Source organism: Diceros bicornis, chromosome 23 (assembly GCF_020826845.1).
Source record: "Diceros bicornis minor isolate mBicDic1 chromosome 23, mDicBic1.mat.cur, whole genome shotgun sequence".
NCBI classification, from domain to species: Eukaryota; Metazoa; Chordata; class Mammalia; order Perissodactyla; family Rhinocerotidae; genus Diceros; species Diceros bicornis.
In genome coordinates, this window is record NC_080762.1 from 37,038,057 (window position 1) to 37,110,145 (window position 72,089).

Here is a 72,089-nt window from a genome sequence, read left to right on the forward strand (position 1 = left end):
CTCTGAGCACAGTGTACTTTAGCTTTGTAGGTTTCACGTATTCATAGAGCTCTTGAGTGCCAACTCTGGGCCGTTCCTGGTGCTTGGCAGGTAAGACCAGTTCGCTACTCATGAAAATATTCCATGCTGGCATGGGAGAAAGACTCACAAATAATTTCTTTACTCCATCACTTTTCCACCAGATCAAGATCCTGACTGTAAGTTCTCATGGCTCTTGGTTCTTCAGCACACACAGTGCAGTTTAGTCCTAGTTAATGCTCAACAGTAATCTTCAGACAGGGAAGATATTATGTTACTATCAGACTCCTGGTGTCCAGCATATTACCAGCATGTGCTGAGCACTCAGTAAATATTGTGGATGGAAGGGAGTGAGGGAAGAAAGGAGAGGACACGTGGAAATACTTGGACGTATGCACAGGGTGCTCTGGAAATTTCAGGAAATTTCTAGAAAACTTCAGGTAAAGCTTCTTCTAGAGCTGTAACTTGAAGATTGGATAAAAGCTAGTCTCTAAAAAAGGTGGGAGAAGGTTCCTAAACAGTGGGGAGTCCACACAGTTGAGGTGGAGAGGCAGCATGCCAAGGGGTGTGGACTAGAGCCAGAGTACTGCTAGAAATGCCTGAGGGACCACACCTGGAGGGCAACATTTCATCCGTATTTGAATAATAATCTTTGATAATAGAAAGGTCACATATGAAATGAAATATTTTTACATGTCAGAACTTTAAACTCAGCTGCACATTGCTACGCATATATTTAGCCCACTGTTTTCTTCTTGGCCAACTGAAAACCACCCTGTAAAAGCAGGTCTGTGACATGTGCTGTTAACTCAAAATCTCCCTTACTTGGCATTTCAACAATTTACAGTGATGAATTAAATTTATAAGAAACCAGGAATGCTTTTTTGAATTAAAAATCATATGAGAGGGGCTGGCCCATGGCGTAGAGGGTTAAGTGCCTGCGCTCCGCTGCCGGTGGCCCGGATCCCGGGCGCGCACCCACGCACTGCTTGTCAAGCCGTGCTGTGGTGGCATCCCATATAAAGTAGAGGAAGATGGGCACAGATGTTAGCCCAGGGCCAGTCTTCCTCAGCAAAAAAAGAGGAGGATTGGCATGGATGTTAGCTCAGGGCTGATCCTCCTCACACACACACACAAAAATCATATGAGAGAAACTCTCATTCCCCCAGGTTTCTATACTTGTCACTTAAGGGAACTTCTCTTTTTTGAATATGTTGGGGATAAAATGTTCCTCCTGTGGCTCACTGATTCTACTCCACTTGAGGAATGATTTAACTGATAAGTAACTGGGCAAAGGGGCCCCTCAAGTGTAACCTGCTTTTTCTCCCCCTCACTCCAGTGGGAACTCCGGTGCACCGGCCTGAACCATGCTCCCCTCCGTGGAGGGAGCCCACTGCAGCTGCCCTGCCCTGTGAAGGAGCGCTGCGGGAGTCCAAGTTCTCTATTCCCACTGGGAAAGCTCAGTGCAGGCTGGGAGGCGCAGTCTTTGCAAAAAGCTTTGTTTTCCAATTCAGTTTATTAACAATAATAAAATTGATAATAACTTGATCCATAATGACACCTGTGTCTATTTCACAGTTTCTTAAAAACTCTGAAAGTAGAGGCACATGATTAAATGAAACTTTCAAATTCACACATATGTTACAATAAAGGTAGTTTTATTATTACTTCTGTTGTATTGTGTGTGTATGTGTATGTGAGGGGATGGGAGAAGAAACAGAGAGAATAATATATATATTAGCTTTTATTAACCAGGATGTTAAATTAGGATTCTCTGTTTATGCAGGCTTTGCAGTTTAAAACAACAAAAACAAAATGAAGGAATGACTTGCATTATTTCTAAGCTCTTGGCTCAGTAAAAAACAAATAAAACAATAAATATTTAATTACCTTGCTCAGAATAACAGTTAATTTTTGTTTTAAATGTGTTTGGGAATTTAACTTGTTATCTATTTATCTATTTTCTCTTTATGTTATAGTTTATAAGATTTTTGGATTTTGAGTATGTTTCCCAGGTGGAATTCTGATAATGGTATACATTTATTTCTATTACACAATTTGTTTCAGATCATTTGGTGTCTAGGTGAATAATATTATAAGTGAAGTACTAATATATATTTTAATAATGATTCATGGTTTACAAAGTGCTTTCATGTGTATTATTTAGAACAGTGGTTCTTAAACATTTTTAGCTTACGAATTTATTTAGTAACTAATGAAATTTATTTACCTCTTCTTAAGAATATACACATTTGCATGTGTTCACAGAAGTTTCTCAAACCTAGCGAAGCCAGGGTTCTTGGAACCAGGCTCTAGAGTGGAGGCTGCCAACTACAGCCCAAGGACCAAAATTTAGCCACTGTCTCTGTTTGTAGGGCCTGAGACCTAAACAAAACTTTTGTATTTCTAAATGATTAAAAAAAATCAAAAGAAGAATAAAATTTTTTTGACATGTGAAATTATATGAAGTTCAAATTTCAGTGTCCATAAATAAAGTTTTATTGGAACACAGCCACACTCTTTCATTTACATACAGTCTGTGGTTGCTTTCCAACTACCACAGCAGAGTTGAGTAGTTTTGAAGTCTAAAATATTTACTATCTGGCCCTTTACAGAAAACATTTACTGACCCCTGATCTAAAGTTCCAAAGTATATTTTGTGTTTTTTATTTATATTTTGTTTAGTGTTTGTTAAATTATGCCTAAGTTTAACTAAGATTTGAAAACGACTTCTACATACTCCTTAAAAGAATGTAAAATTATTTACTAAATGACTTCTAAAAATAATGCTAGAAATCATTAACATAGTGTTTGGAAAAGTATTTAATGACATGGCAAAATCCTTCTGATTTTCTGTAAGTGAAAAAAAGAGTATGAATTGAATAATCAGTTTGATCTCAACTACATAAATACTTTTAAAGAGTAGGAAACAAGATTAGAAGAAAATATGCTCAAATGTTAAGCCTCCTGATTGAAGTTATAAATTTTTTTAAACATTTTTACTGTTCAGTACTTTCTAAATTGTACAATGTAGCACTTTGATAATAAGGAAAAATAAAATATTGAACAAAATTAGAGTACATTGTTCAATTTTTTTAGAAAATTCTCAAAGATTAGACTCTCCTGTGATAGTATAACTATAAAATTGTTCAAGAGAACAAATTAATAGAGCGAATGTAATTACAAGACTGAAAATTGTTTTTAAAAATTAAATCTTACTTCATTTAGGTAGCATGACAGCTTGGTGTCAGACGCTCTTTTTTTTTCCTGCGTGCAAGTTATACCCATGAATCTGCTAAAGAAGAGTTGATCTTTACGTGAAGAAAATAATTTACACGAAATCAAAGAATTGTTAGTTCTATACTGAGAGGCATAAGGACAAAATTTACCATAGGTCACTCCTTGTTCACAGAATCATGAAATGGCCATCAGCACAATATAGAGATTCATGATATAAAAAAAATTGAACACATTGACAGTTTTTCTGTAGATACTACACTGGCTTGATTGACTTGATGAATGAATCAGTGATTATAGGAGTAAGAAAATTACCCTATGTATGACTTTTTGGCTTTGTGAAAAAAATGATAGTTTGGTGTCTTGATCAGGATAACTATTCATACTCTTTTCAAAGGTATTAGGAGTTACATAAATATGACTTGTTACTTAAATAGTCTAATGAACAGTTGTAAGGAATCATCAGAGAACAGAATCAAGCTGGAAAACAAGAACCCCAGGAGCCCATTTCTCCACCATCTTCAGTGTTATAATTGCAATTAAATGGGAAATCAATTGAAAAAGTATATTCTTAAATATGTGAGAGGAGAATCTGATACATCAAAATCATCTACTGAAAAATAAAACTCAGGCTCTATTTGGTGAACACTGCTCTAGCAAAATGAATTAACAAAGGAATATCTCAAAGCTTTGCTAACAGTCAAGTGAGAAGGGTTTAAGGTCCAGTAGCAACAGAATTTTAACAGAATTTGAGAAGAAATAAAAATAAAAGTGACTACTGTTACTATTACACTAATACAAAATCCTAAGGATGGGTGTTTTTACTCTATCTTTAAGGTAGGGAGGCAAACTAATTTGCCCAGGTTCACAGAGGACTCAACAGGGACCAGACTTCAGAGTCTTGACTCTCTTCTCTATATCACGCTACAGCTCTTGCATTGACTTTCTAGCATTGTTTATTTATCTAATGAATTTAAAACTTTTTTTTCCTTTCCAGTGGGTTAACAATCCAACCCAGAGGCAGCATTTGGAGGGAAGCTCATTCTATTATATTCAATATTTCCCTTTTCTCAAACCAGATCTTAAAGTTTTCTGCTCCCTGTCTCCATTTCTTATTTTACAGGTCTTTGGAAATGTGTCTATAAAATGCATTCATCCTTTACTGATCACCTGCAACCTGCGAAAGAGTGTGTGGGATGCTAGAAATTCAGTGGTAATTGCCACAGTCCCTTGCTCTAATGGAGCATGTAGTCTTATAAGAGATACAGATAAAGAAATGGGATTATAATGTGAGCCCAAGAGGACACATTGGTAGTGTGAGAATATGCAAAAGTGGTACCAAACGTGGACTTGGGTGGAGGGTGGTCTGTAAGTACTTCCCAGAGGATGTAGCAGCTGAGCTGAGATCTAAAAGATGCAGCAACTGAGGTGAGTTAGATCTGCACGCAGAGTGCCTCTGCGAAAAAGTGCCTTTGGGAGCCTGGCTTTCAGAAAAGAGGCATTTGCTCTGCTCTTAATTTGCTGAAAGTCATTCAGCATGACTCAGCAGTAGAGTGCGTGTGCGTGAATGTGTGTGTGTGTGTGTGTGTGCCCGTGTGTGCACATAAGTGCTGTAAAAAATTGGTTTGGAGAAGAATGTAAAGGCTAAATTATTCAGGGTCTTGACTAGTAATAATAATAACCAGTACATAACACTTATTCTGTGCCAGGCACTGTTGCAAGTAATTTTAATATAATACATGTATTCCTCATAACAAAACTAAGGAAAAGCTACACCATCATGATCTCCATTTTATATACAAGGAAAACAAGACACACAGCGGCTAAGTGACTTCTCTAAGTTCCCAGACCTAGTGACACAACTGAGACTTGAGCTCCAGCTAGTCTGGCATGAAAAGTATGGTCCATGGACCAGTATTATCAGCATCACCTGGGAGCTTGTTAGAAATGCAAAAGCTCAGGCACCAACTCAGACCTACAGAACCAGAATCTACATTTTAACAAAGACCCAGCGGTGGTTCCTGAGCACCTTAAAGTTAGAGGAGATCTGCTGTGATCCACTATACTCTACTGTTTCTCTTTAATCTTTAGAAGGAATCTGGACATTATCCTAAGGCCAGTGGAGAGTCAGGGAAAGGTCTGAAGTAAGATGATTGGCAAAATCAAATTTGTTTTTAGACCAGTTGCTTTAGGTCACTCACTCTGGCTTCAATATGGAGAATGCAATAGAGGAGGGCGATTCTGGAGGCAGGGAGATGGGTGAAGGGGCTGCTGTTAACCACGTAAAAGAAGATGGCAGCCTGAAACAGGGTGGTGGCAGTGACAAAGGAGAGAAGCAGGTGAATGTATGAGGTAGGATTGACAGAACTATGTATTCTTTGGCTATATGAATTGAGATGGGGTGCAGTTAGTTCACCCCAAGTTTCTGGCCTGAGCAACTGGCTGCATCATGGTGTCATTTACTGTACAAGAGTATACTCGGGGGAAGGAGGGTGGGGAGTAGGAGAGGGAAATGGTGAATTTAGCTTTAGATTAAAATGTTGAGATTTGAGAGGACTGTGGAACAGTAGAGCTGTTCAGCCAGGGCCAAAGAGATAGGGCAGGGAAACCATATAAATTACTTGGGCATTTTGGAGGGGGTCCTAGGGCAAATTCTATGTCAAAATTTTTACCTAGCTTGCTTCTGACGTCCCTCCCCACTCCGCCATTGCATTCACTGGGGTCCAAGCCTGCTCTAGGCAATCCTGTATTCAGCAGACAACTGGACATATAGGTCTGTAGCTCAGAAAAGATATCTTAGCTAGAGATATAGATTTTGGATTCATAAGCATATAGAATAGATGATAATTGAAGCAGGTGAAATTGCCTACAAAGAGAAAAGGAGTCTAAGATATAGGGGAGAGAAAGAGGAATCTGCAAAGCAGACTGAGAATAGCAGACTATGAGGTGGGAGGAAAACCAGGAGTTTGATATCACGGAAGCCCCGGAAAAAAAGAGTGTTTCAAGATGGGGAAAGCAGAGAATAGGGTAAAATGCTTTTGAGACTCCAAGCAGATAGAGAATGAGAAATGTTCTGCTGGATTTAGCAATACACTGTGATTGATAACCCCAGTGAGAGCTGGGGAAAACTGATGAGGATTAAAGCCAGACGGCAATAGATTGAGAAGTGGGAGCTAAGGAGGTGGAGATTCTTAATAGAGTGTAGACAGTTCTTTCAAGAGACAGATCGATGAAGCAGAGGAAGGAGGGTAACTGGAGGAGCTCGGTAATAAAGGAGAAGATTTCAAGATGGAAAACTGGAGCGTGTTTAAATGCTCATGGAAAGAGCCAATAAAGAAGGAAAAATTAAAGACTGTGATCCCTGAAGTGGAGGGTATGAGAAAATGGGCACTAGTTTAGATTTTCCCTTTATGTTCCAATCGACCAATAGGTGGGGATGGGGATTTGGAAGGATGGCCAGAGAAACAGGAAGATCCCACTGCAGTCATCTGTTCCACATTCTGGGGTTGCTGGAGGCTTAATCTTATCACCCTTCCAGTCGAAGCCTTGCTCTCCACAAAAGGGACTCTTCTTCTACTTGAATCTTCCACTTTTGTTTCCATGACACGCTGCCCAGAACAAGTATGGCCACTAAGCACCTGCTTTGAAAATTAACCCTTAAACTTCATCTTCAGCTAAAATCCTTGCCTTAGCCTTATCTCTCCTCAGGTGAGGCAGTTTAGAGAGACAGCTTAGGCATACTTCCACCCTAAGCCTTTTAAATGTTTGGTAAACCCACTGGCCCTAGGCTATGTCTGAAGCTGAGGTCTATGGCTTTAGGGAGAATAGTGGTTCATAATCAGGATCCCAGAGAATACTCAAGGACAGATTTCAGGAGTCCATCGACCTCAGAAATGTCATTGAAAAATCTATTTGCAATGGGCTTTTTTTCTAAGGAGAAGGTCCATTGGTTCTATCAAATCCTTAAGGAGATCTGTGATCCCAAAGTGGTCAGATGTGGAGAAAGATAAATGTTCAAACTGATCATTTTGGAGGGATTCAATGTGTTATGACAGGAAGGAGTCCTCCTTCCTCTCCTCCTCTTCACAGCTCCTTACATGGTACCAAAAGGTAACCAAGAAAAATGATGACAATCAGAGAAGAAAAAGACAATTATAAGAACACAGAAATATATGTTTGTTTAATTGACATCTGACTCAGAACTTCCCATGTGAACCCAAGTATTTGGTTTTCAATTCTAAAGAGATCATGTTTTCTAGATTGAAAACACAAAAAATAAATCAAAGCTTCTCCAATGTGTTCTAGATAAACATTTATTTTCAATATTATAGTAGAAAGTTACTAGGCTTTCCTAAGGAACCCAAATTAATCCAGTTTTACTCAAAATGTTGTTAGTAAGTATAATAAAAATAAGACGTAAACTTGTCAGTAAGGTGGTGTTACATTAAAACACAAATCTGCTGCTCTTGTTTAGGTAGAACAGTCCCAGAATTGGCAACTAATGATAACACATGGGAATAAATAGAACAAGTGTAGAAAATAGACATCAGAATTTACCTTCCCCATTAAGCAGTTTGGATTATGGCTTTAGGCATATATCATAACAAATATGTTAAGAAATATCTTGTATGGTACATATGTTTGCAATATTTGCGTTAAATTTTAATCCATATATTTTGCTAATAAAAATGCTAGAATTTACACATGACAGTATTGTGGATGTGAAATTATGGCTAAAATAACTTGAGGATTTTCTTACGTTTTATTTATAAGAATTACACATTTTATTACTGATTCTTTTTAGTTCCCACATTTCTGAAACCCAAATTGACAGCTGAGGAGTTGCATTTGGATTTCAGATGGATGACAGACACCAAAGAGGATCTGACTAAAACAGTGCGGGAGGAAGCATAAACACATATGGGATGCACGCTTTTGCTTAAGTAACGCTATCTCAGTTTCAAGAAGCAACGCTTTAGATTCATGTAGCATATTATATACTCACTAACTCACTTAAAATCTGTAAATGACTCGAAATGTGCTCTGGACATATAAATCCAGTCATAAAATACCCTCAGTGATAAAGTTAGTCATCGAAATAAATTAAGCCAAATAAAATCCCAGAACCCTGCCACCCTTTTTTAATGACAGTGAAGCTATACTCCACATATAAAGACCATTTTCAGAACTCAGGAGGCAACTCTGAAGAGTTATCTAGCCACTTTCTTGCTTCCACATGCATATCATCAAAATAAGATATCTGAAAAGCTCAGTGTATAAAATTCAATAACTGTTGGCTCAAACGGCTTTTTAAAAGTTTCTGAGAAACTTCAAGATATGTACTTATTTGCCAAGTACAAGTTTTCTCTTAAGCAGTCACTGGTAAGTTTATAAGAATCCCTTGTACTTAAAAAAAAAACTAAAGAAGGCAAAATACCACATAAAAAACACGAAGGAAACCTTAAGGAAAAGAAAACAAAACTTACTTTTTCTTATAGCTGCTTCTTCCTGTGATTTAAACAATGTGAAAGGAGACTATATGATGATTTTTTTCCTCCAACACATTTGTCTGTCAACTCCAGAAGGAACAGAATGGGCCACCAGAACTATCTGAGTGTCCCTCTCAATTGCAGCTTTTTCAACTTTGTGGAAGAAAACAGGAGGGTGAGTGTATTTCCTCCAAGTCTTATGACATGCACATAGCTGACTCCTACTGGGCTGAAAAAGCACTCTTTGTCAATTTTTCCTTAAAATTATGAGGAACGAATTCTCTGCAGGACATCCTTAAAGGGAAATCCTGCCAGGATTAGTATTTGAAATATCTGGATAAGGTCCAAAAAGTTTAAAATACAAAGTGCACATACAGGCACTCTCACACTTGAGAAATTTCCACTGCCTAAGCTAAATTGTTAAGTTAAGGGCATATTTAAAAAAAAAAAAATCTCTAAAAGGATGATGTATTTTCTGTTTCCTTGATTAATCTGGTTTTTATTTTGTCGTCTTTGTTTTCTGGTGACAATCAGAACCCTTCTTTTAGGTTAGGTTGAACTACAGAGCTTCTCTGTGAAATATCTCTCAAGATATGAGGCCCCGTGTTATCATCTGCAGAGTTTTTGGTAGCTTGAGAGAGGAGCCCTGGGTTGTAGCCTCTATCATTGCCTTCTCAGGAAATTGGGGAAGTTTGAGCCTTGGATTTGACTAGAATAAATCAAGGTAGTTACCTGCTTCCTGCACCTGCCGTGTGGACTTAGCATGCCCTCCTTCTGCCTATTTCCCTATGAGCTGGCAACAATTATTATGTCACGTCCATGGCTATGTGACTTCATTTAAGCACAGACTCATCTGGTCTTTTGAAATCTTCAATTCAAAACATGAAAAGTGCCTAGAGATTTCAAGAGTTGAACCAAAGAAATGTTTGAATATTGAACTAATCCACAACCCGAATTCTCAGAGGCTCAAACTGATCCGTAAAGCGAGTGACATTTGCCCCTAGAATCTCCATTTGAGGCTGTTTCTTTGGTTTGTAAGGTGGGGTGAGAGAAGAAACGTTCTGCCCTAACACCATTTATTCCCAGACCAAACTTAAACTGGCCTTGTTCTAAGTGCTGAAGGAATGACATATTAATACTGTCTGAGGTCAAACTCAGATGTATACAGTCAAAAAACTTGAGCTAGGGAAATGCAAAGCCACTCAACTCTATGCTTCTGTTATTCACCTGACTTTGATGATTAAGATATTTTGAACATGAAAACATGGTGATTAGCAACAACAAATTGATTCAATGAAAGGACACAAGTACATTCAGTTAGTAATAGATTTTAGTCCCCATGACACCGCTGCTAGACGAGGCATGATTTTTCTCCTGTCATAGATGAGGAAGCAGAGTCTTGGAAACATAAAGTTGCCTATGTCCCCATCTAGGTCTGGGGCATCACTCTCTTTGTTTACACCCATGCTTCCTGAGAGGGTAATCCACATTCACTGATTCAAATTCTGATCCTCCTGCTCCCTCCTGAAACCTGCAATCTGTCTTCCACTTGAACCACTCCACCAAAAAAGCTTCGTTAAGCTCATAAAATATCTTAATTGGCACTACTAATCTTACTGAAATTTCTCATTTTTGGCCATGTCTATTTCTTTTTGAAATTCTCTTCCCTTGGTTTCACTAAGTTACACTCTCTCATTTCCTCCTTGCTCTTAGCACACACAGCCTCCTCTCCCTTTATTCACCTCACCATTCCCTAGAGCTTCCTCAATTCAGAATGCTTCTCTGTACACTCTCCATGGCGTTCCTTATGAAAACAACTAACAATTATATATCATGGCTCCCAAACCTGTGTTCTCAACTGTTATCACTCTCTAAGTTTCCAGATCTGTATCCAGCTGTCTATTGGCCGTATTTGTCTAGAGGTCCCCAGGCATCTCAAACTCCACAATCCCAAATAAACCTCTTCATCTTCTCTCTTCTCCAAACCTGTTAGTCTGCTGTATTTCCTATCTCAGGGCACAGTCATCCAACCCATCATCTTAGACTCCTCCCTTTCCTCTCTTATTCTCCATCCTCCCCATCATTCTTTGCCACCCCCAACTTCTGTTGGTTCTACGTTGTTAAATATCATCCCTGCCTACCAGTCCCCACATTTCTCATTTGGATTACTGTATCAGTCATAAGACAACTGGCATTTACCTCAGTCTGGTCCCCTTTTATCTTTTCTCTACATCACTATAAAACAATTATTTATTTAAAAATATCAGTTTATCAAATTATAAAATACATGCTTCTTGCAGAAAATCTGGAAAAATAAAATTTAAAACGACTTACAATCCAAGAGACAGCCACAGCCCAAATCTTCATCTAAATCTCTTTAGAATATTATGCATGCACATAATTATACAAGGAAATGTTTATGTAAATGTTTTTATGCAAATGTTTATATAAACAATATATTTAATTAGAAAACCAAGATCACATTGTATATAGTTTTGTATCCTTTTTTTACTTAATATACTGTTATTTTCCAAATCAATTAAATATTTTTCAAGTGGCTGTGAATAATGCCTGCAATTTAATGAAATATATTACAGAATAGCGCTCCCTCTTTTTTTTCTCTCTCTCTGATTTAATTGTTTTCTTCAACACCAAAACTTACCCTGAGCATTTACAATGTATGAATCCCACGGACTTAGATTTAGGTGAGAAAGAGGGAAGGAGAAAAACAGAATACTCACTTTAAGTTCATTTACATTTATTAGATACTATTTGAACAAATATATATTCTACACTAACCTTGTGTCACACCTCAAGCAATTATCCAACCTGTAAGTATAATCGAGTTAAGTTAAAGGTTACAATTTAGGTGAGTAAAGAGAAGCTCAGCAGGAAAACGATTTGATAAAACTTGCTTTTTCTTCTTTACATTGAATAAAAGAAACATGAGAAAAACCCTTGGAACCTTTGTCTTAACTTGACTAGTCGGATAAAGGGGTGTTCTTTGGTGGACTAGTATCTGAACAAACGAAAATACTTAAGAGCCAAGAAGATTGTCTCCTTTCTGTGCAAGACACGTTGTACCTGTTCCTCTTCTATTAGAGGCTGGGAAAAAGACTTGGACACATCTTTAAGTCCACATTTTACTTCTCAGAAAGGAGAGACATTAATTTCACAAATAATACACACATTTTAAAGGATTTTAGTAAATTGTCAAACTGCCTTCCAGAATGGGTGATCTAAAAGACAAATCTAATCACCTTATTTCCCTGGTTAATTTAATCTTCTCTAGTCTCCCCTTGTTTTCAGGATAATGGTTAAACTTTTTAGCTTTGTGTATAAGGCATTTCACGATCCCCCTCTGGTCTCGCCAGCTTCACTTACACTCCTTCCCCAGCCCATTTTTCTTATTTCTCATACTTTAGGGTTTCCCAAATGTCTCATTATTTCATGTTAATTCACGTCTTAGTACCTCTGAATCTTCTTTGCTCGCTCAGAAATATCTACTTCCCATTCTCCTATTTTCACCAGGCCAGGCCTACTTTTCTTTCAGAACTCAGTACAGGAGGTCCTCTCCTGCCTGTTCAATTCCCCTCCCCACCGTCAGGACAGTGTGACTTGCGTTTCTTCTCCTATAGCATCTTCTGCATATTTCTCAGAACACTAGATTGAACTATAATTGTTGGTTCTTGCTGTCTCCCTGAAAGCAAGGCATTTTTTTTTAAGATTTACATTTGTATTCCCAGTACTTAGCTGTCATATGAGATCTAGGAGATTATTGAGCCAAGCATTTAAATGCAGCACGTCCTCCCTTTCTTCCTTCACATCACAACATAATCCCTTCCTTCCTGCTCGTCAAACACACATCCAGGTTAAACCTGACTATTAATCACTGAATAGGAATAGAGGTGCAATTAGCGGCAAGCCTGGTAAAACAATAATAAAACATAATACTGGGAACTTACAAAAATTTAACACGTTTAAAGTAGTTATTCCCTTTTTTGTGATGTAAATGGAATAAACATTACCCTGTATTTCTGAAAGCCTGAAAGTCAGTTTCTTAGACGGTTTGGAAGAAGTCTCTCCTGGATTCTATTTATTCTTTTGTTTGTAGTGCAGCCTTCAAGGTAGAGCAACTTGTGTGAATCTGTAGGCCATTTTAATAGCCACTTTAATAGCTCCCAGATTTCTGTAGAAAATGTACATCCTAGAGGAGTTTATATGTTTTTATCTCATCCCCTAAATACACTGGGGTAAAGGCTGCCTTGGTATTAGTCTAAGAAAGCAAACTTTCCATCATCCCCATGCCCTACCCAAGTCACATAAATTAGTTCTTGATAGAAAAAAATCCCACGTGGCCCTGAGTCGAGAGCCATTTCTGAGGAAGGAATAAACTGTTCCTTCTCAATCTATAGACCACACTATACTTCAGATCACTGTTGCACTTTGACCTCATCCTTGGTGCTTTATGGTCTGACTAAAGTACATTCTCTAAAAAGTTCAAGATGGTTCTACATTCAGGTTAAGCAACTTCTACATTTATTGTTCTAATTTAGCATTAAGGTCTTTTCTGAAAATACACTGCAATTTTGATAAGATATAGCTCTCTTCACTGAGTCTTTCTGATCACCAGAAGTGGGTTTCCTTTGACTTTTCAACACACATGGGTTGGAGATGGAACACATAAATACCCCAGCACATTATTCAAATCTCTCTATTCTATCTGCCAACAGTAGGAAGTAACAGATCAGAGTACCGCTGCACATTTATTGAAATCTAGCTAATTGAAACTGATTTACTAAGGAGAAATAATTTACTAAAGTTCATGAATGGCAAACTTTCAAGGGATGAAAGACACTGAGGACTATGGAACTATTTTTGTGTAAGAAAAATATAATAAAACGCTTTAAAAATGTTCAGAATAAGAATTAAAAAATGTAAATATATTACATATAATATATACACCAATTAATCCTAGTAGTAGTAATAAACATAATGGAAGCCTCAAAGTACTGTAAAATTTAATAGAAACAACAGGCAACTTTATTTTAAATAACATTCTTAAGTCTGCCCATTAAGATCATAGTAGATAAACATTTAAACAATTTTTATTAATGAAATTAGACTTTTACATACAAAAATCAGCTATATAATTTTATTTACAAAAGTAATAAAAACTGTTATTTACTGTGGAAAAATAAGAACTATCTTGATAAACGAAAAAAATTTAATGCAAACAAAATAAAACAGAATGGGTTTCTTTTTATTTGCTTCGTTTCTTCTATTTTTATCTTCACAAATTGAGAAAGTCAGAATGATTTTATTTGCTTGTCTATGATCTAGTTTGACACAAATGTGGATTACTTTGGTATCTGCTGAATCATAAATAATAAGGTTCCTAAACAAAGATTGAATAAAAAAATTAGGTTAGGTGTTCAATATTTTGGAAGCTGAATAAACAAATAAAACTAATTGGAGTTTGAGGTCACAGAGAATGTGTCATTTTAATTCCTTTGCCCATATGAAAATATGTTAATAGAAAATTACCAATGGAAAAACATTTTTAAATTTATGTTACATTCCTATCAACTTTAATAATAATGCTTAGTCAGCAAGTATATTAATTTCTTTCACACAGTATTACCATTTTGTCCAGAATTATAGTAGAGGTAGGCTGATCTTTGTATGCAAACATTTTAAAAGAGTTTTAACTGCCATAAAAGGAATTATATAAAATAGTATTTAATATTTGAGATTTACTATTATATTCAAAATCATTAAATTCCTTTTTGATATATAATAAATTGTTGCTTAAAATATTTGTTTGAAATGATTACTCCAAGGAACTATTTTAGTTACTTTTAACTACTAATAATCTTTAGAAAACAAGAATACTTTTTTATTTTTATGAGTTTCCATTTTTGAAAAAAAAAAAATTCTAAGGAATTAAATGCACTTATAGATCTCCCTACAAAGAAGTATTAGGTGCTAGAGTGACTCCTGATATAAAAAATGAAATTAAGAAATGCAAACTGGGTTAAAGAAAAATAACTTGTAGTAAATTTTTAGTTATTCCAATGTTCAAATGTGACTTATATCTATTAGCAGCAAATTTCATTTTTTCTCTCTCTTGTCAGCATCGTGTTTTACAATAGAGCACAGCAATGCCTGGGCCCCTCTGGTGTTCTTCTGCACCCGTAAAGGCATCCCTGAAGCCCCCCATCACATAAAAGTGCCCTCCTGTGGAGGAAAGGGGAGGCCCTCTATCTTCCAGAAATAAGAGCAAGAGCTTAGTAATAAAAAAAATGGCGTGCAAATTTCTGTATCTTAGATTTGAAGCATTCTCTATTAATTTTAAAATAGAATACACAATTTTCATTTTTGACATCAAAGGAGTTTTCTTTTTTAAAAAACATGACCATATTTTAAGTTTCTGCCTAATGTGTATAAATATAATAGTGTTATTTGAAATCTAGTAACACAACGAACGAGTCCTTTCCTAGAGATGAAAGAATTCAGAAAATTTATTCTTCATTCAGCATCTGGAAAGAAAATAAACTGAAATGTATACTTTTTAGAATTATAACGTGAAAAAAAATCTTCCATGGAGAGCTCAATTTACAAAAATTCACGTTTATAAGATTTACATTGAATACAACACTACTATTATAACTGAACTGTGCAGGTGGGAGCGGCTATTAGTGGGGATCGAGGATTGTGAAGTGAGTATTTTTCTCTAACCATTCATCTTTGACTTTGGGGAAAAAAGTTCGCTATATGACATAAGTAAATTAAGATCGTTACTCTTCTGTTACAGATGATTTCCTGGATTTGAGAACAAGGTCTTTAATGGATGAAGAAAGTTCTTGAAGCTCTTTACGGGTAGTACTGGTGACATCTTCTTGTTCTTTGTCTAATTCATCACTCAAGGGATCATCTCCCTGCCCAGTCTTCTTATTTTGACTTACTAACTGCTTTACAACCAAACCTTGATACTTTACCAAAAGAGTATGCTGATCCTGTGAAAAGAGAAAGGAGAACATTTAATTTTCTGTGGAAGAGACAAAGTAGGATTTGTTCAACCAATACACACTGAAGGTCTTCATCTTTACAAATCACTAGCCATATAAGTAGAAAGCTGAATTTAGCAAGGTCCTTGCTGTCAAGGAGTTTACAGTTTACAGGAGATAAAACATGAATACAGATATTTTTAACGTAAGCTGACTTAGCTAGGTTCTTTCACCATAGATACACTCAAAGTGATATGCAAGTTCAAAGCCAAACTACTTATAACTGAGGAGTTTCTCAAAAGAATTTGTCTAGGATAAGACTTTTCTGAGCTGGTCCTTGAAAGACAGGTTAAACCTGCATAAGCTGAAATGGAAGACTAGACACTATTATATCTTTTCCAAAAGGTTAATTTCCAAATTCAGAATATTCTTACCATGTATCTTATAGGATCCTGAAAGATTCTTAAACTATGCTGAGTTTTTTAAAATCAATCTCCTAATTCATTGTTCACATTCTTGAAAGGAGGAAGATGATGTTAACATGTTTTGTGTCTTAGTGATTCATATCTATCCATTCAAAATATTCAGAATTTAAAAGCTTTAAAAGTTTCTAGTGCATTAAACATGTAATACCTCTGGAATTTTACTACTAAGAAAAGCAATGATCTGTGGGACACATCTTCCAGGTGCATGGAGCATGCTGTGGGTTGAGAACTGAAACAACAGAACTGATGTGAGGTGCAGAATAAGAGCAGGGTCTTCTGTGACTTTTAGCTGTTCAGCCAGTGCTTGCCGATGCTGGAACAGTATCTGCCTAAACAAAAATAAAATCACACAAACACATTATCACATTTTAACAAGTTCTTACTAATTTCAGTTCTTCCCTTCTGCATTCATTTTTTGCTTCTCTAGTTTATCTAGTTCCATAAACATTTTAAGGGACCTTTTAAATATGAAATACAGACACACATAACCCTAAATGGCATGGATAAACTAATACGCTGGCAAATGACAGAAAAAGCTACATAGCAGGGATACTCAAAGTAGGCTTTTTATTTTATTTGTTGGGGATCAAACAGAAGTGCACTAATTTAAACAAGATTTCCTATAAAGAAAGTCTCAAAGCTAATAAAAAGTTTCCAGGCTTGACCAGCTATCAGATTAAAGAACTCTGCTACCTTATCAAGATGAGTCAGGGAGGGACACCTAAGTATATGAAGACTGAATATGCTTGAAGGTTTACAGCCATTGGATATAACAGTTCTTTATGTGAGATTCAGACAGTCAAATGCCAATTTCAGATATGAACTATCACACATCTAAGAATTTATTAATAATACAGATTAATTCAATGTTACCTTTCCCTTTTTTTGTCTCCCTTTTTCACCATAATATCACAAGCTTCTGCTGCAGAATCCAGACAAGAAAGAAAGTCTTCTATGCTCTGAAAAGGTATTTAATACCAAGATTTACTTTTATAAACAGGTTGTCTAAAGAAATACAGCCATTTAATACTGTTTTATAATTTTACATTCTGACTAGAATTTTTAAAAAGGTGATTTTGTTATTAAATTTGAAATCGTAACTTAGGACTAAAGAGCGTAAAATGCCCCCAGCTTGGTCTCCCCCTTTACCTCCCAAAGAAGTATCTGAGAGCAGAATACCAGTTTTAGATTGAGTTCACAATTATTTTGATAAAAATCTACTCGAAGATCACAAATTCTAGCCCCAATATCTACATAAAATTAAACTTTACTTACCTTTTCATTCAGAGAGCTATGGAGCTTAGTGAGAGCTACTTTAGTTTCTTCTGATAATTTAGTTAAAATTTTTTTTCTTACCTATGGGGGAAAAAATTCTTTTGGGATTGTGCCTTTGACATGTGGTGGATATAAGATCAAACAAAACAAAACAAAACAAGTATATTTACTACTGTAATAGAATACTGAATAGAATTTATCTTTGTTCTTGAATTTTAGGTCTCAGACTAGGGATAAAAATATGCTAAAAACATTCTAAAATCAGAGAGCTAGCCAATAGCCAGTCAGCCAGAGGACAGATGCAGCCATACCCCCTCCTGTGCTCCAACAGGATAAGAGGAAGATGAGAGGGTGACAGAGACAGAGAGACAGAAAGTGCACACGTGAGAGAGAGAGAGCAAGTGAGCCCACCATTCATCTTGTGGGGAAGAGAGAATTTGGGATAAGAGGCTACTCCCTCTCTTCTCCATTGGGGTGGGAAGAGTGTTTTATCCCTCTCTAATGCCAGGTGACGGGGGGCTCTGCTCATAAAGATCAAGGATGCCTATAAGCTAGGGGCCTTGTTCCACGGATGGATGCTTGTTACACTGTATTGTGTGTGGAACCTTTTCAGCATACCCCTCTCCACACAGATGTGTCTTGTGAAGTTTGGTGGCATTCTTGACCAGAGTCTGATGGATCCTTCTAGTTTCTGGAGGAGACTATTGGAATGGCTTGGCCAGCAGGGCCCTGAAGGTTATAGTGTGTCTTGTAAGACGGGCAACCTAATCACTCCCTGCCCCATGCCACTCCAATCTTTCTGTGGCCCTTGAGGGGCAGGGGCCAGGACCCCAAGTCCTTCCCCCAGCAGAGGTTGGCACAGAGGCAGGACACATGAGACTGTCCAGGAAGTTGGGGACTCACTGCTCAAGTTGAAGAAGGGAAGGGGGACAGTACCTTGCTGGGGTAGGAGGGAGAAATAAACATACCTCTGTCCGTGCTATGAGAGGGAGTCACAGGGTGCTGAAAAGCATCCCCCCAAAGCAACCTATGCCCCTATGTGGCAACAGCCAAATTGCGAGAGGCCAGAAGCATTAGACAGATTTGGTTTGGTTTAGATCAAACCCAGTGATATGCAGTCAGTCACATGAAGGCACTTTTGCTTCCTTCATTTTTCCTAAATCTCCAACATTAAATGGATCCAGAAGGATGAGGAAGAAGAGGAGGAGGAGGAGTCTTAGGGACAGACCACATCTTTCCTCCTCCTCTAGGCAGCTGGGAGCCATAGCTCTACATTGCAAGAACACAAGAGATGAGCTCTGAATTTAGTTTGAGATTAGAGTTTTAAAAAATAAACTGGAATTAGTCAAAATATTGAAATGAAATAGTGCCACTAAATGAAAATGACAGCAAAGTTATGGAATCTGTCCAGAACGTTGTTAAGGGACTTGCAACTCAGCAGGAAAAAGGGATGTGACATAATAACAACTGGGAAAAAATAAAACTGTTGCTTCCAAAGTAATTAAGCACCATTACTTTTAATAGACTGGTTATATTACCAATCCTGCTAGCAACCATATATACACAGTACTAAATTTGAACTAAAAATCCTACAGATTTTTTCCCTAAAACCTCTTTCCTGTTATTTTATTTTCCTTTGAGATTATTTCAGATGTGAGAAAATAAAACACGCTTAGATTTCAAAACAAAATACAGTAAGAGTGGCAAGAAAATCACTAACATACTTCACTTGTAATGGCTGCAGGATCATCTACCGCCATCATTAAATCTGAAGCTAAGAAGTTGAAAATGAGGTTAGTGATATCAGTACACACCGTCTTCAGCAAGTGCTTGGTGAGAGCAGCCTGCGTGTCATCTGGAAAATAAAGGTGGTTTATTAAAATGAATGTCCAAAAACAATTATGAGAATCTATGAAAAAACAGTATTAAGTGTACCTGTAAAGAACTTCATTCCTTTTTCAAATAATCGAATATTATTGTAAAGGTTTGAAACCTCTTCTTGCAAGTCCTTGATTGTGCGCTTTCTGCCAGTTCCCGAGGCAGAAGTCGAAGACATGAATACTGAACGTACCACCTCGAGATAAGCTTTATTAAGAGGTCTGTGTACAAGATAAATATATTTAGTTTATTAAAACATACTGGATTTATGTAGGTAAGAAATTTTGCTTCTATAGAAATAACGCTTAAGAAAAGACCTCTATTTTTTTAAACAAATAAGATTAATTTGGAGAAGAGTTCACAAGAATTTGTCCTCCAATCCCAGGAATTATAATTTAAAGGGATTATTTTTCTCAATTTTGAAGTACTCAAAAGTTACTGCACTAAAGACAACAAGAACGACAATAACAAAAGCTTCAATTCAGATTCAATTCAAAGCAGCTTTTAAAGTTAATTTGGAAAGTAGAAGACTATAGATCTGTTCCCCATCCTCAGGAATAATAAATTCTCAATTTCTAAAGTACTATAAAAGATAATATATTAAAAAAAAACTTTTTTATGCTCAACAACTCAGAATAGATTATTTTAAAAAGTAACAGCAAATGATTAATAGTAACTATTTCATCTTTTTAGATATGAAAAATGTGATTATGTATTCACACACAAAAAAATAGCCACTTAAATTTAAAATAAAAATCTCACTACAAAAGCTGTATTTCTAAATTCAAAAAGTTAGATGTACTAGGCTCCTGGACTGCATTTGTAGAAGCTAACACATTGGGACTAACTTGAGGGAAGACCACATGAGCTAATAACGGTCAAGTTATACACAATTTCTTTTACTTCTGTACAAAAATAAATTTAGCCTGGCTCATTTACAAGGCAGTGTTGTCTAAATTGATACTTTTTGAAGGCAGTTTGTAACTTTATTTTCTCTCTAAAAGTGTACTGTTTACTCTCTTGTCAAATTCAGACAGAAAATGATCTTTTCTTTCTTTTAGATACTACTTTTCATGCTGTGGAGGAGACTAGCCAGTGATTAGTGCTGGTGTTTTTCTCCCAACTAGGACTGTGAGATGGGTGAATGAGGACGCCTCCATGTTGTTGCATTTTATTTCCCATACTGCCTTGCCCAAAGCACTTAAATGTTTGTTGAGTTGAATTGTTTCTGCAGGCAAATAAAATCTGGAATTTGGTGGCTAGATTAAATTCTAAGCTTTGAAAAGAAAACACCTAAAATTATGTTTTCTATGATCTTGCTGAACATTTTACTTAATAACTCACTGAATTTCAATCATAAAACAGAAAAAATATGTTTTTATACTTGCTTTATTAAGTACTCGGCAAGTTCAGAAATAAACTCCTCAGGGGCATCTTGTATGTGTTTTCTTAAAAAATCTTCAATCTCATCCTGGTACATAAAAGTGATCTCTGGCTGCTTCTTTACTATAATAGAAATGAGCAATGGGAAAAAACAACAACAGAAACAAATAAGCAATCTAGAAGCAAATAAGGTTTATTAGCATATTTAATAAGATGGTTATTCATTCACTGCCTACCAGAAAGACTCTGATATTTTTATGTCATCAAAATTCCCAATGTCAAACAGCAATAACCAATGAAAACAATTTTAAAAATAGGATATATAGTGGCAATTCTTTTGAGTAATAATTTTCTAACTTCATTTAAAAATGACTGTTTTCTACAAGTCAATCAGAAAATAATAAAGATGATTTTCCCCTGATCTAACCTAGATGGATGCAAACAGTTGAAATCAAAACAATCAAGTAGATGGGAAAAAATCCTTTAGGAAAGAATACTTTCTCTCTGTTGAACAATGGATACCGAGCAAAATTTCCTTCTTTATAAAAATGAATATTTACTAAAAATCAAATCATCTTTATAACTTACATAAGATCTTCAGGAAAAGTCTTTATAATCATGTGAACCATAATTCCAGTAAAATTAACCTAAAAATTGTCTTTTTGGAAAGGCATAGATGGAAAAAAACCTCATAATTTTATACCCGTAATTTATTTTTGCCCTCACAACAATAATTCTACACCAAGGAAAATTTGTATGCAGCTACTGTAATGAAAATAAGTGTTAATTGTAGAAATGTCACGACTACTCACTTACTTGGAAAAGTATGGGCTGCCGACAAAGAAGGCTAACAATGTTTCCATTACTAATTGTAAAAGTATAAAAGTGATTATTTCCAGCTAAATTAGGTTATTGACTCTAAAAGTGAAACCTTAGAAATAAAAACAAAATAGCTCAAAAATCAATTTTCTCTATGCATGAAGATCTAAGTAGTTGAGATCACAGATTCAGAATAGACAAGTACTACTCGTTCTTTCTGAGATCTGCCATCCATTCCTGATCTTTCACACCAGTTTCCAATTTCTGTCTGCTTCCTGCATGCATTTTACAAGTTATTAAATTGTATTTCCTTCCAGTAATCTTTCACACTGAATTGATCCTATATTTTAGCTGAGAACCTAATTACATCCCTCATTTCAGAGATTACAACTCAATCCTTTCTCAAAAGCACTGAAATTACCTTTTTTTTTTTTTAGGTAGAATGGTTTTACTACTTTTATAGCTTCTCTCCATAATCTATGCACAAAAGGAGTATCACATGCCTCATTTAACAATTACTTAAGGCTGCAGATATTAGAGAAGTATTTTCTTAAATGCCCCTTCACTCCTACCCCTAGTACATCTGGGGAATAGAGAAATCCATTTATCAATGAAAAATTAAAACCCACATAGGATAGTCCTAATACAGTTTAAAATAAGGGTAGAGCTAGTAGTTCCTATGAAGATACTTTCCCTGTAATTAATACTGTTTTATGCATGTCAAGAACAGTAACTATTTCTGCCTATCTTCGGATACTTTGAAGACAGATCTTAAGCAATTGTGCTGTTACAAGTAGTAGCCCATTAACAGCTGAAGGCAAGTCATTTGATATCCACATCTCCCAGCTCTAGCCCATACAAAATGAACTCTGTGGAAGAGGTAAAATAAAAATCTCAAATTATCATCATCTCAAGTTCTTTTTTTCTTTTTGCTGGGGAAAAGAAGGAAGGAGGTATTATAGTTTTAAGTTAATTTCTTAAACAGAAACATAAAAAATCAATTTCATTTAGAAACACAAAGTAAGATGTCTCTTACTAACTTACTTAACCACACCAAACATTAACAAGTCTAGGAAAAGAAAGATGCATATACTTAATTCTCCCACTTAGATAGAAGCAACCAACCAACTAGGTGTTACCATAAAAATTAAACGTGTATATAAGTAATGTTTCCTACTTAAATTTGCAGAAATCCACTTTTCATAAAATATTATCATTTGTTTCACACGGCAGTGGGACACCATAAAAATAACCATGTAAGCTGAAACTGTGCAGTGTTCTTAATAAACAATGGGAAAATTTACGATTGTTCTGTGACCCTTAAAAAATGTTTGTGAAAATATTAAAAGCTTTTACGTTGGTTATAAATATATATGGAAATGAAAAATAACTTTAATATTTATAATTTAGTACACTATAATTTAGCTCATCAGAAATATTGAGAATGAAAGTGTTTTATTTCTTTGTAAAAAACTTATCAAGAATAGTTTGAACAGTGCTTGCCTTCTCATCTTGTAACTTACAATATACAGCAAGCATCTTTACTATGCTTTGGCAAGTTGTCATACTCCTTTTTTAACTCTGGATCAGCTTCCAACATTTTATCCTTTGCCCTTCCAATGTCGTGAAACATCTGAGAATTCCTTTAATGTGCAGTTTTTTGCCAACTTCACATCCTCTAAGACATTTTCATCCTTTCTGTCACAACCACTTTCCTCATTTACGTCAGTAAGTGTGCCTTCACCAAGTTCCTCTGGCTGCATAGCTAGTCTCTTGAACAGCGGTAATGTCAACATTCCCACGGTCAGCTATTTCTTCCATAACTCTGTTTACTCCTGATTCATATCTTATTTCCAGTGTTATGGCTTTTCATTTCTTTGCTGCATTTTCATCTTTGTTGGTCAATTCCCTCTTTTGGTTATCCATTTTTGTAAAATGTCACATGTATTTATCACTGGGAGCCAAGGAGGCAGCACAACTACATGCTTTGTTGTCTGTGCGTAAAGCGAATAGAAGCTGCACGGTGATAATCACTGACAAACTTTGAAATAAGTGATGCGACTGTCATAGACCATGATGCACATCTGTTATTTATGTGCTGATATGTGGACTGAGGAGCTAGTAGCGAAGTTTATACTTTATGCGGTTACTCACAGTGAATGTATCTTGGTAGCTGAAATTTGAACCATCTTGTTGGGGCACAGTATCATTAAACTAAACTGTGGTAAGTGAAACTTGTGCCCAGTGAAGCTGTGCAAAGCAAGGACTTCCCATATAAGCATATACACCTAATTACATGCATCTTAAAAACAGGTGTTAAAAAAGTCAGGTACATACAAAGGAAAAGTAAAATAAAGCTACACACCAGTGTGAGATGATTCATCATCACTATCATCATCTTTTCTTCCTTTCTTCTTGATTTTTTTAATTTTGTACTCTCTGGCATTGCCACCGCCTCCTCCTCTTACACTTCCACTGCCCTCTAGTGGAAAATGACACTAGTTAGTATTACCTAACTAGATTACTATTTTTAGAAAATGATGACACTATATTGTTATATTTAATTTTATACCTTCCCTAAAAGAAATGTGCCCTCAATTGTTCATCTCTGTTACCACAGCCTCATTAATATTCCCGATTATAATACGTCACAAATTTAATTATACTTGGTTTTGTCTTCTCAGTTGAAAGATTATTACTCAAGTTTATAGGAGACATCCTGACTCGCCCATCACCCGACCAGATAATGAGCTTCTTGAGAGCAGGGAGCATGTCTCAGAAAAGTTTGTATCCTTGGGGTTAATGCAACAACAAGTGCTCAAGAAATGCTGACCAGGAATATTAAACTGGTTAAGTAGAAAAATATTGTTCTCAATTACCTATTGAATAAATGAAGACTAAAAAAACCACAAATTATAAAACAAACTCAAACACTGTAAATAAAAGTAAAAAAAGTTATTGAGGTATTTCTCTGCTATTAGATACTTACATTTAAAATATCTATACAATAAAGTAGAATACTAACCTAACGATGGGATTGAAACATTGAAAAATATTTAAACTATATTTCTTCATAGAAGAGTCATTTTTTCAATGAAATAAAATCATTTGCATAAAGATCTTTTTCTAAATATTAAGTAGAATTCCCTTAGATATCATCATATCCTATAATTAAAAGTTCTATTAATTTATTTTCCCTTGCTTTTATGATAGAAAAATACAATTTTCAAAAGCACAAGTCTAAAGCAAATATGCTTTTTACACTTGGTAATAAGTTTCTGTGGAGAAGACTTTCTTGTTTGACATTATTCCATACACTGTAATTAAACTATTACAATACAATAGTACTATCACTGAGAATAAAACACCAGACGACCCTTAATTTTTAGAAGGAAATAAAACAGACTAGTTATACTGACATAAGTGCAACCAATTGATTAATGTGAATTTATAACTATATCTCCAAATAATATAATAAAATATGCATGGCTGTGAATACTACTATGATTTATTGGAGTAGTTTGTGATAGTTTTCCCAGAAGAATAGAGAAAAACTTCAAAGTATCATTGAAAGATTTTGTAGAAAAGTTTTTGAAGAGGAAAGAAACAATTTCAAAGAAATATGAGTGAATCCCCACAGCAAATATAAATTAAGTTTTTATAACATATGTTCAATATAGCTGTATTTATTAATGAAATATGTTGAGTATCTAATTTCTTTAACTGTGATATAGCAGTAATAACATTGTTCCTACTATAAAAAGTATGAAAGATATGTGTTACTTTCCAAATGCAAGTTACTAGTATACCAGTGCTACCTAAAATAATTTCCAGTGATTCCAAAAAAAAAATTATAAAAAATATCTCCTTGAGAAATCCATTCATTCAATAAATATGTATAGAGCACCTAAAATATGCCTAGGAGTGCTCTAAGTACTAGGGAAACAACAATAAATGAGATGGAGATGAGGTTCCCAAATAATAAAATACATCACAGTGATAAAAGCGATACAAAAGAACTGGGAAAATAATATGATGGAGAGTGACTATGTCCACTATTCTGGGTGGTTATGGAGGCCTCTCTGAGGAACTGATGCTTAAAGATGAACTCTGAATGAGTGAAAAGAAGAAACCAGTTACTTGAAGTTACCTGAACATTCCAGGTAGAGGGAACAGTTAGTGCAAAGGCCTTGAAGTGAACACAAACTTGCCAAGTTTGAGAATCAAAAAAGAAAAAAGCCTACGGGGCTGGACCATGGAGGGAGGGGGACAACAACAGGAGATGGGCCAGACCATGAAATTAACTTAGCTCTCACAAAATAAAACATAGACTAAGCAATCACCAATATTTCCATTTTCACAATCAAAATTCAATTCATTAGCAAAAAATTTGGTTACTATTAGCAGTATAAGGTTAATCAACCAAATAAAAGGCCTTTCAAAGTGTCTAATAAATGCAAAGTTCACTGCAACAAATAATAATTAAAGAAAATTCAAAGATAAGTTTTTTACCTGTTGCTTTCCTCCTTCGTTCATCTTTTTTATCCTTTTTACTTGTATTAATGCTTTCTAAAATGGAAACTTGTTTCAGATCTTCTTCAGTGATTAAATGCACAGGATTATTTTTCATTTCCTGAAATAAAACATGCTTTTTTTGGTGGGCAAAAATATATAGCATTTCAAAAGCATAAAAGAAAAGTTGTTTATATACTCCCTTACATCCTAATTATTTCTGTTTGTTTGACTGCTAAGAAGAACTACAGGGCTTTGGCACAGCTGCCACTCTGAGACTGTTTCTCCTTGTCAAAAATCAGTCTCTTCCCTTGTTGTTCTTGGCTTTTTGCACCTATTTCCAGCTAATGAGAAATCCTACCTGATCCCTGAACACCGTGATGCAGATGCAATCCTCTTCAGCTGTTATTGGCTGGTTTTTCTAGTACTTAATAGGTGACCCTTGCTCCCTTTCTTTAAGACACTCCCAAGTCCAGCGTCACTTGGATATCTGAGATTACTAGAAAGATTATGAAATCTCCATCCCCTATCCCACCAAAATGACCATATCAGAGTTGCACACTTGGTCATATAAACTTTTTTTTCCCTCTGGACTCATTCTTGATATCTGTTTTTTAAAAACTTATGTTAAGGGGCAGAAATAGAAGTACAATGATGTACACCTGAAATTTTTACAATGTTATAAACCAATGTTACTGCAATAAACAAAAAATTAAAAAAAAAAAAAAAAAGGTAAGGGGCCGGCCCCGTGGCCTAGCAGTTAAGTGCGCGCTCTCCGCTGCTGGCGGCCCGGGTTTGGATCCTGGGCGCGCACCGATGCACCGCTTCTCCGGCCATGCTGAGGCCGCGTCCCACATACAGCAACTAGAAGGAAGTGCAGCTATGACATACAACTATCTACTGGGGCTTTGGGGGAAAAAATAAATAAAAATTATAAAAAAAAAAACAAACACAAACTTATGTTAAGAACAATGAATTACTGCCAAGTTCAGAAACTGGTTCTTCATCATGGGAAAGCGTTCTAAAACTACAGTGACAAAAGTACATTTTCATGTTAAAAATGATATTTCCATTTTGGTTTTGCAAAGCAAAATGTTTACAATGTTGACAGCTCAAACAATAGAATCACTTTTTTTCTGAATTTATTTTTTGTAGTCGGAGGCAGGAACACAAGGAAAGAAAAAACTGATGATCATTTTGAGTTTGTATTTTAGTAAAAGTTGCAAATAAAAATAATGTAGCCATTTAGTAACCGGTAGCTAACATGTACCAGACATTTATATACATCCCTCCTTTATTTACATTTATCCTTTTAAGAGTAGGCATCATCATCCTTTGTTTGAAGATGAGGAAACTGGAGGTCTATTTCTTCAAATTCAAACAGAGAGAAACAAATTGAGAGGTTTACTGATATCAATCCTGTGTACCTTTTACTTGTCTCTGCTGCTTAGCAGGCCAAATGTAGAAAATTATCTAATTTTTTAGACTATTAAAGAGCTTAAAAGGAATATAGATAAATACAAATTATTTACATCTTTAATAAGTCCTCATGAATTTATCTATCGTCTAAGTTAAACGGGCTTGTTCTATGTATTTGTGAGCAGGCTTTATAAGTAGATGGTGCTACTAACTAGAAGCATGAATCAAATAGTCATTAAAGAAGGCCTGGCAAGACCTCTACTTCTAAACACTTTGACAGCAGTTGCTCTCAGGAACCAATCAATTGTGATAGTAAAATAATTTCTTTCCTCAGTAAGTTATCCTGTTTGTGCACTCCAAATAGGTTAAATTAATGAGGCTCTGATAGATTTAGTAAATATATTGTGTACTCACTGATAAATATACTGTATTTATGCAAATAATCCACAGATACCAACTTTGTGGATTTTAATGCTGGACCAATATCCTCAGATGACTTAATTAAGTGTATAATTTCATTTATATGATTTCATTTTATAAAATCAGCTAACTTCTAACTTATATGTCTTGATGGGAATGAAGAAGGGGAAAAACAAATCCAGGAGAAGAAATAAAAAGGACTGATGCATTAAAGGAAAATGATGTATGAAACACAGTGTTCGTTTTGGATAAACTGCTTACCTCATTTTTCAAAAGACATCAGATGATTCTAACGTGAAAATACTGTTAGGATTAGTAGGTGAAGGAAATCTGTCATACCTTTTCAGCTTTTTGGTGCATCAGTTCACTGAACAGATCTGTACAGCCATTTATAAATTTTTCACTGACTACAACAGTGTCGCTAAAGACTACAGCTGAAGCCTGTTTGCTGAATGCTCTCATCACCTGCTGAAGCAACATTGCAGCATCTTCAACTGATAAAGAACTGGGTAGCAGAGGCTAGGGTTACAAACAAAAGGAAAACAAAGCATAAATGCAGTATAATACAGATAAACCATTTGTTATACATATGCTCTCCGTAGCTGATCTCATTAAGTCTAATGGCTTTTGGAACCATCTATATGCTGATAACCTCCCAAATAATGCTTCTGCTTTCATCATTGTGATAGGAATCATATATCCTATTGCTTCCCTAACTTTCCACTCATATGCCTAACAGGCATCTCAAATTTAACATGTCCAAAACAACACTGACTTGCAGCCGCCTGCCCCCAGACTCCCAGCTCCCATCTACTCTTCCCCTTTGTTCCCCCATCTCAATTAACGGTACCACTTTCCACTCAGTTGATCAGGCCCAAAACCAACAAGTCCTACTCAGTTCCTCTCATAAACACACAAACAATCCACTATCAAGTCCTGATAATTTTACCTCCAAAATACATTTCCTCCTAGCTCTTTCTACTATCCGAAATTATTGTTTTCATTAACTATCTCCCCTTCAATGAAAGTACCCCTGCTGAGAGCAGGACACTTGTCTGGATACTACATTCCCAGCAAGTAAAATGGTGCCTGGTACACAGAAGGTACCTAATAAAATTTGTTGAATGAATAAATAAACACTTATATCTGGAATCTCTGGGAACTCGTGTACCCAAAACAAGGAATTTCCTGCTTTATAAAGAGTCTGGGCTCTGACTAGTAAATAACGGATAGGCCTCTTGTTTCTTTCTCTTCACCTAAACTGATCTTTTTGGCATAATAAAGGCAGGTCAATACTGAACACTGAAGTAAAACACTATCAGTGCTAAAGCAGCTTGTGTTAATATATTAACAGACATTAATGGATAAGGGATAAACAAATGCTACATAATGCCTGATGCTGGTAAAGCTGTAAATGCTCGGATAAGACTGTGAGAAGTCTCACCTATTTCTGTATGGAGGGATTAATATGAGTGTTATATTGTTTGCTTGTTTGTTTTGAGATTTACAGAATTCTGGATGTTGACCATCCATATATAAAAGGTCACTCTACTTCAAAAGCTAGAAAGTCTTTAAGCATAAATCCATTAAAATTATTTTTGTTACAACAATGACTGTTAGAATTTGGCTTTAAAGCCAGGGCTACCTTTAAGTATTCCAATTCTTAAATTGGCCATATACTAGTGAAATATCAGTTGTCATTGGTTTAAGAAAAAATTAAGAAGAAAAAGATAAAACATACTGCAATATCAACCCAGGTTCCAGAGCTGATGGCTTCCTCTACTGATGCTTCCACCTGATCCACAAGTCCTTGACCAACACAAGCTGCTTTCAAAAACAAGAGTTGTGTAGTCTTGTATCTTTTCTTTATGTAGCTCACAGCATCTGGGATTCCAAGTCTGGACAAAGCATCAAATTCTAGAAATACATTACAAAGTTGGAATTGAATTGTCATTTATACCTTTTAGAAATCTTCGAAAAAGTTAAGTTCTACTAAAACTTGTTCTTTGTGAATGCACTGTATTCTAAATTTTTTTTTTGTTGTTTTTTGGTGAGGAAGATGGGCCCTGAGCTAACATCTGTTGCCAATCTTCCTCTTTTTGCTTGAGGAAGATTGTGTCTGAGCTAATATCCATGCCAATCTTCCTCTATTTTGTATGTGGGAGGCCACCACAGCATGGCTTGACGAGTGGTGTGTAGGTCCGTGCCCAGGACCCAAACCTGCAAACTCCAGGCCACTGAAGTGGAGCATGCGAACTTAACCACTACGCCACGGAGCCGGCCCCTAATTTTTTTTAAAGAATGAAGCAGACAAATGTACTACAGCCTATTCCCTGATTATGTTACCGTCCCAAATTTTTATTGCTAAACATATTTGTAGAAAAATTGGTTCAAGTACTTCCTCAATCCCAGCTGTGTCACTTCCTCTCCAACTGAGGGGTCAAAAGGAAACATGAGAACTGTACAGCAATAAAAGTAGCAGTGGGAGTAAAAGAGGATGTAATGATTTAAGTAAAGAAACAATAACTGGAATTTATTTTGCTTAATACAGTTAACTAAAGAAATAGAATTTATTTTCCAAATGTTTCATCAGACACCTTAGGAAAAAGTAATTCTCCAGTCTAATTTAAACTATTAAAAGATTTAGCATGTAAAACAAAGGTAAAAAATCAAGACAAATTTAAAGCCATTAAAGTTACTGGAGATATCTACCATCCTCTCTCCATCCCCAAATAATCATATTTAAGAAAATTAATTATAACAAAATTCTAATCCAAGTCCACGGTTGAAGAAACTGAAAAGTACATTACAGAAAGTCAAGAAAACATAAGCCAAGCCCAGGATTCTAGCATCAACATTTAAACTGTTTGAACACTAATGACTTACAGATTTATTACTGAGAAAGCAACTGATCTCTTACATGGTTTGACTTGAGTTATGAAATTGATCAAACTAAGTGAGCTACATATATATATACATATATATATAGATATTTGCTAATTGTTTTAATGACTAAATTCAATTAATCTACTTTATCCAAAGGACAGAACCTCAGAAATAGAATGTAGAATAACTTCAACGTTTCTGAAGTATTGAATAACTAATAAAAATGACCATTGTAAAGTTGATAGCCAATAAAATATTTCTAAGATTATGCAGCTGAAAAACTGGGCAACTTCATAAAAGATAAGATACAAAAAATATAATTACTTTTTATGAATTAAAAAATACTTGACGTTGTAATAGTATCATATCACTGGAAGGTTAGTAACAAACAATACCAGCTTTTGGCCTTTCTACATTACAAGTGTTCAATAATTATAGAATTAAACTCAGTTCCAAGACCCACAAAAACCTGCAGTGTGACTACTTTTACACTCAATGAGAACCATTATAATCTGCTCACAAATAGTAAAGTACATGTGTACTCGAGGGCTAATAACAATACTTTTTAAGAATGTGTTTAGTATTAGAAAGAAGTTTTAGTTTCAAAGAAAAAAAAAATAGTTACCTAGATAGCCATTCTGCCTGAAAAAGGAGTCTACCCAAGTACTCTGTGTTCTGGAGTAAATGTCAGGGACAAACACCGCCTTATCCTGTCTCCCACCAACCACAGTGCCTCGTAATCGTCCACTATTAACAAGTTCCTCGAGCACAGCTTAAAACAAAACCAAACAAACAGAAATAAATCAGAGCAGGTATAAATCTCAAAAAGTAAAATACTTTTTAAATTTAAAGTTTTAATTGCTTAAATAAAGACATTATATTTCAGATAAAACTTTCCTGACATTCAGAAGAATACTCAGGTCATGAATTTGGAAAATTCTGGCAACTAGCTAAAGGTGCTGAACTTTTAACTCCAACTAGTTAATATTAATATTGATTTTTTTTGTGTAATTTTGGGAAAAAAACAAACATGCCACTTTCTATCTCATGATTTGTTTAAAAGTAGATGACTAAACACTTTGAGACTAGATAATATGCAACCACTAGTGTTATCAATTTCAATTTTCTCATACTTAGAAAAATCAAGACACCTAGATTTTTCTAGACATATCAGAATCAACAGTGTGAAATAAAGCCATGAAAAATTTTAGAAGCTACTACATTTTCACTGTTTAAATTGAAGCAACACATCTGGATACAGACAGCCTAAGTCCAAACCTCAATTCTGCTACCTACTAGCTGACGAACACTAGGCAAGTCATTTTACTTATGCCTCCATTTTCTCATCCATGAAATGGGGATGATAATAATAATACCTATCTCATACAGTTGTAGTAATCAAATAAAGTGTGTGTAGCAGTAGCTGGTATATAATAAGTACTCGATAAATTTCAACTAAATATCACCATCACCACCACCACCACCATCAACATGGTCATCAAAAGACTGATGCCAGTCTGAGAACTGGATAGTGCTGCCATTAACATCAAACTTATGCTTTTTATTTACACCATAACATTTAACAAACATTTTGTTGTTTTAAATATCAAAATCTTCTAAAAAAAGACAAAGTAGATAGGAAGGAGTTATTTCTAAGTGAATCAGCAAGCACATTCAAAAGATGCCTGGCACAAAGAAAGGTTTATGAAAACTAGCCTTTAACAGAAATAAAAATTAGTTTCCATATAAATTTCAGAATTTCACTGATGAGTAATTAGGATAAATCAGAAAAGTATAGATTTCTCAATAGACTACAACACATAATTTTAAACTTTGTGTGACTGTACAATACAAATCCATGCTAAATTCAGACTAAAGTTACGAAGTTATCAATTATTACTTGAAGAACTTCACATTCTAATGAAATCCTACTAACCCCTAATTATGTAGATTCCAAAATATGTCACATTTTAAATTTGTCGTAAAAAAAAATTTAAATTGAACTCCATATTCTGAAAAACACAGTGAATGAAAATAAATTTTTGGTGCTGTACTTAAATTTCTTCTCCATTCTTCACTTTAATTCTTATATTTGCATAGACAGCTGAGTTGAATGATTAAGTCATTGCTTTTAAAAATTATCTCAGCAAAGTTTAAAAAAAACCCTCAAAACTTCATAAGAGCTTCACACACACAAAACAGACAATGAACTAAGATTATTTTGGATATATTACTATGCTGTTTGAATGCTAAGAAAAGATTTTTATTGCTATAAACTCTAAAAATTTTTTAGACAAATACTATTTACTTTCATATTAGAAAATGTAGTAAAATGTGTAAGAAACCAAGGGAAAATTATTCTCAATCCTACAATTTTAAATCTCTCTCTATATATAAATGTATATGCATAATAGTATTTTATACACACGCACACACTAATTTATTTTTTTAATTACACTCCTCTGGGTGAAGCCAACATTAAATGTTTGGTGGGTATAGCAGATAGACATACACATGAAAATATGTATAGAGAAATTTTTCAACGAGATACATTTTAATTAATAAGTTTTAAGATTAAAAGAGGTAAAAACATTATAAGGGACATAATTTAAACCAAACTCACAGTAAAGAAGCTGCTCCTGAAATCCATATTTTGAAATCAAAGAATTCACTGCTGTAGGCCTTTATGGAAAGGAAAAAAAAATAAGACAAAAACTTCTTACTAATTACAAAGTTATACATATTTATGAATTAAAAAAATAACTAGGATAATTAGTTTGTGAAAAAAGTCAATTAACTTAAAAGAAAAAAATGAAGGCAAAAATTGCACCACATTTTACATCTTTAATCAGAATTACGCTACTGAAATACCAGGGGAATTGATGTCTTTTCAATCCAGGATCAATTTACTTTCCAACCAAATTTTCATCTCAGATTTAGTGATACTTGACTATTTTCTGCCTTGTCCTTTATTGTGTGTTTGTTTTTCTTTATTCTATTCTTTCTGTCTGGAAGGCTCTTTCCCTACCTGGGAATAATCAAGTGAATGTTACATGATTATATTTTTGAAGAAAAGTGAGGTCATATATGTACTGAAAAGAATCTAGAATGATATACTCCCAGATTAGGTGGATGACTGGAAGGGATCCACTTATAATGCTCTTTTTTGCTTATTAGTATTTTTTGTAATGACTATGTATTTTTTTTAAACAGCTTTAATGAACTATAATTTATGTATCATAAATGCAACTAATTGTAAGTATACAATTCAATGATCTTAATAAATTTTTGAGTTGAGCAACTATCACTACAATCCAGTTTTATAATGTTTCTATCACCCAAAAAGTTTCTTGATAGAGGTTTGCAGTTAATTCCTGCTGCCACTCCTAGACCTAGAGATCCACTGATCTGCTTTCTGCCTCTGTATAAGTTTGCCTTCCTAGACATTTCACATAAATGGAACCAATACGTGGTGTCTTGTGTCTGTCTTCTTTCACTTAGCATGCTTTTTTTTTTTTTTTGGTGAGGAAGATCGGCCCTGAGCTAACATCTGCCAATCCTCCTTTTTTTTGCTGAGGAAGACTGGCCCTGGGCTAACATCCATGCCCATCTTCCTGGACTTTATATGGGATGCTGCCACAGCATGGCTTGACAAGTGGTGCGTCAGTGTGTTCCTGGGATCCAAACCGGTGAACTCCGGGCCGCCGCAGCGGAGCGCGGGCACTTAACTGCTTGTGCCACCAGGCCAGCCCCTCACTTAGCATGCTTTTGAGGTTCATACATGATGAAGCATGAATCAATATTCATTTCTACTGCTGATAGCATTCCATTGTATGGATATACCACAACTTGTTTATCCATTCATCAGTTGGTGGACATTTGGATTATTTCCAGCTTGGGGCTATTATGAATACTGCTGCTATGAACATTCGTGTCCATGTCTTTGTGTGTACACGTTTTCATTTGTTCTGGGTAGATCCCTGTGCTTTTTTTTAAAAAAAATAATTTAAAACAATTTTTTTAAGTAAAGGAAACTACAAAGAAAGGGATCTAGATTTTTTTTTCTGACTATAATCTTTTCCCCCTATTCATTTTAAGCCAATTATGCCTGTTCTCTGGTTTAGGTTTCGTCTATGTTTTTATTTTTATGCATATCATTAAGAGACTTTTAAGTTATTCCAACTACTTAATCCTCCATTGTTGATTACTTAAGATGTTATAAATTTTCTCTACGACAAACTTGGGAGAGCAGAAACAGTTGTCTAAATATGAATTGATATTTAAAATTCCCATGTTTGGGGATTTTTGACTAAATTATTATTTTTACCAAATTCTTGTATGGATCAATTTGGTTTTTATTAAACTGTTTTACCCAAATTTTTCAGCTAAATCATCTAAAAACCCCAAACCAATAAGATCCAATTAGGTGCTCTGTGAAGTTTGCTCTCCTTTGTTTACCTTATAATTACTACAACCTTCTCATGTTTTGGTTTTTGTGTTTTCTTTTCTCTTTTACTCAAACACATCCCTACAAAAATATAGAGGGCTCCCTGAAGGGCTTTGTCTTAAAATTTCTGGGTGCATAACTTATTGTAGTTGTTCAATAAATGTTTAATTGAATTACACAAAAGTTCTAGCTTTTTTTTTGTACTATGAAACTTAGGTGCTGAATTTTTATTTCAATTTGGAATATAATGTAGTTTAGTATACCTACATATGTCTTCTCACTAATTATTTCCTGCTCCTCTTTCTGGCTACCTATAATAACAATAAATATAAACCATTTGTTAATCAGAGATGCAGGTGTTTTCTCTGAAGTTAGACCAGAATAGGAGGATGATTCCTTATATTTAAGAGACAAATATGAAGATATAGTGCATTAAATGGAACTAGCTGGAAGCTACGCAGCCTAGCAACATCTTTTGAGGCTCAGAATTTGTTGTGCCCTCATGGTTTGATAATATTTCCATAAAGAGAAACTACTCAGAGCTATTATGAGTCAGAAAAATACTATTTGCTGAACTTGTTGATAACTACACTCACCACAATAATTAGTCAAAGAAAAAAATAAATATTTGTCACTAGGAAAAATATATTTTTATATTTTATTTTTTAACTAAGTAATAAACCCACAGGGTACAAAAAAGTTACAAAACTGAATCCCCCTCCATTCCTATCACTCAGCTACCCAGTTTCTCTCCCAGAAACAACTACCATTATCAGTTTCCTGTGTTAGGAGGGTGATCTGGTGCAAGCTGTCAGAGCCTATGTGGAGTATGGAGGGGGTCCACATAGGGACGAGAGCTGTAGGTAGCAGCAATGGGAGATCCGTTACATAACGGGGAATTAAATAAGTAAACATATTAAGGATAATGAGAGCTAGATTTCTCATGGTCAGAGAAAGGATTTACAAATATAGAAACGGAGAAAACTAGAACGAAACTTATGGTGTTGGAAGGGAACTGGAGGTATCAGTGTGAACTCACGGGTTTTGAGACACATGGATAAAAATACAGAAATATAGACATGTAGAGAGGTGTATACACGTGTGTATGTGTATCCTTTAGCTTGACTGCTGAGAGGGCTTGGGAGCAGTGACAAATAAATAGCAACAAGCAATCCAGTGTCCAGATCTTGGTTTCTAAATACTATACTCTACAAAAAGGAACTAGGGCTCCTTGGAGAAATGGCTGATTCCAGGGTTGGGACAGGCAAAGTATGAACTGAGGCTGGAACTTCTTGTTGTGCCAGAGAGAAAAGAAGTGCTCCAAGAATGATGGGGACATGTCAAAAGAACACAGAAGTGGGGCCAGCCCAACAGCATAGTGGTTAAGTTGGCGCACTCCACTTTGGCAGCCCAGGGTTCACAGGTTCGCATCCTGGGAGCAGACCTACACACCGCTTATCAACCACGCTGTGGCAGGCGTCCCACATATAAAGTAGAGGAAGATGGGCACAGATGTTAGCTCAGGGCCAATCTTTCTCAGCAAAAAGAGGAGGACTGCCAACAGATGTTAGCTCAAGGCTAATCTTCCTCACCAAAGGAAAAAAAAAAAGAACACAGAAGTCAGCCTGAAGGGCCTGCCACTAGCTAAATCAGAGCCAATTTGAAAACCTAAATAATAATAATAATAGACTATAATTCAATGAATAAAATAGGGAACCATGAGTCCATACTAACTTACATAATTGAATAATCTGAAAATTTGGTGAAAAACAGAATAACTTACATGATCTCAGATGGCCCTCTCCACAAATACTTAATTTTAAAGGAAAAACAAGTAGCTTTATGAGAAGCCTAACAGATATCTCATTACACTGCTCATCATCAGTAACTGGAAAAATCTAAACTGTATGCAACCTGATAGGATTCAATGACAAGAACACAGAATTACTTCTGTGATATTCCTGCCAAAGATGCATAACCTGAATATCAGCATGATAAAAGAACAGATAAGCAAAAACGAACATTCTACAAAATAAGTGGCCTGTGATCTGCAAAAGCATCAAGGTCATGAAAGTCAAAGAAAGACCAAGTAAGTGCTCCAGGCTGAAGGTGACTAAGGAGACATGACAATTAAATGCAATATGTGATTCTGAACTGGATCTTTTTCTATAAATGACATTGGAACAACTGGTAAAACATGAATGGGATCCAAGGCATGGATGGAAGTAATGTATCAATGTCAATTTCCTGATTTTGATGTTTGTATTATAGTTATATAGGACAATATCCTCGTTTGTAGGACATCAGACTAAAGTATTTGTGGTGACGGAACATCATGTCAGCAACTTCCTCTCAAATGTGACAGAAACAAAAGGTTCTCTTGCAATTTTTCTCTAAGTGTGAGATTATTTAAAAAAAAAAGAAAGAAAATTGTTGCATTAGATTATAAGCTCTCCCTTCTAACCAAGTCGTTTGTGCCTTACATGTATTAGGTACTCAATAAATGCTTTTGATTTGTTGAATGACAAAAAGAAATCACTGTGGCTGCCATGTAAAAAATGTCCTGAAAGGTAATAAGAGTAGAAGAAGGAAGACTGGTTAGAAAGCTACTCAAACAGTCCAGTTAAAAAATGGACTGAAGTGGTGGGAATGGTGATGTCAGAGAAGTAAAGATTACATAAACATTTAGAATACAGAATTCAAAATACTTTGTTTTGGAAAGAGGGAAGAGAGAAAGGATGGTATAAAGAATGACTCCCAGGTTTCTTGACAAAACCAACGGAATGATGATATTTATTGGAAATGGAAACACAAGTGGAAGAATAAACTCAGGTGGGGTGGGGGATCGCACAGCTCAGGGATAATGAGTTATTTTAAATATGTTGAATTTGAGGCACTTGTAAAACATTTCAATAGAGATGCAGTGCAGGTAGTATAAGACTGAAATTTAAAAGAAAGGTAAAATTACCTAGGAAGACAGTGCAGGACTGCGAAGAAAAGATGGCCTGAAGCAAAAATTTAAAGGCTAGGCGAACGAGGAAGAGCCAGAAAAGGTGACTTACAAGGTGTAGCCAAAAGAGGAAAGAAAAAATCAGTAAAGACTGGTGTTAAAAAAAAAAAAAAAAAAGGAATGAGAACATTTCCAGAAGGAAGACATAACTGGAGTTAGATGCTGCTGCAAAATCAAGTAAAATAAGGATACACAGTATCCATTAGATTTAATGATATTGACATCATTGCTTTGTAAGTAGTAGAAGCCAGATGGGTGAGTGAGAAGTGACAGAAGCTAAGAAAACTGAGACAGTAAATGCAGACATCAACTCTTCAGAAGGTTCACTTGAAGGAAAAGAACAAACAAGATGGTAGATGAAGCGGAATATGGGGTTGTGAGAGGTTTGATAGTTTTAAAATGGGAGGAATCTGGACTATTTACACGCTGTTGGGGCCCAAAAATGACTGAGATAAAGTTAATGACACAGGAGAGAGGAGATAATTGAAAATGTAGGTTTTCCTAATTCCACACTAGAGTTTGTCACACAGGCCCCAAACATTTCAGAAATTCTTATTTTAGAAAAGTTAAAGTGATTTTGAAAGTAACACTGTCATTCATTAGAATTGTAGAATGTTATTTAGTAAAGAGGGTTCTAAAATGATCTAGTCCCATTGAGGCCCAAAGAAGTTAGGTGACTGATTTATCTGCTCAAGGTCACATGGTTACTATGTGATACAGCTATGACCGAAGGACTCCTGCCTTTAAACTGCATGCTCTTTTCATGATCCCAGGGCGACTTTATATACTGATTTGGGTATTGTGAAGAAGTGCACCTGGGGTCATGAGGGTGGTAAAGGTCAAGACAGGAAGGAGATGTGGGTTGGAGAGAGTGTGGGTACATTCTAGGGCTCTGGAATCCCCTCCCCACTCCTATTTAAGAGAAGCTCCCCTTCTATCTGTTTAATAAACAAGGGTCCTGGATGAGATTTTACTTAAAAAAAAAAAAAAGGCCAGAAAAAAACCCACAAATCATGATCAAAGAAACATAAAAACATACATATTTTAAAACATGCTTACCGAGTAATAGCACTGAATAGTCCACGGATGCGTGCTTTATGTCGAGCTACAAAAGCTTCAGTAAATATTACTCCTCTGTTATCAAGATCAATGTGTCCATTAATAATTCTACCTAGCCGCTGAGTTAGTGCCTGGGGTAAAGATGCAAATTTTTATTAATTTGAAAGAGCAAAATTACACATATACATCTATATAGTCTTACTAAAGTAATGCTGATCTATTAATCATATGACTGAGAAATTTCAACAAGCATAAATTCACAAGATATATAAACTAAAATGAAGTTTTAGGATCTAGGAAACTTCATAATCTCATGACAGAACCAAGAACTGAATGAGTCAAACAGATGATATGTTAAAAGGCTTAGCTACTTGCTAATAAGGGCTATTTCTAATGTAACATAAAAATGATTAACCAATTTTCTAGATATAGGCAGCTTGAAACATACAGACAGCCAAGACACATACATGGGTCTTGGAGAAGATCCTATCTGGAGCTTCTAACACTAACAGAGAGAAACAAATATTATTCCAAGACTCTGCAACCTAGGAAAATGTAAGACCTGAAAAGTTATCCTTTCTGATGCAAATATTAACAGTTACCTGCGCCCAGATATCTACACTGGCAGACAATCTGATTCTTGGTAACCTCAAGAAAGTACTTTTCTACAGCTACACTGTGACTGGGGTCAGGTACATCTGAAATGTGTCTGGACATATTTCCCATCCCAAGATAAGTTAAATCCACAAGTCAGCCTGACTGATACTTTTATGGTATAGAAAATGCTTTTAAAACAACTTTTTAATAAGCTTTTAGAATACTGCCTGTGATATTCAAAAAAATTAGAACTGAAAAATATTAAGAAAGTTATATATATTTCTAAAATGTATCAGTAGCAGAGTTTTATAAGAAATCATTTGGATCTATTCTGACACTTTTTAAAAGTGCTTTAAAAACATATTTCTTGACCTTCTGTGATTAACATACATTGTTCATTTAAAACAGAACTTAGGCTCTTGAAATGCCATGTAAAATAGATGTCTACTGTTAATGTTACTTTAGATGCAATTAGAGGAAATCACTCTTTTAAAATGGGTGAGTACATCTGTTTGTATTATAAATTAATCTCATGCAATTATGGTTTGGTAAATTCTTGTAAGCTGGATTTTCTTAAAGTGATATTTTCCTAAAAGAGATTTGGCTTTCCCCTTATTTGTTCCAGTAAATACAAAACAAAACTGTCATTTATTGAGTGCCTCCATTGTGTCAAATATTTCAATTAGATATACCATGTATATAACCTCATTGAACTCTATGAGAAAGACAATTACTCCCATTTTACAGATATGTAACTTGAAGCACAGGAGAGATGAAATAATTTTCCTAACATTGAATAACTAAGCAGTGGCATAGACAAAATTCAAATCAAGGTCTGTTTAACTCCAAAGCTCATGCACTTTCCACTGTTATCAAATGAACTTCTATAATCCTAAAATGTCAAACAACTTTAAGAAGCAAACAAATAAATAAACAAGTAAATAGTCTCTATTTTCAGGTAGCATTGTTATTACATTATAAATCAAGACATTTGAGTATTGACACAAGTACCTAAAATTAAGAGAATATGAGAGAATCCCTGGTTCTTCTTCCTATCACACTGACAGTTTAGAGGAGGAAAAAGGTGACATCAAAAGTTGATGGTATTACTGACATTTTGGACAAGAAAATTCTTTATTGGGGAAGTTGTTCTATTCACTGTAGGATGTTTAACAGCATTCCTTACATTTACCCCATAGGATGCCAGCAGCACCCCTTCTAAATTATAATCCTCATCAGTTATTTCTTAAAAAATAACTGGGCACGTGCTGGCCTGGTGGCATAGTGGTTAAGTTCGTGTGCTCTGCTTTGGTGGCCTGGGGTTCACAGGTTCAGATCCCAGGCATGGACCTACGCACTACTCATCAAGCCGTGCTGCGGCAGGCGTCCCACATATAAAGTAGAGGAAGATGGGCATGGATGTTAGCCCCGGGCCAATCTTCCTCAGCAAAAAGAGGAGGATTGGCAACAGATGTTAGCTCAAGGCTATCTTCCTCACCAAAAAAAAAAAAAAACAAGAAAAGAAAGAAAGAAAAAGCCAAAATTGGGCAATCAGAACCGTAGATATCATGGTTACAGTTTCTGTATAGCTGAATATCAGAAGTGCTTATAGTATACCTACTCTTGTATCAAAGCAGGCCTAGAACTTAGTCTATTAATTGTTTTCAGGGTGTCTCTGAGTTCAGGAAGATTATAAACATTTCTGAATGGTCTCCTCAGAACCATCAATGCATAAGAAGTATCCCCCAAATATATTACTACAACATCAATAATCTAACACTTGCAAAAATCAATTAATGGTAAGGAAGTCTAGTTTTTTTCCTCCCATTAAAATTCTTTGCTTATTTATCTGAAAAGACATATTATTCTATTAAGAAAGAATACCTGTGTCAGAAAGTTTCCAGGAAGATCATAGGTTTTACACAGTTCTGATATGGTTACCTGACCACTTTCTTGCAGTTTATCATTTACCTCTTCTGCTAATTGATCCAAATAGTTCCTAATGGTGAAAAAAAAAAAAACAGGAAGAAAGAAAAAAAAAATTAAGAATAATGCTTTTCCTCTATCTTTTATGTTTAATTTCTGTTGCAATAAGGTATGCCCCAAAAGTAACAAATAGGGTATGTTTAGGAAAACACCATTCATTACTCATACTCTGAAAATTATTTTTTACTTATCAATGTAACTAAATGTAAGGTTAATCAAATGATAAATGCTGAGATTTTTTTTTAACAATGGAAATTCTGTAGTCATTTTTCATTAACATTTTTGGAACAAATTTGCTTTCAGAGTTAAGTCCATATAGGAAAGACTGTAAAAATTATGTTTTGTGTTGCTTCAAGTTAATAGAAAAAAAACCAAAGTGTATACTATTTCCAAATACTCCACACAATTATGCACTTATTTTTTAAGTACAATGATCCTTATAATGAAAATCAGCACTATAACAGCTCTAAACAAAATGTTCAACTGGCCACAACTATTCTAAATTTAAATATAAACACTATTAAAAAAAAAGTAACATATCAAAGTGCCCTTAAATATTGTACTTACTCATCTATTAGTTGTCCCAACACTAGCTGAACATGCTTTTCTGATTTAACTATGTCACCAATTCTATTTTCAATATGAGTCAGATCCACATTAATTACCTGGAAAATAAATACAAATTCTATTAGTGATAAGTTCATATTGTTTCTTAAGTTTGAAATTTTATAGTTATAACTATCTTTTTAAAAACTTACTCGTAGGTGAATTTCAAATTGACTTGAAATATTGGAAAAAGCCTTAATCAAATAAAAACTCAGAGGCTTATTGCTTATATACTTTCATTTCTGAACAATTACACTTTCACTTGTTAGGAAAGTTTGTATTAAGAAGTTACATTTTCATATAACAGGCACCATTTCACACAAGATTCACCAGCTTGTTGTATACAGTATCGCTTGCTGATGAAATGTGCACTTCTATTTTCTAAAAATATATTCTACTTTTTTAACCTTACTCTACTACTTCCACATACTAAAAACAAGTAAACATGAAACTAGTGATTTTTCCCCCAAAATTACATAAAATGACAACTATGAGTTTATTTGGTAAAGAATAAAGAATAAGCAAGTCAACTGAGAAAGAACTTACTAAGTCAATTCAATAAATTAGAACTTATTAAATTGATTCAGTGTATCAGTAAGGGTTATACCATTATTTCTTCACAAACATTATACAAAATATGACACCAGTATCAGTGAATACTTAAGACACTGAAAATATTCATAGTATCAAAAATCGAGAAATCAAAGGAAAAAATTATATAAATTTAAAATTTACCTGTTGCAGATCAACAATGTTTACTCGACCTTTAAAGAAAAAACATTCATTAATTTATGTGAGAGTACACATCAGCCAAAAACTGTAAATTCCAACAGATTTAGTTTTGGACAAAGTCCTCCATCTACAAAGGACATAGAGCCACAATAATTAATGTCATCAAATACAAACCATTAGCTGCATAAGCCTTCATGACTGAAGGCACAGGCAGTAATTTATTTTCAGAGTTCCATTTGTCACATCAGGCCAATTACAAGCATCAACTGATACACAAGTTGCCCAGGACCTAAAGGGGGTTATTAATCTCCCTTCACAATTTATCTGCTGTGACCAAAGAGATATCAACAACTAAATTTAGATGAACTTTTTTCACTTATTTGAAATTGGTAGATTTCCACCTATTAGCAAAAGAAAATCTGTTACGTATTCCAAATTACAGCTAATATTTTATTAACACCATGCAGGAAGACAAAAAAACAAACACCAAGGATATATGTGATAACATCTAATGAAGAGTTGTTTTCACAGTTCGTTCTATTTTAATCAAATTATGTTCAAATTTGCTCAATAGTTTGTTCAAATTTTAAAAAGACAAAGGAAAACAAAAACTTTCTTGTGTGCTTGTCATAGCATTTCCTACAATATAGGTTTAGCACCCATACTGAATTGTTTCCTAAGTTGCAAATGCTTACAGGTACGTTTAAAAAAAAAAAAAAGGCATGGTAGTACAGCCTTGATTTTCAACAATCTATAATTCTTTAAAATCTCTGTTCCCCCTTCATAATTATGATCTGATAACAGGCAGCTTCTGAGTCATGCAATAAATTCATGAAATGTGATAAAAAACAGTTGACAAATTCACATATAGAACACATAACTCAATATAATAAGAAATGCTATTCTGTAAAGTGACAATATTTGACTTCATTTAAATTATATGATCACGTTTACCCGAACCTATTAAAAATATTAAAGCTGATTACCATATTAACAATTGAGAAGGGTGTCCTATAACCTCCAAATAATTTATTATTTATGGTTTTGAGGGTTTTTTTTTTTCTCTTCCAAAGAACCAGAAGAAAAAAACCAAGGAATTACTTACCACCTCGGACATGTAGCTCATCTCTCATTTCTTTACTAATTTGGGCTGGAGTAATATATTCCTTCCCATCAAGTGTGTGAACTACCTCTAGCTGTTTCTGAGCAATCAGTTTATTCACAATCTCAATGCAGTTCCGCTCGGACAACCTGAGGGAAACAAGAAAAGTTAAGTTTTAAAAATGCACTTGATACACTTGGTGCTCAATAAAATTAACACAATGTATGAAAATGGGTTTTTTTAAAAAGTTAGGGTAAAGGTCACTAGCTTCTGTATTACAAAACCTGTATCTTTTATTAGTATAACAATATTGATTCAATACGTTAAAAAAACACTCTTGGGAATAAGCAGGTTTACATGCACTTAAATGAAGTACTTAATTGGTACAAATCATTCTATTATGTATTTCAAGATTGCTTTCATGTCCAGGCCTGCTGCTAATCTTCAAATCTGAACAGAATGTGAGGACATACAATTCAAGTAGGAAAAAAACCTGCCCTATTTTTACTTCAATTCCCAGTTTAACTTTAGTAAGAAAAACCCAGAATTTTCTTTTAAATTAAGTGTATAGTCGCCTTACTCATACAATTGGTCTGTAAACAGGAAATCTGGCCTAGAAACATCCGAAACTGTTAAGTTACCCAAACACTTAAGTGTGTGCCCTAGTTTGCTCTCAGCGCTACAAAACACAGCATCAAGCGATTAAGCTCTTCAGCCCCAGAAAGAACAAAAACATCGAAGGCAAGAAATAGTCAACAGATAAAAAGGATTCTATTAGCATTATATATTTGTTCTGTAATATTAAAAAGCAGAGTTAAGGTGCTCCAGACACATCCCCCAAAAGTTAGTGGGTTTGTAGGAAATGTCAGTGTCCGTGAGTCCCTAAAAACGACAGGTGGAACCATGAGTCTGGCCTAGCACATCTGCTCTGGCGGACAAAAAGGCAAAAGGTGCAAAGAGTCAACACACTATTTGCAAAGTACTTATTTTGGGGTTAGCCTCTCCTTTCAAGCTCATTCTAGGTCAGGAAGTGTATAATAGGCAATGACGCCACAGTGACGTGATGACGGGTAAGTAAGGATCAGAGGGACACTCTAAGACAGCTCGAAGTCACCAGCCTCGGCCGGGATCGTGGGGGCGGGGCGCGCCGGCACCTGGCTGGGGCGTGAATGCGGGGTTCCAGGGTTTAGTAGGTTTCGGGCCTCCCCTCCGAGAACTATACTCGGAACCGCAATCCAGGCTCGGGGAGGGGGCAGGAGGCGGGAACAGCGACAGAGGCTGGGACAGTCGGGGCCAGGGATGTGCGGCCTCAGAGCTCGGCGTGGCCGCGCAGGGGCTATTCTGGACTCCACAATGGAGAGGGAGGGTCGGGCACCTCTGTGTGGCCTCGGCGAACTGCGCCCGCTGGAAGTCAGCCGCCAACCGCCTAATCTCCTCCCAGGCGTCCGCCATCACGGCCCTAGTCGCCGAGCCGCCGAGGAACTGCAGACACGTCAGCCCGAAGGCACTGGGAGCCCAGGCGGAACGGGCCGCGCGGAGGGACAAGAGACTCCTCCCCAGACGAAGATACTCCGAACGCGCGCGCCCGCGCCGGAGGGGGCGGGCCGGAAGAGCCGCAGCCCCGCCCACCCCGGGCGGGAGGGCGCGTCCGCGGCGGTGCGAGCCCGGCTCTGTGAGCTCCGGAGCGCAGCCGCGGTGTGCGTAAGGCTGCAGGTGGGAGGCGGGAGGGGCGAAGTGAGTCAAGTTTAGGTTTTTGTGTGCATTATCCCTAATGTTTTGGTGGCACAGTGATAATCAAGTTAAACACTTTTCTTTCTCTTCTGCCCTCCGTTTGTGTTTTGGGGGAGCGGGCGGGCAGGAGATGTGCCCGTGCCTGCAATTAGCATCCCCTGTTAATAAAGAGCAGTCTGGTTTGTATCGGAAATCATATTAGTTTTAACATGGGCTCAGAGCGATGTATGGTTTGGGAAACAAGTCGGGTAGCTACCGGAGATAATTGCTTTGTATTTTTTTGCGCAAAGATGAATAATTCAGATACTGTAAAGGCTGGGAATAGCTTTCATGTGGTCTAGAGCCTTTCCTGTTTCTCTTATGGGGAAGATTAGCTCCATCAAATAATGGAGAAATATAAACATAAGATAATAAGTGTATATGGCTACGGATGAAATGGAGGAAGCAAGGGGCAGTTTATTTTGCTTTTCCATACATTGAAATCAGTAGAATGATGATATTTACTTTGGAGTACCTTTCTCCTTCAGTTTTACTTTTATACCTCAACTCTTCACTTTTTTTTTTGGTGAGGAAGATTAGCCCTGAGCTAACATCTGTGCCAATCTTCTATTTTGTATGTGGGACACTGCCACAGCATGGCATGATGAGCGGTGTGTAGGTCCACACCTGGATTTGAATGAGTGAACCCTGGGCTGCTGAAGTGGACCAGGCGGTCTTAACCACTACCCTAGAAGCCCGGCCCCAACTCTTCCCTTTTTTTAAAAAAAAATTATTCCTTTTAACTGCATGCCCTGTAGCGGTGATGAAGGGGAGTTATTTCCCCCTCACTATCTTATTCTCGTGATGCAAATCCAATGTGACAAATTTACTCGTCTAGTAAAGTTCCCAGCTTTACCTAAAATGTGTAGAACAGTCATAAAAGCTGTCACTAACTACTGCCACCAAACAGCTACACTGTCCAGCAATGTGATTGCCAATCAAGAAGTGGAACACCAGAAGTCAGAGGTAACTTGGAAGAGGGCGTGTGGTATGGTTCCAAAGGGCATCGAGCTTCAGAACAAGCAAAAACATTTGTTCATATAATAAATACTTTCTGACTCTCTGTCAGACGCCATGGGGTACCGTGGTGGATAAGGCAGACATGATCTTGCCATAAACAACTTATAAACCTAATGAAGCAGGTTTTTTAAAAAAAGTATTTAATATAAAGTATAAAAATTATAACAATAGGAGAAGTATAATATACTATGTGATGTCTTGGCATCCAGACTTCTTTCTTACCATATAAAACTCTCACGATCAGTCTGGAGTCTGCTTTCCAGTAGCATCCTCTGCTGCTGCACACCACATGTGGAGTAGCTTGCTGTGTCCTAGATACGCCAAGCCCTTTCCAGACTCCATCTTTTCTGGAATGCCTGTCATCTTCCTCTCTCTACCCTGCCCATATTTATTTTGTAATTTATTCTTCCATGATATCCCAACTTAAACAAAACTCTTCAATGAAACCTTTTTTAATTCTTACAGTTATTTTATATGCTATCTCCCCACAATTCTTTATTCAGATGTCTCTAATAGCAAACAAAATTATATTGTAAATTTTAAATACTACATCTCTCGATAATATGAGCTCCTAAGTGCTCTTTAGCGTTTAGTATGACAACTGGTTCATAGTGCCTGGTATATAATGTAAATGTTAAATGAGTAAGTCGGTGTAAATGTTTTGGTGCAGCATTACACTTTGGTGCTGAAGTAACTTTTACATTTATTCCTAAAAAGGGAATAATACATGGTTATATTTTCTAGAGATTAGACTTGTGCTGTCTAAAACAGTAGCCACTAGACAGATGATGCTATTTAAATTTAAATTAATTAAAATAAAGTTATACTAGCAATGAACAAGTGGAATTTGAAATTAAAAATATAATACCGTTTACACTAGCATCCCCCAAAATGGAATACTTAGATATAAATGTCACAAAATATGTATAAGATCTATATGAGGAAAACTACAAACTCTGATAAATGAAATCAAAGAAGAACTAAGTAAATGGAGGGATATTCCATGGTCATGGATAGGAAGACTCAATATTGTCAAGATGCCGGTTCTTTCTAACTTGATCTATAGATTCAATGGAATCCCAATCAAAATCTCAGGAAGTTATTTTGTGGATGTCAACAAATTGATTCTAAAATTTATATAGTGAGGCAAAAGACCCAGAATAGCCAACACATTATTGAAGGAGAAGAACAAAGTTGGAGGACTGACACTACTTGACTTTAAGACTTACTATAAAGCTACAGTAATCAAGACAGTGTGGTATTGGTGAAAGAACAGACAAATAGATCAATGCAACAGAATAGAGAGCACAGAAATAGGCCCACATAAATATAGTCAACTGATGTTTGACAAAGGAACAAAGGCAATACAATGGAGCAAAGATAGTCTTTTCAACACATGGTAGTGGAACAACTGGATGTTCACATGCGAAGAAATGACTCTGGACACAGGTTTTACACCTTTCATAAAAATTTACTGAAAATTGATCACAGACTAAAATGTAAAATGCAACTATAAAACTCCCAGAAGATAACAGGAGAAAATTTAGATGACTTCAGGTATGTCAATGACATTTTAGATACAACATCAAAGGCACAACACATGAAAGAAATAATTGATAAGCTGGACTTCATTAAAATTAAAAACTGCTCTGCAAAAGTCGATGTCAACAGAATAGAAGACAAGCCACAGACTGGGAGAAAATATTTGCAAAGGACACATCTGATAAAAGACTGTTATCCAAAATGGACAAAGAAGTCTTAAAACTCAACAATAAGAAAACAAACGATCTGATTAAAAAGTGGGCCAAAGACTTTAACAGACACCTCACCAAAGAAGATATACAGGTGGCAAATAAGCATATGAAAAAACACTCCACGTCATATGTCATTAAAGAAATGCAAATTGAAACGAGACTCTACTACACACCTGTTACAATGGCCAAAATCTGGAACATTGACAACAACAAAATGTTGATGAGGATGTGGAACAACAGGAACTCTCATTCATTGCTGGTGGGAATGCAAAATAGTATAGCCACTTTGGAAGACAGTTTGGCACTTTCTTACAAAACTAAGCATATTCTTACCGTACAATCCAGCAGTCACACTCCTTGGTATTTACCCAAAGGAGTTGAAAACTTATGTCCACACGAAAACCTGTACATGAATGTTTATAGCATCTTTATTCATAATTGCCAAAACTTGGAAGTAACTAAGATTTCCTTCAGTAGGTGAATGGATAAATGAACTGTGGTATATCCAGACAATGGAATATTATTCAATACTAAAATGAAATGAACTATCAAATCATGAAAGGACATGGAGGAGCCTTAGATGTATACTACTAAGTGAAAGAAGCCAATCTGAAAAGGCTACATACTGTATGGTTCCAGCTATATGACATTATGGGAAAGGCAAAACTATGGAGACAGTAAAAAGATCAGTTGTTAGCAGGGGTTGGGGAAGGAGGAGGGAGGAATAGGTGGAGCATGGAGGCTTTTTAAGGTAGTAAAAATACTCTGTGTGATACTATAATGATGGACATATGTCATTATACATTTGTCCACACCAATAGAAAGTATGACTCCAAGACTGAGCCCTAATATAAACTATGGACTTTGGGTGATTATGATGTGTTAATGTAGATTTGTCAGTTGTAACAAATGTACCACTCTGGTGGGGGATGTTGATAATGGAGACGCTGTGCATGTAGGGGCAGGAAGTACATGGGAAATTTCTATACCTTCCTTTCAATTTTGCTGTGAACCTAAAACTGCTCTAAAAAAATAAAGTCATTAAAAAATTTAATAAAATTTAAAAGTTAGTCCTTCAGTCACAATAGCCACCTTTCAAGTGCTCAATAGCCATATGTAGCTCATGACTATCCTATGGGACAGTCTAGGAAACCATATCTATCTTCACCAAAAGTTCTATTGGACAGCTCTGGTTTAGACCTTTGATAAGGGCGCATTTCCTCCAACTCAAAGATTGTGAGATTCGTAGCAACTATCTCCACCTAGGAACTGTATTCCCGATCATTATTTCAGTTATTTTGAATGGGGAATAAGAATTTGAATGGGGAATAGTTCACTATTGAGCAACATCTGATACCGAGTAGAGGAGGTTTAAGGGATATAATGTATGAATAAGAATAATGATAAACAGCACAAATGGCTATTGAATAAGAGATGAGAGATTCCTTTTAAAAACAAGCTTTGTGTAGACTTGGAAAATAGAGCTCGATTCTGTAGAAAATTTTCTAACAGCTTGTGTCTACAAACTTAAGTGGAATTTTGACATGGACATTTTGTGGGAAGAACTCATGGTCTTTTCAGCTATACTTGGTATGTGATTGTGACACCATCCTTAGATTCTTCTTAAATCCAGAGGCTAATCAAATATTCTAACTTTTGTAGTGTGGATTGGTGGTTTCTCTGATACAATGTAATATGTGATCCTGTAAAGTTCTTCCAAGATAAACTTTTCTTTTAATAAAATTTGAAGCATTTTTCCCTTGTTTACCAGGAAAATAAAACAATAACATTTGGAGTACTTTCTCCAACTTAACTAGGAAAATAAAATTAAACAACTACAAAATGGGTATTGTCAAACAAGTTGGTATTTACTATTTTTCATTGTAGAGAAATTACAAAGACATAGCGTTAATTACATGACAGACATTATCTTATTGTAATTCGGGATTTAGCAATTACCTTAATCCCACCATCAAAAATGGTAGTAAAATCTTATACATAGAAAGCATCAAGGCCTTAGGAAACCACTGTGATTCATGTGTGGAAGAAGAGAAAAAAGGTCATTAAAAAAGAAGATGAAATTTAAGAAATCGCAATAAGGGAAGCAAGAAGGTATAGGGGATAGAATAGTTAACATTATCTCTGCAGAGTCAAAGAGGATGAAAACAGATGCAAGACCATTGGCTATTAGAACAAAGAGGTTGTGACTTTTAAGAGGGGATTTTTTTTCCCTACTGTGATTGCAATGGAAGTCAGCTTGTAGACCTATCTCATGAACAAATGAGAATAATGGGAGAAAGAACAAAGAGAGACCTGATCAGGTATTAAATGAAAAGAAGATAAATCAAGGAAAAGAGAGATTATGATATGTTGAAGAGTTAGGTAGCAAATCACTCAGGGGTCTTAGAATCACAGAATATCAGGGCAGGAAAGGCTCTTCACATCATCCATGCTAATATCCAAACACAGAAATAATTTCTCTGCAAGGCCCTAGAGATTATCTACTTTTCGGTTTTCACTTAAAGTGATGAAATGTTCCCTTCTTTGCAAGGTAGATTAATCCGGTTTTGGACAGATCTAACTGTTAGAAATTCCTTCCTTGTACTAAAGCAAGATCTGTTTTCCTGTAGCTTTCATATTCTTTCCTTGGGTGATCCATAGAATGACTCTAATATATCTTTCCCATGACAACTCTCCCAATATTCAAAGCATGTCCCTCCTGTTTTCTTTTTCCGAGTTAAACATCTCAGATCCTTCAATTATATCTCCTGACAAGAACTATAAATATCCTGGCCGCCTTCTCTTATTGAAATCTAGTTTGCCAATATCAGCTTTAGAAAGTGATGCCCAGAAGGAATTTAGTATTTTACACATAGTCTGAATAGAGCAGATGACAGTGAGATTAATTTCCCTAGATATTATACTTCTGTTAATTGAACTCTTGGCTTAAATTGAGCTGGTAATGAACTGTATCTGACTGGTGTTTATCTAAATTGCTATCAAACCGGGTTTAGTCTATTCTGTACTTGAACAAATTAATATTATTTGATAAATTTCACCTTGTTAGTTTTGACCCATTCACTCATTTATTATTTCAACAGATAGTGTTTGAGGTCTACTTTATGCTAGGCTTTGTGGTATGCCCTGGGAATACCAAGAAGAACAAACTGTTCTGACTGGTTGAGATTATTTCAAAAATTAAATATGTCATTCAACATTGTTATTTCTGACATCACTTGTCATCTATAAATTTGATAAATATGATTAAGTCTTTATTCAAGTTAACAAAACTTATTAAGAACGAATCAAGGATGTATTTCTGTGATAAGCTGGGGACACTGATACATTAGGATCCCAGATTTTAAAAATTTTAGACATCTCAGCTCTAAAGATAAGCACAGGCTCAGAGTGAAAGGATGGAAGACAGTACTCCAAGCTAATGGCAAACAAAAGAAAGCAGGTGTTGCCATACTCTTATCAGACAAAGTAGACTTCAAGATAAAACAGGTTAAGAATGACAAAGAGGGGCAATATATAATGATAAAACAGACACTCCACCAAGAGGACATATCAATTATAAATATATATGCACCCAACATAAGAGCACCAAAGTACATAAAGCAACTATTAACAAACCTAAAAGGAAATATTAACAACACCACAATAATAGTAGGGGATCTTAATACCCCATTTATATCAATGGATAGATCATCCAGACAAAAAGTCAATAAATAGTGGACTGAAATGAAAAACTGGATGAGATGGACCTAGTAGACATGTACAGAACACTCCATCCAAAAACAGCTGACTACACATTCTTCTCAAGCGCTTATGGAACATTCTCAAGGATAGACCATATGTTGTGAAACAAAGCAAGCCTCAATATATCTAAGAAGATTTAAATCATAACAAGCATCTTTTCAGACCATAATGCTATGAAACTGCAAATCAACTATGAGAAAAAAACTGGGACAGTGACAAAGATGTGGAGATTAAACAACATGCTACTGAACAACAAATGGATCATTGATGAAATTAAAGGAGAAATGAAAAATGAAAATGTGCCATACCAAATCATATGGGATGCAGCAAAAGTGGTCCTGAGAGGGAAACTCAGAGTGATACAAGCCCACCTTAACAAACAAGAAAAAGCCCAAATAAGCAACCTTAAATTATGCCTAACAGAACTAGAAAAAAAATTTTTAGAGCTAGAAGGGACATTAGAGATAATCTAACAGTCTGATTCATTTACTTTGTAAAAGAGGGTTAACATGTACCTTTGAGTATGATTGTCTTAAATATATATTTCTCCTTTCATTTAAGGGGAGATCATGGAATGCTACCTTGTTCATGGAATTCCAGAATTCAAATTTATGAGTCTTAGAAGGAGTAAATTTTTCAAGATTTGCTCTTAAGGAACTCATGCTGTTTCCAAATAATTATCATTTTCTTTATCTAAGTCTTACAAAGCTATTTAATAGTTTATTTTAGAATATTTCATGCTTTCCTATATTTTTCTTTTTCTTATTCCAAAATGAGGCTTAAAATTCCTTTTTGATATTTGTAGGTTTTATTAGGGGGTGAGGGATCCAGTTTCTGCTCGTTGTGACCTTTCACCTTCATCAGTATAGCAATCACTGGCATTGCTCTGGTTCACATCACTTTATCGTTGGTACATAATCTTAGCACTATGACCTATGGAGTCAAATGCATGTAAATACTTTCTAAACTATAAAATTCTCTATATATTTATGACCCCCCTTTATTCCTCACTAGTGTTATTTGTGATTATACTGTCAGAATTTTATTTTAGAGCCACATTTTTGTGAAAACTGTGCTGTAAATATATATATTTATTCCAGAAGCACTAAGTATTCTTTCGTTTCCAAGGGAACAAATTCTATCCTAGTTTTTTCTGGTTTTGCTTCCCCCTCGCCCCAATTCCTTCACAATGTTGTATTTAGAGCCAGATTTATTAGCTCCGGGCATCACTTGCTTTTCTGTTTACACTTCTCCGCAGTGTAACTTCCAGGCAAAATGACAAAAAGGCAGATTCGCAAAGGAACAAGCTAGTGTTCTTGTCAGTGCTTGGGCCTCATTTTCAAAGGAGCTGAAAATTCTTCTATTTCATCAACAAATGTGATTTAAAGGGATTTGTTGCCAGCTTGTATCACTGCTAAGGCAGTGGCGTGCAGAGTAGTGTGTAGAGTAATGGTCATAGAAACACATTCTAAAGAAATATATAGTATCTGTGCTTCCTGGCAAGCAAGGAAAAAGTCAGATTGGCTCAAATTTCCAGGAAGAACCTGTGTCTTCCTTCTTTTTCTCTTGCTCCTTCTCCTCTCTCGATTTCCTCTTCCTCTCCTCTCCCTCTTCCTCTTCTTCTTCCTCCATGTATTAATTATTAATTACACCAACAAGATGATATATCGTAAAGAAATTGAGGACTTGTAGCACATGCCACCCTATAGCAGCAGCAGTGACAACATCTGGAAGTTGTCAAGAGCTACAGCTGGCATCCCTAAAATTCACCTTCCTAAATACCATTCTGAGGAGGTTGTTTCTGAAAGTAAGTTCTGGCCAAGTTCCTAAAAGAGCCAAAATCAAGGGTAGTTGGCATCTATCCTAGTACATGTGAAAAGTAAAAACATCTTCAGATATATAGCTACAAAGGCTATGTTATTGCAAACCTTTAAGGCAATTCTTTTGTTCTTTTAAATTAATTTGTTCTTTGAATCTTAAAATCTGTGCTTATATTTTAAGCAGATGGACTATGTTTATGAGAGAGATATTATTGCTGATGCAATGTTGCTAAGATGTTATTATTTATCCGAGTAACTGTATTTCTGCGTAGTTTTTACATGGACTCAACATTTATTGTTTTGCTCTATGTCTGTTTGACCATAGTGATTCCAATTGATTTCACAGAGTCAGCAAATACACAGCACACAGGCTAACATTCTTCCTTCTGGCACGTACAGTAGACCACTAATCAATTATGGCATTTGTCTTGGTAAGTCAGGAAATGCCTCAGAATCCTTCTCAAACAATGTTCCAGCCAGCCGCTAACAATATATCAGAGTTGGCACTTGCTATGAAATATATTTACCATTCCAGAGCAAGGCCATACCTCTAAGAAAAAGCCTCATGTAAAAAGACCTCTTGGCAGTGGCATCAGATATATAAGGGTCACCAATGGAGTAGGTTAGAAATCTCTCTAAATGGGAAATTGTGCCGGGAGAATCCTATTTCCCAGGAGCCAGGAGTTGAAAGAATATAATACTGGTTTGGACTTGGGGTAGATGTAAAATATAAGTGAAAAAAGAAAGCATACATTGGGGCTACATCTGTGGTATAGATTCATAGATTGTCCATATGGGTAGGCATCATTCAGATTCCTGTCATTCTATTGAGCAGTTTTGTGTGTTCCAAGATGGTGCCTAATTGTGACATCGTGGGTATTCCCTGGGTCTAGTGGTCCAATGGAATAGTGAAAGGGGAAGCATTTGTTTTTATTATTATTATTTCTATTATTTTATTGAGGCCACATTGGTAAATATTGTGTAAATTTCAGGTGTACCTCATATATTTCAGTTTCTGTACAGACTGCACTGTGCTCACCACCAAAAGTCTAGTTTCCATCCTTCATCATACATATGTGCCTCTTTATCCCTTTCACCCTCCACCCGCCCCTCTCCCCTCTGGTAACCACCAATCTGTGGTCTTTATCTATGTTTGTTTGTTTATCTTCCACATACAAGTGAAATCATACAGTATTTGTCTTTTTCTGACTTATTTTGTTTAGTGTAATACCCTCAGGGTCCATCCATGTTGTTGCAAATGGCATGACTTTGTCTTTTTTATGGCTGACTAGTATTCCATTGTGTGTGTGTGTGTGTGTGTGTGTGTATATACACATACACCACATCTTCTTTATCCATTCATTGGTTGATGGGCACTTAGGTTGCTTCCAAGTCTTGGCTATTGTGAATAATTCTGTAATGAACATGGGTGCATATATCTTTTCGAATTAGTGTTTTCATGTTCTTTGGATTTGTTTTCCTACAACATAGAGGAAGGAGATCTTTCTTTTAACCAAGCCATCCTCACTTTTTGGTCTCAGGAAACTTTTGTGGTCTTAAACATCTTAAGGATCTCCCAAAGGTACTTTTGTTATATGGGTTATATCTAACAACATTTACCATGTTCAAAGTTAAAACTGAAAAAATTAAAATAGTTATTGAAAATGACTATAGTAAATGCTTAACATAACTACTATAATTTTTGTAAAATTATCTAATCTTCTAGAACAAAAAATTTAGTGAGAAGAGTGTGATTGTTTTCTGTTTTTGCAAATCTTTTTAATGTTTGGCTTATCAAAGGAAAATTCAGAGAGCCTTACTTGATATGAATATTTTATTGAGCCAGTAACAAACTGTTCGTGAACAACGAGACTTCAAAACTAAAAGTGATAGAAGCTTGGTATTAAACGGTTACAGCTCAGTTTAGAAAGCACGAATGAGGAAGTACATTGTTTTCTATTGTGATTGGTTGCTAGAAACTTACATCCCTTTTAGGGTGGTAGCACTGTATAATTTGACTTGTTTGTATATACACTTACTTGATTGGCTAGGAAGCTAAAGGTCATGCTGATAAGAAGAAAGCTTAAGTTTTGTTTAAGGTCAGAGTCAGCATTTCAGGGCAATCAGGGCAGTTTTAAGTTTTGGTTATGTGACTATAAGTGTTTGGTCTAAGGGTGTATTCAAACTGTGCCCTCCATTTTGGTTTGTCTTTAACAGGCTTCCTCATTCAATTTGTCATGATTTCACACATGATGTAGTCTCTGGAAGACTTCTGTATACACTTAGGAGAAAATTAGTGTGAAAGAGACAAACAGTATCTTTGTACTATTTTGATGTACTGAAAGATTTGGGGGACACCAGAGGTTCCTGACTGACACTTTCAGAATTGCTGCCTTAACCCAGTCTGTGATGACTGCTGACTTGATATAAAATGAAGGCAGAAAATCTCTTGCTAGGGTTGTCCCTGTTCATCATTCAAAAAGTATCAGGCCTATGGAAAGAAGATATATCAACTGAGATAATTCATTCAATTAAGTGTTTATTAAAGATATTTTCATAACTTTTGCAATACATACATTCATAATATGGAGAAAATATACTCCAAAATTATTGATACAGAAATAATTATTCCATCATGGAGAAATAGAAAGTAATCAGGTACAGAGAAATACTACAAGTAAAAATAGAAAATCAAGATCTGGGTAAAAAATAACAATGCAGCCATTCAGGCCATATAGCCCTATAAAGTTGGCTCATTTATTTAATAAATGTTTATTGAGCACCTGTAGTAAGCATAGAGCATGCATGAATAATTGACAGCCTTTGTTGTTACCTTCATTGAGCTTACATTCTAGTTGTATAGCTTGTATTCCAAATACGACTTTAAGCAAAACAAAAACAAAAGCAAAACAAACCAAACCAACCATAACCAAACAAATATGTTAATTACAAGATTATCATTGACAAAAGGTGAAAAGGGACACTCAGGGGAAGCAAAGATTTTTGGAGATGTACTAAATAGTTTTCCTCAGTAAATGTCATAATGGACTTTGTAAAGCTATTTCTTTCAGCCTCCATTGATGAAAACTGAGGACATGCAAACAAAATGCAACTGAGAATATCACAGACACTGCTTTTTATGAAACAAACATTATAATCCATTTGTTGCCAGTCTTATGGGACTGGGACTCTAAAATGAAATTACTTTTCTTTTTATATCCCCAGTTTCATAGTACAAGCCCCACTGGTTCATTAGAACTGTGTATTGCCTACCAAACATTAGTCCCAAGGCTCCACCTTCTAGCAAGAGGGCCAGGAAACGTCGAGGAGCACAGGGGATTTGATGGGAAGTAAACATCTGATACAGCTGGTAGTTTGAGGGAGTAGTTCTTAAAATGGAAGGTTTTTTTTTTTTCCTCCCAGAATGGAAAAGCATGGTCTGTATTATGGGCTAGATTGTATTCCCCTCAAATTTCTATGTTGAAGTCCTTAACCCCAGAACCTCAGAATTAGACCGTATTTGGAGATAGTGTCTTAAAGAGGTTATTACATTAAAATGAAGTCATTAGGGTGGGCCTTAATCCAATATGACTGGTGTCCTTTAAGAAGAGGAAATTAGGACACAGCAATGTACAGAGGGAAGACCGTGTGAAGACAGAGAGAAGATGGCCGTCTATAAGCCAAGGAGAGAGGCCTCAAAAGAAACTGAGCCTGCTGACACCTTGATCTCAGACTTCTAGCCTCCAGAATTGTGAGAAAATAAATTTCTATTGTTTAAGCCACTCAATCTGTGGTACTTTGGTTAGGCAGCCCTAGCAAACTCATACAGTATCATTATATGATGAGAGGAAGGAATCAGTGAAGGAGGAGGAATCAAAGATTCGAGGGAAAGGAGGAAGGAAGCAGGGGGAGGGGTGAGAATCTGAGGGAGAAAAGCTCAGCAGTGGAGAAAAGCATGGGGTAAAATCAGACAGAGATGGTGTGGTAAGCTGACAAAGGTATCCATGTCAATTCCCTGGAATCTATGAATATCATTTTATATGACAAAAGATGTGATAAAGTTCAGGCTCTTGCGAGGAAAAGTTTATCTTGGATTATCTGGGCAGGCCCTAACACGATCACATGTAACCTTATATTAGAAAGAGGCAGAGAGAATTTTGAACCAGACACACAGAAGAGGAGAAGGTGACGTGATGCAGCCTCAAGCCAAGGAATGCCTGGAGCCACCAGAAGCTGGAAGAGGCAAGGAGAGAATACATTTCTGTTGTTTTGAGCCACCAAGTTGGGTGTCATTTGTTACAGCAGTCACAGGAAACTAATCAAGATGGACTAAGCTTGGAATCAGAGGGGAGATTTTTTCCTTTTAGACATGAGGTACAAAAGAAGGATGCTGATACACTGATTACCTTGGAGGTGGTGATGATGCAGTAGTTGAAGTAATTGGAGACCATCCATTTTCTAAATAATGATACCTCAAGAACTTTTCTGATTTTTTTTTTTGATAAAGAACGCAGAGTTTAGACTGAATCCCCAAAATAATAGAAAGCATTGAGGTTTTTTTTTTTTAAAAGAATCTTTCACTTTTTACACCAACGCACAGTTAAGCTTCTTACTTTGCTTCTTTAAGTATTTAGTTATAAATTAAAAATCAGACAGTAAGCAAAGGATCATTAATGAAATCCCCAACTCCTCAAGGTATGCATAATGTTTCATAAGTTGTTAGAAATTTCCAATTGCTTTTTCTGATGTTGAAACAACTTTCATAACAAGACTGTTTCTTTGAAATACTGTAAAAGTACAATGTTCTAGGTTGTGATATACTGCAATATATTAAAATCTAATGAATTTTCCTCATAAAAATCTATAATATTGCTATGACAATACTGTGTCAGAACTTGGTAAATACATTGTTTTTCTAAAATCTTGTATTTGTTATCATACTTATTCTGGCAGGTGGGGGGACATTTGGGTGAATGTTTGTTGTTAACAGAAGGATGAATTAGTTCTGCAGGATGAGTTGGCATTCCATAAAATCCATTCACAAAATAATTGCTTATTGGAGTTTTTCATCATTATAGCTGAGAAGGAGAGGCACATCTGTGCTCCTTGTAATATGAAACATTCATCTTGCAAGCAAATTATACGCTCTAGAATAGATTGGCATATGGGAGAAAAAAAAATTCAGTAGTTTTACTTCAGACAGTGATTCCAACCCTAGAGGCAGAATTAAGATTGGGCTCTATAGCTATACCATGAAAAGCCACGATAACCATATGAAGGCTTCACATATTTTACTTCTACCTATGATAGCTATCTTTGGGGTAATTTGGTAGAGAAAACAACAGGAAAAATAAACACGTTTAGAAGTCCTTAAAGTATTACTAATTATTTATGGCCTTGGTTTCAGAAATTTGATGTTGCCATCTTAAACAAATAAGAAATGCTGTAATCTAAACATACAACATGAAATTGTGTTCTAAACCCCAAAATGTTTTTTCTTCCTGAAGACATTTGTTCAATAACACACAAACCAAACAATGGAAAGAGACATCGTGTGTGTGCTTGAATGTGTTAGGGAGGGGCTGGGAGGTGCAGGAAAACCAACCACCAGAGCACCTTCTAGCCCTTCCTGAACCCCAAAGATTCTTTGCCTCTAATCTCTGATATCCTTCACTTCCTTTCAATTCTCTACAACCACCAGTAACCTGTCTTATATGTTACCTGGGTTTAGGGACAATGCCATTAATTTTTGTACTCACAGAGGTATACAACACAGTGCCTTGAGGTGAAATATTAAATTGCCACCTTATACATTGATTATTACAACAGTCACTTAACTGTTTTGCTTATTTCAGTTTACATTTCTACAACATACTTATATTAAAAAATATAATTATGTTAAAGGCATAGATTAAGTCATGCCACTTGTGCTTTTTAAAACACTTCATGGCTCTTCAATGGTCAAAGAAATGAAGTACAGACTCCTAAAAATCTCCTGAAATAACCCTATACAATCGATCCCCAAATTATTGCCCCAACTGCAGCCTAATCTTCCTCAGCACCCTTCATGAAGGCTGGGATCCATCCATGTCCACACTGTCGCCCTTCTCAAAACCTGCAGTATTCCTGTAGGGCTCTGCATATGTGTCCATTATAGTTAACCTCTCTGAAACTCCCTGTCTCCTCTTCTTCATCCCTAGCAAAGTAAGTTTCTCCCTCCCCTTTGCTCTCACAGTCTTTATCTGCTCTCCTCTTGAATAATATAAGGACCTTAGAAAACTTTAATTTTTCCACTTACATGATTTTTCAAGTTTATTCCACTATTTTTATTCTCCATATTAGTCAAAGGTTTAATAACATTTTCTTTCCTCCAAGTTTCATCCTTCATCCACTCTTTTCTTGGTTCAAATTCCTTTGTGATGAAGCAGATCTGTTAGTAGTGCTTTCTGCAAAGAGTTGTTAGTAGTAAAACTGTCATAATCTTTATTATTCCATCAGCAAATCCCACCAGATCTTCAAAATATCTGCAGAATCTAACCACTTTTCCCAACCTCCGCCAACATCATCCTAGTCCTCTTCAAATGGGTGATGGGAACAGCTTACCAACTGAGCATCCTGTTTCTACACTTGCCCTCTCAGTATCTATTGCTAATTACCTCCCAAAGATCTGTTCTCTCCTCTTTTGCTAAAAATTGTATCCTAATTATATAGAATGACAAAGTAGCTCAAAATTGCAATTCCTCACCACTCTTACAAATGAAGTGGTCGGAGAGATGTCAGAGTTGTCTTTGGGCGAGGCTTTGGGGAAAGCTCTTTAAAAGGGCTGACAAATCTGAGAAGAACATTCTTTTTCTCTTGCCTCTTACTCTGTTTTAATGCCTGTAATATGATGTGGCAGCAAGAATTTCAGCAGCAACTTACTCCATAAAGTAAATCCAAGAGAATTTCTGAGACTTTGGCACTGGTATCTTTGTGTAATGGAGTCTATACTAGCAATCTCCTAATTGATGCAGCTTGTCTAAGACTATTGCCCACATAGCAGCCAGAGAAGTATTCTTTAAATGTTGGTTTGTAGGAGAAAACATAAAAGAATACTGTTGCATCTTTGGAATAGGCAAAAATTCTTTATATATTAACCCCAAAAATACTAACCAAAAAGGAAAAAAATGACAAATTGAAGTACATTGAAATTAAGAACTTTCATCAAAAGATACCATTAGGGCTGGCCTGGTGGTATCACGGTACCACCATGCTCTGCTTCGGTGGCCTGGGTTTGCAGGTTTGGATCCTGTGCACGGACCTAGACAGCTCATCAAGCCATGCTGTGATGGCAACCCACACACAAAATAAAGGAAGATGGGCACAGATGTTAGCTCAGGACCAATCTTCCTCAAACGAAAAAAAGGGAGATTGGCAACAGGTGTTAGCTCAGGGCCAATCTTCCTTGTCAAAAAAAAAAAAGATACCATTAGATGTTGAAAAAGCAAGATATATAGTGAGAGAAAATATTTTCAATAATATATCTGACAAAGGATTTATATATAAAATATGTAAAGAACGTCTACAAATCAATAAGAAAAATATTAAACCCACTCAGAAAAGGAGCAAAAGACTTACTAAGCACTTCACAAAAGAGAATATCTAAATGACCATTAAACATATGAAATGTGCTCAATCTCATTAGTTGTTAGGGAAATGTAAATGAAAACTAAAATAATGAGCTAACAATACACATCCACCAGAACAGTTAAAACTGAGAAGACTGACAGTATAAAGTGTTGATGAGCAGGTGAAACACTGCTGGTGAAAGTCTAAGTAGATACGGTAGTCCCCCTTTAAAGGTAAGTAGTCTTACCCTTCCATGGGTAACTGAAATCGTGGAAAGTGAAACCGCAGATAAGGGGGGACTACTGTAGAGTTGGGTACTATCCATGGTTTCAGGCATCCACTGGAGGTCTTGGAATGTATTCCCTGTGGTTAAGAGGGGACTACTATACAACAATTAAAAGACATTGTTTGGCATTATCTACTAATGCTGAACATAATATCTTACACCCCAACACTTCTACTCAGAGGTGAAATCCAATAAAAATGCATACTTATTGTGGTAGGCTAAATAGTGGCCCCCAAAATATGTCCACATCCTAATACTCACAACCTGCGAGTGTTACCTTATATGGCAGTTGTGATTACATTAAGGATATTGAGATGGGGAGACTATCCTTAATTATCTGCGTGGTCCTGATGTAATAATCACAAGGGTCCTTACAAAAGGGATGCAGGAGGAGTCAGAGTCAGAGAGAAAGCAATGTGATGTGTAACACCTGAAGCAAAGAATGGAGTGATGTGGCCATAAGGCAATGAACGACAGTGGCCTCTAAAAGCCAGAGGGGCGAGGAACAGATTCCCCTGGGGACTCCAGAAGGAACCAGACATGCTGACACCCTTATTTTTGCCCCATGAACTTCATTTCAGATTTCTGACCTCAGAACTATGAAAGCGGGAACAGTGTTTTCATTAATACTGTGTCCCTATGTCTAGATAGTGTAAGTGCTCGATAACAATTGTTGAAAAAAAAAGTGTGAATAAATGAAAGCAAATGTCTTTATTTCACTCTTATTTTGATGGGTGAGTTGTCACGGTATAGAATTCTAGGTTGACAGTTATTTTCTTTTGACACTTTGGAGAGGCTTCCGGCTTCTCTCCTACCTCTCAATTATCTCCTTTTGTAACTTCTACTGGACGTCCTAGCCTGTGTCTCTAAACCTCTCCTTCATTGTATCCATCTCTTTATTTCCTTATGCTGCTCTCTGGGTAGATTGTCTAAATCTATCTAGGTCATTAATCTTCCCTTTTTAACTCATCTGCATAAAGTGCACAAATCATAAATCTCAGTGAACAATTACAAAGTAAACATACTCTGTAACCCCCACCTAGGTCAAGAAATAGAAATTTGCCAGCACCCAGAAGCCCCCTCATGCCCTGTGCCAATCACTATGACCTTCTTCCTACATAGAGGTAACTGTTACTCCTTTAGTATTTCCATTAGTGGAATCTGCTAAAGACGTCAGTGGGTCTTCTGACAACAGATTCTCTTGTTTTAGTCTGTGAATATCCTAATTCCTCAAAGACATTTTCACTGATTATAGAATTTTAGGCTGACAGTTATTTTATTTTGGCATTTTGAAAATATGTAGTCCACCCTTATCCACAGTTTTGCTTTTTGCGGTTTCAGTTACCCACAGTCAACTGTGGTCTGAAAATATTAAATGGAAAATTCCAGAAATAAACAATTTGTAAGTTTTATTGCATTCCACTCTGAGTAGCATGATGAAATCTTGCACCGTCCTGCTCTATCCCACCTGGGAGATGAATCATCCCTTTGTCCAGCGTATCCAAGCTGTATATGCTACCCGACCATTACTAACTTGTAGCTCTCTCAGTTATCAGATTGACTGCTGTGGTATCACAGTGCTTGTGTTCAAGTAACACTTATTTTACTTAATAATGGTCCCAAAGCATAAGAGTAGTGATGCTGGCAATTTGGATATGCCAAAGAGAAGCTGTAAATTGCTTCCTTTAAGTGAAAAGGTGAAAGTTCTTGATTTAATAAGGAAAGAAAAGAAATCATATGCTGAGGTTGCTAAGATCTATGGTAATTTTTATTACAGTACATTGTTATAATTTTTCTATTTTATTATTAGTTATTGTTGTTAATCTCTTACTGTGCCTAATTGATAAATTAAACCCTATCATAGATATGAAAGCATAGGAAAAAACATAGTATATATAGGGTTTGGTACTATTCGAGGTTTCAGGAATCCACTGGGGGTCTTGGAACGGAGCCCCTTGGATCGGGGGTGACTACTGTTCAATTCATTGTCTTCTGGTTTCTATTACTTTTATTGAAAAGTCAATGATGAGTCTCATTATGGATCTCATCCACCTTGTCTGTTTGCATTCCCCAGAATCAATTTTAGGATTTTGGTATTTTTCTTTGTTTTACATGGATGTCACCGTGACGTGCCTATGTGCCTATTTCTTTTTTGGGGGTTCAACTATTTGGGGTTAAACTCTTCAACTATTTTTCTGCCCCATTTTTCTCTCTTCTTCTGAGACATCAATTATACGTCTGTTTGAACTTTTCGATGCATCCCCTTACAAATCTCCTATGTAATTTTCTTTATTTTTTCATCCTTTTTTTTTGTCTGCACTTTATTCTGTACATTCTCTTCTGACTGTTTTTCGGGTGAGTTATTCTTTGTTCACCTGTGACTAATTTGCTATAAACCCATATGTTGCGTTATTAATTAATATTCAGTCTTTACATTTTCATATCTAGAATTTTCATTGATTCTTTTTTTACAATTTTTAGTTGTCTGTCAATATTTTCAATTTTTTATTTTCTTGAAAATATTAAAATCTGTTTCTAAGAACTCTATTGTTTAGGTTTCCTGTTTGTTTCTGTTATCTGTTTTTCTCTTGTAATCACGTTGTCTTATCTCTCTGTATCTTGTTTATTCTTTAATGTAAACTGCACATTTAACACAAAGTAATAGAGATAATTTAGGGATATGATGATGTTATTTTCCACCAGAGAGGATTTATATTTTCTTCTGATAGATGGCTAGAAATTCCAGATCATCTTAATTCAATAAAAGACATGATTCTTATCTAGGCTTCAGTTCTTATAAAAATTTTTTATGATAGACCCTCACTCCTAGGGTGTATTTCTTTGTGCTCCCAAGCCAAAGTCCCAGGTGTTGATCATGACCCCTGTCTTGAGCAGCAGTGAACTCCAATTTTTGTTCCCTTGGCACCATGAATATGTTCAAAATCCTGCTAAATTCCTGATTCCCTTAGATGTCTCTTCTGGTATGAGCAGGCACATCAAAAAGCAGTGGCCCAAATGCAGAGCTCTTCTGTCTTTTTTATTTCATCTCCTAGATCTTGGTCTTTTCATTCATCCTTGCCTCTTTAATCCTCAAAATGAATCAAGCAGATTTAAAAAAATATTTTTCCAGCCTTAATAGTTGTTTTTAGCATGAGAGTTGATCTGATTTACTTTGCTTACAATTGCTGGAAATGAAAACCAGGAGCAATTGCTAGAGCTTTCATTTATGTAAGTTCTATTTTATTCTTTTAAAACTATGTCTGTCCTTTTCTATAGAGTCTTCTTCTTTTAGTGTGTCTTAGATTCCTTTTATATGTCCTTTATTTTTATTTTAAGATAGTTATTTTATCATGTATTCTCAATAACTACACTATTAGAAGTTCTTGGAAGACATAACTCTGTTGTTTATTGTGAGTTTTTAAAAATAGGAGCTCTGGGGGCCGGCCCCATGGCTTAGCAGTTAAGCACGTGTGCTCCACTGCTGGCGGCCTGGGTTCGGATCCCGGGCGCGCACCGAAGCACCGCTTCTCCTGCCATATTGAGGCCGCGTCCCACATACAGCAATGAGAGGGATGTGCAACTATGACATACAACTATCTACTGGGGCTTTGGGGGAAAAAAAAAAGGAGGAGGATTGGCAATAGATGTTAGGTCAGAGCTGGTCTTCTTCAGCAAAAAGAGGAGGATTAGCGTGAATGTTAGCTCAGGGCTGAACTTCCTCACAAAAAATAAATAAATAAATAAATAAAAATGGGAGCTCTGGGTTTACACACTGGATTTATCCCTTAATTGTGAACTTAGGCAGTTTGCTTAAATTTTTAAGGTTTAATTTCCTCCATCTTTTTGAAATGGAAATTGTGTTAAATATAATTTCTATAGTTTGCTATGCAATGTAGATTTTTATTTTTACCTGTTCTGTCAATATAAAGGTGAGGAACCCTGGACTAATTTTTTGCTTTCTACCAGAAAACAAGTTATAATGTCAAGTTCTTGTTCTGTAGGCATATAAAACTTGATATTTTGGAGCTCCCTGTCATCACAATGATTCATTCTGACATTACCTTGACAGACAAGACTCCAATCTTTACTGCTAGAGAAACTTGGAGATTTTTGCTTCCAGCAATATAGAGGACTAGACCATCTACTACCAAATGTGCCGGGTATTATGCAATACCTTTTTAAAGTTCACAAGGAAATTCCTCATTGTCCAAAAACAAAGAAAAAGCAGGATTCTGGCATGGTAAGCCAACACTAGATTTGTGGCTGTATGAAGGTATTTTCTGATACCAGGAAACGTGTTTTCATGGCTCAGTAACACTTTTTGCCTCTGCAAAGTTGGTTTCTACAAAAGAATATTTTCTCAATGAAAAGAAAGCTAGGGGAAGAAAGTCTTCCCACCAGCAAAGATACATGACAAGGTCACTTGTTCATCCTTGGCTCTACGTAGGGCAAAAATAATGTATTTCTTAAGAATTCCTAAATATAACCCTGTCCTCATGTGGAATTGGTATTTGAATTTATATAATCCCAATCCTAGAAATAAATGTAATGTGGCCAGAAACAAATAAGATTACTCCCTAGAAAATCCACATTCAACTCAAATTCCCTCATTATTTCCATAGATTTAGATTAACTGAGCTCAAAATTCAAAATTATAAAGCCCTCAAGAAACAAGCCATCATGAGTGAGAATCAGTATGAACAACAAACAATAGAATTTGAAATGTGGTATAACATCAATGGGAGATTTTTTTTTTGCCTTGTTTTTTGTTTTTTAAGATGGAAGAGACTTAAGTATGTTTATAGGTCAAGAGGAAAAACAAATTTGAGATGAAAGAATCAGAGGAAGTAATTGATAGAAATCCTGGAGTACACCAGAAGAGAGAGCAAGAGCAGAGGTTGAAGAGAGAGGACCCATTCAAACCCCGAGGAAGGAAAACTTGTGTTGAAATGTTGTGTTAGGAATGGACCAGACCTTGACAGATTCGTGGTTCAATTTTCTCAGTGTAATAGGAAGGCTGAAGGAAGTGAGAGTAGGTAGTTGAATTGGAAGGTTAAGGGCATAAGTAAACATTAAGATTCTGCATGGAGAAGGAGAGGAAAATGAATAAGAAAAAGAGAAGGACTGCTGATCAGTGTTGAGAGTCCAAGCGTAGACACGAAATTTTGTACTATATTCATTCTGTGAGGTTGTGGCATTTTCTGTCAGCCATGGAAAGATGGTTTTACAGCCTTAAAAACCAAAATTACAATTAAAGGCACACTCAGAGCAAGAACAAATGAGTAACTGGAATTCTTGCATCAAGAAAAAGATGAAATTCTACTCAATGTTCAGATTTTAAGAAAGAAAGGAATTGTGTATAGGTTTTGAAAGCTTTTGTTGAAGTTGAAATGATTATCAATTTTAAAGTTTTCATGCTAGAAAGAGTAAATATTAGCTATCCAGAAAATTCACTTACATCAACAAATACTGGACAAATGAACTCTTACTGAATTTAATTTTACCTGATTAAATTGATTACCAAGAAATTTAAATTGCTTTTGCTCTTTCTCTAAATGTATATAGCAAAGTATGGAACAAAAAATCAACCTTAAAACTCTTTCAAACAACGTATTCAGAAATTGGTTAGGTACTATGCATGTTAAGTTGGAAATCTTGACAGCCAAAGAACAAGTACCTATATGAATTTTAAGTGGTCTCCTATGTCATCATTTCAAAGCCACTGGAATGACTCACTGTGTTGGGTGGGTGTTCTAATCATGTATTGTTCTGGTAACTAGCACGGCAACAAAAGCCCTACCACACTTCTGTCCAGAATTGCTGCAGCACCACAGCACCTGCTGTGAAGAAAATTAGGTATGGATGAGAGATCCTTGTTGATTTCACTCCCAGCAGATTCCACATGAAAAAAGTACTTTGGTTCAGGAGATCCTGAAATAAGAGAAAATAAGGAGAAATGAGGGGGATCTGAAACAATAAAAGGTAAAATAAGTTGAAAAAAGTAAACAATATAAGACAAAGTTTTAAAAAATTGCAAAACTCAGAGACTCTAAGAAGAAAGAGCATCTCCAAAAATGGTTTGGTGAGGGAGTTAGACTTGGGAAGTGCCCAGAGTCCAAAGAAGCAGGGAGTTGATCTGATTCCAGGGCTTTTGGCATCTTACACAGCTCTTTGGCAAGCTAGTCTCCTCTGGAGACTGCTAACTGCTTAATACCCCTCAGGGGGACTTTATGGAGAACATTAGGTAATACAGATCCTTGTTTAAGTTAGTTTTTACATTCAGTTTTGGTACTGAAGGTGTCATAGGTTGCCAATATTTTCTTTTTGTTATTTTATCATTGTGATGTTTGTTTTGAAAGACAGTGAGAATTCGAATAAGGTATATTTTAGGCCTAACTAAAAAATTATCAGGGCCAAGAAAATTCTCACCCAAAATCTCTTAGACTCATTATTTTGACTCAACCTAGGAGCTCAAGGAAACTATTATTTCCAAACCACCCGGTTGTTCCGTGCTAATCCCCCATAGCATCTGCTTCAGTTCATCTATCCCCTGCTTCTGTTTCTGCCTTAGGAAAGGAAGCACCTAATGCAGGGTAATGAAAAATCAACAGAAGCACATTCACTGAAAATATGGTTAAAGGAAGTGAGTTTTTTATTCATGAATGTGACAAAGGTTACCACTTCTTACAAAATGATAGAGGTATAAAATAAAAATAGAGAATCTATAGAGAAAGGAAAATAAGTATGTCAGTGTTTAAACTTCACATCATAAAGCTCATATGCTTTATTTTATAGGGACTCACTTCAGGTCCTCATCCAGAGGCTACTTATGTATTTTATATAACATTCCTACATGCCTGATTATCTACTTTTTCAGCTTACAAATGGTATAAGGAATAGGTAAATCCAGATAATTCTGAGAAATCCACCAGCAAGCTCCATGAGGGAAGAGACAATATTTATCTTATTTAATTTTAGATTTCCAGTGCCCAGCATATGCCTACCACACAGTAGTAGCACAAGAGATGTTTGTTGAATAAATGAATGAGTGAAAATTAATCAGAGTGATCAGGAAATCTAGATCTTTCCTATGAACCAGATGTTTGATATATCCTGAGAGACCTGAAAAATTTCAATTGTGTTGTTAACAGTGTTGCCTTTTAGAGAAAATTGGAATGGAAAATATTTCTCTTTTTTTCTGAGGCCTGTTAGCTCTGTTGTGCATGATCTAAACCGTGAAATTTATAACTAAGAATATTGGCAACTGCTAAGATCGAAAACAAACTCAACCATATTCAACATAGTGGCCCCCAAGGAGAAAATCGATATCCTTTTAATAGCTTCTTAAGCCAGACTTATTTTTAACGTGTCCTACATGTTTAAAACATAACCCTTATCAAATTTAACTCTAAATTATGACACATATGAACTAAATATTGTCTCAACCAAGAAACTTCTGCTCAAAGTAGCAATCTACTTATTGGCTTAATTCAACATAAGGGAGTTGGTATTTCTCAACCCCGGAGCTAATCCCACGGTAGCAGTAGTGTGTGAGTAGTGTAGATTCCTTTTGCTTTGATTTCTCAAGAAAGATATTGTATATCAAGACAACTGAAAACAATAGAAACCTATTGTCTTAAAATGTGGTTTAAAGTCAAGTAGAAAATATGTCAGAATATTATTATTAGTGTGTGTTATAATCAAGGGAGCGCCGGGGAATAATCCATTCATCTAGAGTGAGAGCTAATCATAAAATATATCGATTAAGAGCACAGACTCTGGAGCCAGACTAAGGTGCTTAAACCCTCACTATGCCACTTAGCAGCTGTGTGACTTTAGTAATGCTTACCCTTTCTGGGCTTCAGATTCTTCATCTGTAAAATGGTGGTAATATTACCTATTTAATAGGGTTGTTGGGAAGATCAAATGAATTAATATGAAGTTCATAGAAAGTTCCTGAAAGATAATAAATGCTATATAAATGTTTGGTCTCTTATTCTTTCTAATAAAATAACACGAAACTTTAATTACCCTTTGGAGAAACTTACGTGAAAAGGAAGAATGGCATGTAATCATATCAAAATTAATTCCATCAACACCTTGGCTGTACTGTCTGTGTAATTTGGCAATCATTTTGCTACTGGTCCTATCCCAAGATGACTTCATGTGGGCCTGGAAAAGATTTAATGTTGATTTTTTTTCCTCCTCATTAACAGGTTAGTGGATTCTTTGGAGACCAATCTCCTTGGTGTGACTCTCTCTTAGCTTAGACTGATGTACTCTACTCTATTCAAGCAGTCACACCCTTGCATAGAGATTCTGCCCCCAGGAGTTTACCTCCAACTTCTCTTCTGCTGAGGCCTGTTTTTCCTCTTAGGTGACAATTTGGGACAGGACCAAAGACAACTCTCAAGATTGTTCCCTCTGATATGTGGCCACATCCGTCCACAGAAAACAGACATGCATCTTTATGCAAGCTAACTCTAAAGCAACAACATCTCTCCTTCTTGCCACCACCAAAGCAACCTGCCAGATGCTATTGTCCTCAAGAGTTCTTGGACAGGAGTCAATCACCAGTCCATTGGGTCCTCCTAACTGTGAGGCACATATCAAGACCTCTGAGTGCTTCTACTAAAGACCCTCTGTCTCCCCATTGGCCCACAGCATCCCAGCAACTCTCCCCATAGAAATCTTCCTCCTAAATCCTTTCTCTGATCCCACTGTTTACCCATTAATCCTCTCCATGTGAGTTTTAGAACTGTCTAACTAATTCTCAACCACAGCACTTTGAAATGTTTAAGTTCTACAGGGCGTTGTCCCTGAACTCATTTTAATATCTAGTGTTCATCATATCTTGGTGGCTCAGTTAAAATTTCCTATTATATCCTGTTATAGAAGCAAAGCTTAGTTCTGTGAGGACATTATATATTTTTAAAAAAGGTTTTATCTAGAGTTTCTGTTTCCTACGAGTTCCTTTTTGTAGCGTTGTTCTCTGCCTTTCTCCTGGGCCCTTTCCTCAACAGTCTGGTGGTTCCAGACTATCTGCTCACATTTCAGAGTGAGACACTAAAAGCTGACTGGAAGCTCTCTCTGCGTGTGTGTAGATTGGACTATGGACTGGCAGGCTTCTCTGTAGCATGATCCAGCTGGGCAGTTTCATTGCAGGGTGCTAGTGATAAGGTATCTGTTAGGTCTTTCCTGTAAGGATGGTCACCCCAAGAAAGGAATCCTCCAATCTGTTTTGAGGTGTGGTGGTGGTGGTGGAATGAATCTGGGTTGCCAGTTTTCTCCAAGCCAACAAGGAGAAAAGTACCAGGGTTTCACCATTCATAATGTAGTATTTGACTAACATAATCTGTGGAATCAGCTCTACAGTCTTTGTGGAAGTGACATTTAGGTGAAAACCTAAATGTTAAGTGAGGTGATCCATATAGGGAGTAAGAGAGACACTGGTCTAGTAGAGAGAATACCGTGTCTGAAATCCCTGAACAGGTATGTTGATTGCTAAGTTCTAAGATTTGAAGTGTGACCAAAACCTAATGGGCAAATAAGAGAGCAGGTAAGATGGAGTGGGAGAGAGAGACGGGGGAAGATTATGTAAGTTGTTAAAAGCTGTATTTAGAATTCTGGATATGATTCCAGGTGTAATGAGAAGCCATACAAGGGTGTTAAGCAGAGTGGCATGATTACAATTGGATT

The 72,089-nt window shown here is 36.0% G+C and overlaps 1 protein-coding gene across 1 annotated transcript; it reads right to left on the reverse strand.

Moving 5' to 3' along the window:
- Positions 1-15,250: 15,250 nt before the first annotated feature.
- Positions 15,251-45,894, reverse strand: UFL1 (UFM1 specific ligase 1). The gene is made up of 19 exons (XM_058566605.1): positions 45,746-45,894; positions 44,374-44,519; positions 43,272-43,300; positions 42,498-42,595; positions 41,829-41,943; positions 39,348-39,478; positions 33,455-33,513; positions 31,457-31,603; positions 29,687-29,862; positions 28,285-28,464; positions 26,107-26,227; positions 23,960-24,076; positions 20,781-20,898; positions 19,450-19,613; positions 19,239-19,369; positions 17,515-17,595; positions 17,113-17,198; positions 16,388-16,568; positions 15,251-15,763 (listed from the first exon to the last, which is right to left on the reverse strand). Exons 1-19 carry the CDS (start codon positions 45,820-45,822, stop codon positions 15,545-15,547), a joined length of 2,376 nt encoding a protein of 791 aa, XP_058422588.1. The 5' UTR covers positions 45,823-45,894; the 3' UTR covers positions 15,251-15,544.
- Between the last annotated feature and the right edge of the window lie 26,195 nt (positions 45,895-72,089).

What these genes read in the sequence shown, in the direction of transcription:
- UFL1 (XM_058566605.1), bottom strand. Translation starts at nt 45,822, where the DNA reads ATGGCGGACGCCTGGGAGGAGATTAGGCGGTTGGCGGCTGACTTCCAG. An exon ending in CTGGAAACTTTCTGACACAG is followed by an intron (nt 39,479 to 41,828) that starts GTATTCTTTCTT and finishes TCTTTACCCCAG; the next exon opens with GCACTAACTCAGCGGCTAGG. An exon ending in GGAGACAAAAAAAGGGAAAG is followed by an intron (nt 16,569 to 17,112) that starts GTAACATTGAAT and finishes ATTTTTGTTTAG; the next exon opens with GCAGATACTGTTCCAGCATC.